Source organism: Spinacia oleracea, chromosome 2 (genome assembly GCF_020520425.1).
Source record: "Spinacia oleracea cultivar Varoflay chromosome 2, BTI_SOV_V1, whole genome shotgun sequence".
NCBI classification, from domain to species: domain Eukaryota; kingdom Viridiplantae; phylum Streptophyta; class Magnoliopsida; order Caryophyllales; family Amaranthaceae; genus Spinacia; species Spinacia oleracea.
In genome coordinates this window covers 108,570,599-108,641,135 of record NC_079488.1, presented here as the reverse complement: position 1 = coordinate 108,641,135, position 70,537 = coordinate 108,570,599, and the positions used below count along the sequence as shown (strand labels likewise).

General features: G+C 37.1%; 8 protein-coding genes across 13 annotated transcripts in view; 1 reads left to right on the top strand and 7 right to left on the bottom strand.

Annotated features, from left to right (window-relative positions):
* The window catches only part of LOC110782136 (arginine--tRNA ligase, cytoplasmic), a 9,741-nt gene extending 4,670 nt beyond the window's left edge, over positions 1-5,071 (top strand). For all 4 annotated transcript variants that reach the window (XM_021986241.2, XM_056837752.1, XM_021986239.2 and 1 more), the window contains exons 6-17: positions 71-160; positions 304-387; positions 493-600; positions 721-899; positions 1,017-1,101; positions 1,210-1,396; positions 1,546-1,615; positions 3,128-3,197; positions 3,665-3,754; positions 4,074-4,142; positions 4,469-4,567; positions 4,708-5,071. In XM_021986241.2, coding sequence (XP_021841933.1) covers positions 71-160; positions 304-387; positions 493-600; positions 721-899; positions 1,017-1,101; positions 1,210-1,396; positions 1,546-1,615; positions 3,128-3,197; positions 3,665-3,754; positions 4,074-4,142; positions 4,469-4,567; positions 4,708-4,818 — 1,242 coding nt within the window. In that variant the 3' untranslated portion in view covers positions 4,819-5,071. The remainder of the gene's footprint in view (positions 1-70; positions 161-303; positions 388-492; positions 601-720; positions 900-1,016; positions 1,102-1,209; positions 1,397-1,545; positions 1,616-3,127; positions 3,198-3,664; positions 3,755-4,073; positions 4,143-4,468; positions 4,568-4,707) is intronic.
* A 237-nt stretch (positions 5,072-5,308) lies between these two features.
* LOC110782206 (NEDD8-specific protease 1-like) lies at positions 5,309-8,612 on the bottom strand. The gene is made up of 2 exons (XM_021986332.2): positions 8,070-8,612; positions 5,309-7,109 (listed from the first exon to the last, which is right to left on the bottom strand). The coding sequence occupies exon 2, from the start codon at positions 7,100-7,102 to the stop codon at positions 6,284-6,286; it is 819 nt and encodes a 272-aa protein (XP_021842024.2). The 5' UTR covers positions 7,103-7,109; positions 8,070-8,612; the 3' UTR covers positions 5,309-6,283.
* Positions 8,613-15,885: 7,273 nt separating this feature from the next.
* LOC130468090 (uncharacterized) lies at positions 15,886-18,866 on the bottom strand. Of its 2 annotated transcripts, XM_056837750.1 has the most exons (6): positions 18,226-18,866; positions 17,880-18,133; positions 17,704-17,787; positions 17,545-17,628; positions 16,768-17,466; positions 15,886-16,686 (listed from the first exon to the last, which is right to left on the bottom strand). In XM_056837750.1, exons 1-6 carry the CDS (start codon positions 18,704-18,706, stop codon positions 15,886-15,888), a joined length of 2,403 nt encoding a protein of 800 aa, XP_056693728.1. In that variant the 5' UTR covers positions 18,707-18,866. The 2 variants fall into 2 exon arrangements, with proteins under 2 accessions (XP_056693728.1, XP_056693729.1); XM_056837751.1 differs by lacking the exon at positions 17,704-17,787.
* A 3,730-nt stretch (positions 18,867-22,596) lies between these two features.
* Positions 22,597-38,606, bottom strand: LOC110782137 (probable protein arginine N-methyltransferase 6). Its single transcript, XM_021986242.2, has 13 exons — positions 38,233-38,606; positions 35,895-35,960; positions 35,436-35,504; positions 32,648-32,683; positions 29,799-29,864; positions 28,109-28,177; positions 27,917-27,994; positions 27,744-27,822; positions 26,498-26,592; positions 24,836-24,920; positions 23,713-23,906; positions 23,475-23,593; positions 22,597-23,056 (listed from the first exon to the last, which is right to left on the bottom strand). Exons 1-13 carry the CDS (start codon positions 38,482-38,484, stop codon positions 23,014-23,016), a joined length of 1,251 nt encoding a protein of 416 aa, XP_021841934.1. The 5' UTR covers positions 38,485-38,606; the 3' UTR covers positions 22,597-23,013.
* A 2,192-nt stretch (positions 38,607-40,798) lies between these two features.
* LOC110782138 (antiviral protein MAP) lies at positions 40,799-43,777 on the bottom strand. Of its 2 annotated transcripts, XM_021986244.2 has the most exons (3): positions 43,553-43,777; positions 43,311-43,439; positions 40,799-41,919 (listed from the first exon to the last, which is right to left on the bottom strand). In XM_021986244.2, exon 3 carries the CDS (start codon positions 41,915-41,917, stop codon positions 41,003-41,005), a length of 915 nt encoding a protein of 304 aa, XP_021841936.2. In that variant the 5' UTR covers positions 41,918-41,919; positions 43,311-43,439; positions 43,553-43,777; the 3' UTR covers positions 40,799-41,002. The 2 variants fall into 2 exon arrangements, with proteins under 2 accessions (XP_021841936.2, XP_021841935.2); XM_021986243.2 differs by lacking the exon at positions 43,311-43,439 and having other exon boundaries at positions 43,553-43,775.
* Positions 43,778-46,623: 2,846 nt separating this feature from the next.
* Positions 46,624-52,021, bottom strand: LOC110782140 (antiviral protein MAP). Its single transcript, XM_021986245.2, has 2 exons — positions 51,865-52,021; positions 46,624-47,806 (listed from the first exon to the last, which is right to left on the bottom strand). The coding sequence occupies exon 2, from the start codon at positions 47,746-47,748 to the stop codon at positions 46,792-46,794; it is 957 nt and encodes a 318-aa protein (XP_021841937.1). The 5' UTR covers positions 47,749-47,806; positions 51,865-52,021; the 3' UTR covers positions 46,624-46,791.
* Positions 52,022-53,391: 1,370 nt separating this feature from the next.
* Positions 53,392-55,658, bottom strand: LOC110782141 (protein synthesis inhibitor PD-S2). The gene is made up of 2 exons (XM_021986246.2): positions 55,457-55,658; positions 53,392-54,376 (listed from the first exon to the last, which is right to left on the bottom strand). Exon 2 carries the CDS (start codon positions 54,356-54,358, stop codon positions 53,525-53,527), a length of 834 nt encoding a protein of 277 aa, XP_021841938.1. The 5' UTR covers positions 54,359-54,376; positions 55,457-55,658; the 3' UTR covers positions 53,392-53,524.
* A 6,140-nt stretch (positions 55,659-61,798) lies between these two features.
* On the bottom strand, positions 61,799-64,418 carry LOC110782142 (60S ribosomal protein L14-1). The gene is made up of 5 exons (XM_021986248.2): positions 64,203-64,418; positions 64,017-64,118; positions 62,930-63,059; positions 62,734-62,846; positions 61,799-62,107 (listed from the first exon to the last, which is right to left on the bottom strand). Exons 1-5 carry the CDS (start codon positions 64,392-64,394, stop codon positions 62,054-62,056), a joined length of 591 nt encoding a protein of 196 aa, XP_021841940.2. The 5' UTR covers positions 64,395-64,418; the 3' UTR covers positions 61,799-62,053.
* Positions 64,419-70,537: the final 6,119 nt, after the last annotated feature.

The following is a 70,537-nucleotide window of genomic DNA, read 5'->3' as shown; positions in this document are numbered from 1 at the left end:
CATTATCCTCTTAAGAATCCTATTATGTTTTTGCTTTCTTTTGTGTTAAACCCTTGGTTACTACATGTAGTTTGGCATGCTGATCGAGTTCTTGTTTGAGCAATGGCCACAATGGGATGAATCGGATGATCACAATAAAATTCCTATTGAGGATCTTCAGGTAAGTGGGATGATTCTTGGTTACTTAGTATGTAGTATCATAGCTATTGTAATGGGTCTTTTCAGGGGTTTTGCTTCTGCAACTTTATGATCAACAATCCTGATTTTCTTTTGACTTGGAAATTTACTTGCTATGTTTTTTAGGTCTTCTACAAACAGGCCAAAAAAAGATTTGACGATGATGCCATCTTCAAGGAAAAGGCACAAAAGGCGGTGGTGAGCCTTCAGGTAAATAATTGGACTTTTTGTGTTTGCATGTTTTTTTTTATTGCTTTAACCAACTATGAGTATTGGTTATTTCTGGTGTTTTATGCACATTTTGCTTATACACAGAGTGGAGAACAACCCAAGTACACGAAGGCATGGGCTCAAATATGTGAAATTAGTCGTAGGGAATTTCAGAAACTTTATAATTGTCTCGGGGTTCACATAGAAGAAAAGGTATTCCATTATCTCTATGCCTCCATGAATACTATTTTCTTACTATTTTGTTTTTATTAGCTTCATAGGTTATTTCTATATATAGTTCAAGCTCTCATGCTCACTATCTGCACATGTCAGGGTGAAAGTTTTTACAATCGTTATATTCCAGAGGTTTTGGAGGATTTGAGGAAAGAAGGTCTGATTGAAGAATGCAAAGGAGCTCAGGTTATAAACATTAAAGGAAAAAAGATACCTCTTATTGTTGTAAAGAGAGATGGAGGTTTTAACTATGCTTGCACTGATTTAACTGCTCTTTGGTAAGTTTTTTATTTTTTTATTTTGAGTTTCATGTGGTTAATATACAGCCTGCATTTGTAAAAATGCATTTTTTTTGAGTCTGAAATGACTCTGTTATCCACTGATTGCATTATTAGGTATCGCATCAAAGAAGAAGAAGCTGAATGGATTATATATGTAACTGATGTTGGTCAGAGTGAGCACTTTGAAATGGTCTTCCATGTAAGTATAGCTCTGTATATAAGTATGTGATTTGTTGATTTCTGATATTTAGTGCCTCTTTTTTCTTCTTTTTCTCATGATATATAGTTGTAATTTGATATATAACAGGCAGCAAAACAAGCAAAGTGGCTTCCACGTGATGGAAATGCACTCCCTAAAGCTACTCATGTGGGTTTTGGTCTTGTACTGGGAGAAGATGGCAAGCGTTTTCGTACTCGAAGCTCTGAAGTAGTTCGTCTGGTTGATTTACTTGATAAAGCAAAAGATCGGAGCAAAGAAGCACTTATTAAGCGAGGTGTTAAAAAATGAATACGACTTTTGCATATTTGATTCCTTTTATATGAACATCTTGTAGACATTTTTTTTACAAAATTGCCATCTTTTTTATCTTATTATTTTCATTGTAGTTTACTAAAAAAATAATAATCTCCAATACCCCAATAGGTAAAGCTGCGGAGTGGACTGAGGAGGAACTGGAGAAGACTGCTGAAGCAGTGGGTTATGGGGCTGTAAAGTAAGTATACATTTAGTCATTGCAATTTTTTATCACTTTCGGCATGTGTGTAATGGTGACCAACAAGTATTGGGTAAGATCCTACAGTAAGACAGGATGAGCTTTAAGGTTTATGGGTGAATTGTAACTTGGAACCTTAAATGCTCACCCCAAATCCGTCTTACCTAAGTTTTTGCTAATTATACAAAACCTGTGATATCTTGAATTTGGTAGTGTTCTCTTCACCTTTTTAGTTCAAACCAGAAAAATCAGACCAGACCAGAAAAGCAAAAAACACTCACAGAAACATTCAGACCTTCAAACCAAACCAGACCAAAAACTAGAAAAATGATCAGGTGAAGAGAACAAGGCTGGAAGAGTTTTTGTTTGACTAGACGCTTCACTTTTACCTAACTATTGAGACAACCGAACTCTTAACATCAACTTGCGAGGCCAGTTAGTTGTTTTGTTTACTCCACAGTAAAAGTTTTCCTTCAGAAAACTCTATTGTTCCTTTTGTACCATATGGTGTAGTGGTGTACTATTGCACTATATTACTCGGGTAGATTCTTTTCATCTTGGCTCTTCTTGTTTTATAAATCAGCCTTCGCTGCTTACAGTCCCCTCCTATTTTTCTGTTTTTGAGCCAGCCATTTCAGATAACTAAGTCCCTATAGAGCCTCTAAAATTGACATGACTAGTATGTTTTCCCATGTTTGGGCACACATGCATATTTACTATTGCAAGCCAAACTAGTTCTTTGAACTGTCTTTTGTAGCCAGTCTTGGCGGCCTTTCCTTTGTGCTTTCACTGCACCATTGGAACTTAATTTCTAGTATTTGTGACACTTTATTGGCATCGGGGCACTGTAATGTTGTTGCTGTATGTAAACACCAAAATTGTGTAGTATTTTGTGACAACTATTAATACATTTAGGTGGGATAGACACACTGAGTGAGTCACAGTTAATTGGAATAAGCAATGTTTGTGCATACTTTCATGAATCTTCACATTTCTGGGGTCAATTTTTTAGTGATAGTTTCAAACAAATATCAATATTTTGGTGCAAACTCCAATCTTCTCATTTGCGAGTCAAGTCCACTGCAATACTCCCTCTGTATTTTTTTAAGAGATACACTTGGCCGGGCACGGGTATTAAGAAGAATAATTGAATGAAATAAAATAATAAAGCAAGTGGGGTTGGATAGATATTTTAATAATTAAATATGTGGGGACCATGTCATTTTGGTAGGTGGAGGGTGGGGTGAGTTTATAAAAATATTTGTTTAATAGGATGGTGGGTGATAGGGTATATTAGATGTATTATTTAATTAGATGGTGGGTTGATAAGTTACTAAAAATGGCAAGTGTATCTCTTAAATAAATACGGCCGGAAAAGGCAAGTGTATCTCTTAAAAAATACGGAGGGAGTACCTCCTAATACGTGTTTGATGCAGTAATGTTATGGTAAATTTTCAGCTACTGATTGTTTTTCATTGATGTGTAATGTTAATTATTTTTATGTTTTTTCAGGTTTTTTGATTTGAGGGACAATCGACTCACCAATTACACATTTAACTATGATCAGATGCTTAATGATAAGGTGTTCTTCTCTTATGGACCTTTTCTCCTCTAAATTTCCTGTCATATTATTAGCTGTTTTTTTTAAAAAAATATAATGATGGGAGGACCAAGAAATTAAGAGTGATTAATAATCATCCCTTTGCGTCATTCTTCTTTCTTGTTTTGAAAGAAAAGTGTGATTTTGTTCAAAGCTCGACATTCCCATTTGATCAAGGGTCATTTTTAAGAAATTGTGGTGAAGTACAGAAATTGACCATTGAAAATACTATAGGAATGAAGTTTTTTTTGAAGGGTATTTATTTTCACTATTAGACATATGTATATTATATCGAAAAACTTGATAAAAATCAGGGAAATAAAAAGGAAATGGAGGGAGTATTATTAATAGTTCTTTCCAACAATCAGAGTTCTTTATGTATGCATTTCCCGTTGAGCTTTGTTGTCAAACTTAACGTTTGTCATTTACATTCTATATTTTGGCGACAGGGAAAGACTGCTGTGTATTTACTCTATGCACATGCTCGAATTTGTTCGATTATCAGGAAATCTGGTAAAGACATTGAAGAGCTGAAAAAGGTGACCTATTTATTTTTCTTGCTTGGTTTCAAAATCACCACCAGAAAATGCGGTGAAACGTCTTCAAAATTTTATAGGCTAACTGTTGTTTTGATGTTTTCTTATAACATGATAACATGAATACCCAGAAGTCTGATATACTTCCTCCGATCCATAATGTTCCTCATGTTTAATCTTCATATTTTCAAAGTTGTAATTAATAGTATAAATAATAGAAAAAATATGTTAACTTGTGGAATCTCATTGGATTTCTCAGAAGTCTGACATATATTTTTGCACGCTTGTTGTCTGATGACTTGTCGACTTTTTTTTGATGTAGGGTGGAGAGATAGTTTTGGATGACCAATATGAGCGTGCATTGGGGCTTCGTCTGCTTCAGTTTTCTGAGGTAAATTTCAATTTTAGGACACGTTCACGGCTGACAATCCCTGACCCGACTCGAACCCGACCTGAAGTTACTGAGCGAAACCCGACCTGAACTGAACCCGAATGACCTAAAATCTACCCGATTTTACCAATTATCATATTTTGTAGTAATATTAAGTTTTTCAATATTTCTGATATTTTTTTGACACAACCCGAAATCTACCTGAAACCAAACCCAAAACCTGACCCGAATTGCCACCCCTAGACACGTTGCTGTTACTGGTTGCTTCATCTATGCTGTGACCATACAGGCTGATGTCTGTTTCTCTCTTTTTTTTTTTTTGACAGATTGTGGAGGAGGCTTGTAGCAATCTGTTGCCTAATGTAATATGCGAGTACTTGTACAATCTATCAATTGATTTCACAAAGTTCAATGATCACTGCAAGGTAAAGTTTTATTGTAGAATCACTTGAGTTTTTTAAGAGAGTGCCTTTACTTTTCCAATACGGGAGAAGGCGGGCTGGGCTGGGCTGGGTATTGGATTTGGGTCATGGTTTAATCATGGAGTTATTCATTTATATTGCAGGTGATTGGCACAGCAGAAGAAACAAGCCGACTGTTGTTATGTGAAGCTATAGGAGTGGTAATGCGGAAGTGTTTTGAACTTCTTGGCATTACCCCTGTCTACAAGTTATGATCCAAGAGCTGGGATTTTATTTTTACAAGTGATAATCACATCTACTTTTTCGATAAAAAAAAAAAAAATTATATCTAAACAATAGCCTGTCAAAACTAATTTGGGGAGTAAATACTAATTATTTTGGGTATATATTTCATATAGAATAGAGAATTTTGTCAGAAGTCACATTTTGAAATAGAGATTTTGTGAAAAATCAAATCTTATGAGAAAAAGTCATATTTACAAAATATTTTGTGAGATAACACATTTACCCGGATTCTGATAGTTGACTTGATATTCTAGCATTGACCATCCCATGTGGGACCTATGTGACCCACTTCCCTCCCTTTACTTTCTAATTTCCGTATGTTTTCCTTGCATTTTCATTATTTCCCCTATGCAACCCATCTTCTACTCTTCATTAGGTCCTATAATGACTAACATTTACTCATCACTAAACCCTTCCATCTCCCCTAACTAATTCCATAACTGACCCTTGCTTCAGTAATAAGATACCTTTTCCATCAAATTATTAACTCATCTTCCTCTTCATTAACAATATACTAATAGGACCAGGATCACCTCCAAGACAATCAACCAAACAATATAAATCCAATGCACCACAAATAATCCACCAAACAAACAACCTAGCAATCAACCAATAATGGACAACAACAAATAATCAAATGCGGAAGAACAAAATGCAATCAACACATGAATTATACGTGGAAAACCCTTCGATGTGAAGAGTAAAAACCACCATCCTTGTCACCTTCTTTAATGAGGCTCTATGTATCCCCAACAAGCTGACAAAAAACAGCACGTTTCGACCGTTGACACTCCGGTAAATGGCAATTTTGTGATGACTGTCCTGAAAGCTACGAATACCACTTCTCTCTTTCTTTCCTCTCCTTTTGTGTGTGTTTTCTAATAATTTTTCTCACACTCCTTTGCTGCCTCTCAAGTCAGCCAGAGATCACCCTAAACTTCCTAAATAAGCTTCAACATAACCCAACTTTGGACCACAATAATAAGTGGAACATTGGACTTCTACTTAAAACATAAGCACAAGTATTAACATAACTTAAGTGGCTGGACCCACAACATATACCATGGGTGACATATTGAGGAGTAAAGATCAAACTGTCAAAGTATGGCAGCGAACATCGTAAATTAAAGTTATTTAATTTATATAACATCAAACCGCCTTATATAAAAGTTTGTAGAAGAAAAAAAAAACAAAAAAACAAAAGAAGAAGTGGGAGTGGGTTCCACGTGGGTGATCAACACGAAAAATTGAGTCAACCATTAAAATCCGGTTAAAGGTCGTGTGGTTTCTGGCAAAATCTATATTTTAGAAGGTGGTTTCTGACATTCGTGGTACATAGTGTTTAACTGTTTACATGTAAACTCATTAATTTATACACACCCACCAATTAGCGTTTTCCATGAGCGTTTTCACATCTCGCTAGTCTGAATAAGATCAAGAAAGGTCCTCTTCATCAGCGTTTTCCATGAGCAAGTCCACAAATTCGAGTATATCAGCACGCATTTGGTTCTCAACATAAACTTTTTCTACTTTGTCGTGCATAACATCAGACCACATTCCCATTCCTTCTTTGAGTTCTTTCTCACCCTCTGATAATGTCACGTACCATTCGCAAATAACAGCAGCAATTTTCATCACATAAAGACCACAATCATACCAATTCTCTTGCTGAGGAGTAAACAACCAATCCGTTAATACAGCTTCATCTTCAACCTTATCCAAAGCAGCTGTAAATTCTTGGCGGTTTTTCTTCCTTATTTTAGCAGGTCGTGTTAGAATTACCAGATCATCATCATCATCATCATCTGATACAAAACCCTTGACGATTTTACAGAGATGTACTGCATTTGACAGGTTTGTTCCTCGGATACTGTCATGGTGAATAAACATATGAAAGGGTCTGTAATAAACCAGTAAACTCCAATGTGTGCCTTCTTGTTTGTCGTCTGTTGTTGTTGTTGAGATTTCTTCGTTGTTAATGGTGTTGTTGACGGTGAAGAAGATGAGATTCTTTTCGCGGAGTTTGAGGGATTCTGCAGAGTGTTTTATGCCTTCGGAATCTGTGGAATTGGCTAACATGAATGAGACTGTAGGGGATACAAAGAGGATGTCATCTTTTTCATATGTGTGCATCAAGTATCGAAAGTAGAATTGTATAATTTCGTCACTTATATAGCTTGGATTTGAAAGGATTTCTCGATCAGATTCATGTAGGGTTACGCCTTTGAAAATTAAGATCTTCTCGTTTTCCATGATCAATCTGCATGAAATTGATCAGTGAAAAGGGGTAAATTAATATTGAGGAGAATAAATAAATAAATAGGCAACTTGAAAAATATTTTAAAAGTGAAAATCAATACGGGAAAGTGTAAATATTGAGGAGAACAGATGAATAAATATTTATTTATAGATGGGTTATAATAGTTAGTCCAAACTGTACTAGGAAATCTAATACGAACCCGAAGTCTAATCCTTCCTCCGTTCCTTAAATATTGCACTTTGACTTTTAATATCTCAAATTGTGTATTAGTAAAAATTATAAAAAATTGATAGTTTGAAAATATATTGACCTCACATAACTACAATTTCATATATGAATTCAAAAAATGGCCAAAGTCGTACTATGAAATAGTGCAAAAAATTATCTGGTACGATATTTACGGAACAGAGGAAGTATACAAATATATCCCAAGGGATTTCAAGAACAAACAAAAAGTATCATACAACATACTTGGACACAATATACTTGTTCGTGTACTCTAAATTAGATTTAGCCAAAGTATCATTAATTAACATACATGATACAACCATATGGTTTTTCTAAAAGTAAAATTACTAGCAAAACATATGGTTTTTCTAAAAGTAAAATTACTAGCAAATAAGTACAAAACAATTCGGAAGAAATAAAGTTCAAATGTGGCAAATCATTATAGGTATTGATGAGATATGACATTGATGAATACCTTCTTAACATAAAAGGTGTTTAGTTTAACATATTTTGTATGGAGTACTTATAAACAACCAATATGATATTAATTAGTCTGATATTAGATTCCTATTTTTGCAAATCAAATCTACAAATAGTTCGAGATTAATTGTGGTTGCTAAAATAATACTGTTTACAGGTGAATTAATTACTGAGGAACACAAAAAATTAAGAACACAAAACTAATTAAAAGTAAGATAGTTTAATCGATTATTTATGAAGGAAAATATTTACCTGCGTCGATCGAATTCTCTGCGTAATTGGAAAGAAAATATGTTTATGCTGCCCTAAATTTAAAGAATCCTAGTAAATTACTCGTTTATAAATTGAGATTACTTGACTGTTAAGTAGAAAGGTGTAGATATTGAAGAGAATAAATAATAAAGGTGAAAAATATTAAGGATGGAAATCAATTTGGGAAAGTGTAAATTTTTTTTTTTTTTTGATGCATAAGGAAAGCTAGCGTAAATATTGAGGTGAGCAAATATTTATGGGTGAATTTACAACATTATTCATAAATTGTATTAAGTAACCTAATACGACAAGAAGTCTAATACGGAGTATGCAAATATATCCTAAGAGAATTATATTCAAAAGTTCGATTACGTGAAGCCTAAAACTCTTGGACACAACATACATGTTCATGTCCTTCAAAGTCCATCGGCAAATCACGACTGTTTGTTGTGGATGAAACATGACATAGATTTTGTAATTAAAGAGTAGATAAAGTGATGTAAAAATACTAATCTAAAAACACCAAATATATCTAGAATTTACCTAAAAAATACTCCGTGTGTTTGGGCTCCCAATTGATTCTCAATTGGGCCACTAAGTCCAAAGCCCAATGGCTCTAAACAACAACATCAAACCTACCAATAGCTATTCAGCCATCCATTAAGGCCCAAGGCCCAATAACAATAAGTGACCTATGGGCATTTATTATGCAAACACTATAAATAGGCCGCCAAGGCTCACACCTCAAGGTACGTCCAATTTATCGCCTTAAGACTACTCTTCTAGAGAACTTCTCTCTAGAATCCGAGCATCATTCTTACTTAGGCATCGGAGGGGCTTTCCTCGGAAACACCCCCGAGGCCAGTGACTTTGCTCTTGTGCAGGTGAATTCGGACTCCACTCATTCAAACAAGCAAGATCTTCAACACATACAAAAGGGCCTTCATTCGAAGCCCATTGTTTCCATCTTTACAACACCGGAACAATTTGGCGCCGTCTGTGGGGAAGAACACTTCAAAGCCTTTGGAAGACATCAACCACCTCTTTCCGCGAAAATGGTGAATGATGTTGTTAACAATGACGACGATATGATGGTGCGGTCAGATTCAGAATCTGACCAAGAGGGGCACCCTCAATCGATGGCGAGGTCACAGCCAAGCAGAGCTACGACCGCCACAAATGCAGGACCTCCGATTCCAACTAGGGAAGAGCTCACTGCGGCCATGACCATCATGCAAAACTTCCTCTTCAATGAGAAGCAGCAAGGACTGGCAAACGACCGCAGAGAAGAGAGGAGGACCAGGCGAAGGCTGAACGAGCCACCCAGTGCGGAAATGTCCAGACCCGAACGAGAACTCCTTCCCTTGACAGGAACACACTTGACGTCGAGGTGGACGGAAAGCACGTGGGACACCCAAAAAAGGGCACAACAGCAACCAGATTGGTTTGCGAGACCATCGCCTACTCCAACAGCTCTCCAAAGCGAATCAACTACTCGTAACACTCGGATCCGAAGCTCGGTGCTCAGCAGGTTGAGGCCCTCGGTCCACTCAAGGTTAAGACCTTCGATCCACACGAGACTCGGGGTAGGTGAGTCGAGCAGATCTGGCGAACGACCCGAGGTCAGTAGCCGAGAAAGAAGAAGAGACAGGAGGCATGATCGAACCCCTAGCCCCCATCGTACGCCCGAACGTTCTAATCATAGAACCTCGGCAAACGAAGGCATCAGGGCTAGACTCGGGAAAAGAATCATGACTCCTACGTCATCCCCTTTCTCGGACGAGCTGATTATGGAAGAAATACCGAAGGTAAGACTGCCAGCTCACCTAACCTACAGCGGAATCACAGATCCGAGGGATCATGTCATCTCCTACGAGCAGCAAATGTTCTTGAGTCCCTACTCCGAAGCATGCTGGTGTAAATACTTCCCAACCACGCTAACCGGAGTGGCGGGAGAGTGGTTTAGATCGCTGCCGAAGGGATCGATCAAGAGCTGGAAAAAGCTGAAAAAGAGATTCTGCACACAGTTCGTGAGCAACAATCGCCCCGAGCGAACCACAGCAGAACTGACCTCAATCCAACAAGAAAGAGACGAAAGTCTGAGAGAATTCATGGCCAGATTCATGAAGGAATCAACAAACATACCAAACTTGCAGCCAGACGTGGCCATCTTCGCCTTGAAGCACGCGCTCCAGGAAGGGAAGTTCCGTGACGAACTCTCAATGAAGAACCCCTCCAGAATAGCTGACGTGCTCCAAATGGCTGACGCGTTCATCAGAACCGAGGAGTTCAACAAGGCCGCTGCAAGACTGAAAGGATCGTCGGATCCGAGAGACACAAAGAATACCCAGAGCAAGCCCGAGGGTAGCTCAAGGAAGGGGAAAGAGAAAGTAGGAGCTAGAGAGATGAGCCCGAAGAAAGACGGGAGAAGGGGTGAACTTCAACCCAAGTACACCAACTACACTCCACTAGCTCTGCCCCGAAAGGAGATATTCAGCCTCAACAGAAATGACGAAAAGTGGAAACTACCTGGGAAGCTCAAGTCCAACCCAGCTCGGAGAAACAAGAACAAATGGTGCGAGTTCCATGATGACTTCGGTCACCATACCGAAGAATGCAACTCGCTGAAAGACAACATTGAGGACCTCGTTCGCCGAGGCTACCTGAAACAGTACTTGTTAGACCGAAGGGAGGAAAAAGAAAAGGCCGCAAGCGGCAAACAACACGAGCAACCCCAGAAAAGGGTCTACGAAGCAACAGGGCACAAGAAAAATGACATCCTAGTGGTGTTCGGGGGACAGAAGTCTGGCCAGGCCAGCAAAAAACACCTAAGAGCCCTCTCCCATCGGGTCAACTTCAGCGCGGTGGGAGACAACCAGCCACACCCCCCGAACATGACCTTCACTGCTGATGATTGCTTCGGAGTCCAGTACAAGCATGATGATCCTCTGGTCATCTCCATGGACCTCAATAACCACAACGTACATCGAGTATTAGTCGACGGAGGAAGTGCCGTCAATATCATCTTCAGAAACTGCTTCGAGCAGCTGATCCTCGAAGAGCCAGAGGAAGCACTGACGAAAGTCAGTTATCCTCTGATCGGATTCAACGGATCCGCAGCTATCCCTCGAGGAAAGATCACCCTGCCAGTCACAGTGGGCGAAGGCCAGGCAGCAAAAACCCTTCGGGACGAATTTTTGGTGATGGACTGCGACTCCGTATACAACGTAATCATGGGGAGAACCATGATTCACAAGATGCAAGCAGTCCCCTCCACATACCACCAGCTGATGATATACGTCTCGGATGCAGGATTCGCCGAACGAATCAGGGGTGATCAAGAAGTGGCGAGAAGAACCTGCCACACTGCTGTCCGAAAGCCCAAACTAGAGGACGGCCCCGAGGAAGAAAAAGGAGCTAAGGGAGAAGAAAGCGAGGCAAAAAGAAGAAGAGCAAGCACGAGCAGCTTGTCTCCCGCAGAAGTTGATGCTCGCCCCGAAACCCTATCTCCCGAACCAGATCAAGAAATGGAGGATATCTTCCTCGAAGATAATTCAGACAGGAGCGTCCGAATAGGCAAGGGCCTAAGCTCGGGGCTCCGAATCGATTTGATCCGACTACTCAGGGATCACAAAGACATCTTCGCATGGTCAGCAGCAGACATGCCAGGGATAAATCCGAAGCTGATTTGTCACAAGCTGGATGTCAACGCTGAAGCTCGGCCAATCAAGCAAAAAAAGAGAAATTACTCCTCGGAGAAAAACAAAGCCATCGCCGAGGAGGTTAAAAAGTTGCAAGAGGCCGGATTCATCGAACCATGCATGTATCCGAAGTGGCTGGCCAACGTGGTGATGGTCAAGAAAGCGAACGGCTCATGGCGAATGTGCGTAGATTTCACAGATCTGAACCGAGCCTGCCCCAAAGACTGCTATCCCCTGCCAAGGATAGATCAACTGGTTGACTCCACCAGCGGCCATGCACTGCTCAGCTTCATGGATGCCTTTTCAGGCTACCACCAAGTATTCATGCACCCCGATGACAGGGCAAAGACAGCGTTCATCACAAGCGCAGGAGTGTTCAACTACAAAATGATGCCTTTCGGCTTAAAAAATGCCGGAGCCACCTACCAGAGGTTAGTTGACCACGTCTTCGCCGACCAGAAAGGGAGGAACGTGGAGGTCTACGTGGATGACTCCATCGTAAAAAGCATCAAGGAGGAAGACCATGTCAAAGACTTGGCAGAGACCTTCGGAAATCTGAGGAAATACAGCATGAAGCTGAACCCAAAAAAATGCGTCTTCGGGGTGAAGTCAGGGAAATTCCTCGGATTCATGGTGAGCGAAAGAGGAATTGATGCGAACCCAGACAAAGTCCAAGCGGCATTGGATTTACCCGAGCCAAAGACCAAGAGAGATGTGCAGAGGCTAACCGGCAGGTTAGCCGCACTAACAAGGTTCATATCAAAAGCCTCGGACAAGGGAGCCCCCTTCTTCAAGGCACTGAAACCAAAGAACCTCCCCGGAGGAGAAGCAGAACCAGTCAAGAAAAAGGGGGTCCCGAGGAAAGTGGATCCCGAACTGATATGGGAACAGGAGCAAAAAGAAGCTTTTCAGCAACTCAGAGCCCACCTAGCTCAACTGCCGACACTGGCCAGACCAAAGGAGGGGGAAACCCTGTACCTATATGTCGCAGTTAGCCCTGGAACCGTCAGCGCAGTGCTTCTTCGGGAAGAAGAAAAGAAGCAACAGCCAATCTACTTCACCAGCCGAACACTTACAGGAGCCGAAACCCGGTACCCACTCATCGAGAAAGTCGCATATGCAGTAGTGGTGGCTGCACGAAAACTGAGGCCATACTTCGACTCCCACCAGATCACAGTGCTAACTGACCAACCGCTCGAAAAAGTACTCGACAAAATAGAGAGGTCAGGAAGATTGGCTGCCTGGGCCTTCGAACTATCAGAGTTCGGCATCAAATATCAGCCGAGGACAGCAATCAAAGCACAAGCATTGGCAGACTTCTTGGCCGAGTGCTCATACCAGGAAATGTTGGATGATACGAAAAGCACTTGGGAGGTCTTCACTGACGGATCTTCCACAGTAAACGGCTCAGGGGCAGGAGTTGTACTAATCCCCCCGACGGGGAAAAGCATAGAGTATGCATTGAAGTTCGGCTTCAAAGCAACCAACAACGAGGCCGAATACGAGGCCGCAATCGCAGGGATAGAGCTTTGTTTATCCCTGGAGGCCGAACATGTTCGCCTCAAAACTGATTCCCAGCTTGTAGCCAACCAGATCCGAGGAGAGTATGAGGCCAAATGGCCCAGCATGACAGCCTATTTAGCAAAGATTAAATCCTTAAACGTCAAAGTTAAGATCCTTTGAAGTCATCCTCATTCCCCGAGGACAGAACGCGCAAGCAGACGCACTGTCAAAACTCGCAAGCTCGACACTCATCGACCTAAACAGGTCGGTCCACGTGGAGGTTCACCAGGAGAGAAGCATCGACTTGCTACCCACCACAGTATGCAGCTTACGCACCGAACCGAGCTGGATGGACGCAGTAGTTGCATACAAAGAAAGGGGAGAACTTCCTGAAGATAAGCTGCAAGCGAGAAAACTGAAAAGATTCAACAGATGGTTCATCATCAGCGCCGAAGGAGAGCTCATGAGGAAATCATTCTCTGCTCCGCTGCTAAAATGTGTGGGTCCAACAGACGCTGACTACATCCTAAGGGAAATCCACCTCGGGATATGCGGAAACCACATTGGAGGTAGGACATTAGCACATAAAGCCCTTCGGGCTGGGTACTGGTGGCCCACTATGGTTTCCGAGGCAAAGCAGATGGCAAGGAAATGCGAGAAATGCCAAAAGTTCGCACCAGCCATCCATCAACCAGCTCAAGCCCTACAATCAACACTGTATCCCTTACCATTCGCACAGTGGGGGTTAGACATCATTGGTCCCTTCCCCTCAGCGACGAACCAGAAGAAGTGGTTGATTGTAGGAGTCGACTATTTTAGCAAATGGATCGAAGCCGAAGCTGTCTCCTCCATCACCGAACCTCAGGTCCGCAAGTTCATATGGCAGAACATCATCACAAGGTTCGGCATACCAAGACTGATGGTCTTCGACCACGGGAAACAGTTCGACAACACCCCGTTGCAAAAGTGGTGCAAACAGTTCGGCATACACCTAGCATACTCGGCAGTCTGTCACCCACAAAGCAACGGGCAAGCCGAAGCCGCTAACAAACTCATCCTCAACGCACTCAAGAAAAGAGTCGAGGATGACAAAAACAAATGGTTAGAAGAGCTACCCGGAACGCTATGGTCCCTTCGGACCACTGAAAAAGAAGCTACCGGACAAACACCGTTCCACCTTGTATACGGATCCGAAGCTGTAATTCCTGTGGAAATCGGAACAGAAAGCCTGAGGATCCAGGCATACAACAGGTATGATGGGCTCCAAGGAGAAAGCAACAACCAGCTTCTATCCGAAGCTCTCGATCTACTGGATGAAGCTCGGAGCGATGCAAGGACACTCAACGCAGCCTATTTGCAGAGGGTCAACAAGCATTACAACCGAAGAGTCAACGCCAGACCCCTAAAAGTCGGTGATCTAGTACTCAGAAACGCCGCCTCGGTTCAGAAAGGACGGATCCATGGCAAACTCTCAGCCACTTGGGAAGGACCATACATCATCCATTCCGAAAAAAGGCCAGGCACGTATATGCTGAAACAGTTAGATGGAACAATTCTGAAGAACCATTGGAATACCGATGTTCTCAAGAAATATTTTGTATGATCTCTGTCTGTAAACCAAGTAAGTTGTTTAATGAGAAGAGGAAAGCCATTGGCACCATGTGTTTCATTAAACTTATCTCTACATTTATTGTCCCTTTATATATATATGCAGCCTCGGATCTGATCAATCCGAGACCAAAAACAGGTTGACTTTGCCCATTCCTTGATAAAATGCAAGAAATGACCAAATCATACACTTCAGGGAACCGTCCAGAATCCTCGGATTCGCGGTACCCTAATAAAATTTGTTCGCAACAAACAGTCGCTCGAATCAAGTTATAAAACTCCGGCTCAGATCCACGGATCGCCGAAGGCATAACTAAAGAGGCAGACTAGCGATCTCTTGCCCAGGTTTCCGAACCACAAGAGATCGGAAGAACAATCCAAACCTCTGAGCAGATCGACGGATTTGAAGAGTCTGGAAACTAAAGAGTCTCTTAGCAGATCTACGGATTTGAAGAACTCGCAAAACTAAAGAGTCTCTTAGCAGATCTACGGATTTGAAGAACTCGCAAAACTAAAGAGTCTCTTAGCAGATCTACGGATTTGAAGAACTCACAAAGTCAAAGAGTCTCTTAGCAGATCTACGGATTTGAAGAACTCGCAAAACTAAAGAGTCTCTTAGCAGATCTACGGATTTAAAGAGCTCGCAAGATCAAAAGGTTTTTAGCAAGTCTACAGAAAGAGGAGCTCGAGAAATCTACGGATTTAAAGACCTAAAAATTGCGAAAGAACAAGTTGAAAAGAAGCAGCCAAGTAACAAACATTCATTTTTTATTCAATATTTGGGGGAAGTACAAACACATCGAAAACCTCAAAAATTGAAAACAAAATGAAACAAGTTAAAATCGGCAGCCATCAACAGACAATACCGGCCTACCGAAGTACTAAAGAAAGCAAAAAGAAATGAGTACAACGCAGCGCCGAGGCAAAAGGGGGAAAAGCAAGCACATATTCGGAAGTCCTCAACTGGAACCGACCGACTCTGAAGAAGACGACTGCCCGAATCCCTAACTCTTGGGAGTCTCAGAAGCGGCCCCTAGGGGAGCATCCTTCGAAGAACCCCCAGCAGTGGTATCACCTTCGGAAGTTGCCTTCTGGGCCCGAGCCTCTGCAAGAGCAGCTTGGCGTTCAGCTTCAGCTTCATCTCGATCAGCTTGGCATTCCACCAAGTGGTCCTCGGCCTGCATCCATAGAGGAACTTTCTCGTTCCAAGGGAAGTGAGGCATGTGCTTCGCAAACATGCGCCGAGCACCCAGGATGCCGTTCCAGTACTGCTCTCTACACTGATCAGCAGTGTAGAGGTTGACTCGCTCCTGCTCCAGCTTCCGAATATAGTCATCTTTTTCCCGAAGCTTCAGCCGAAGGACAGGCACCTTATCAGCTTGCTGCTGGATCAGCTCCCGATGCTGGACAAAATGGTGGAGCCTTAACTCCGCCTCTTTACGCTCCTTGTCGGCCGCTTCAAATTTAGACTTCATCTCCTGGAAGAGTCTATCTTTTTCCTCAAGTTCGCTAGCGAACTTAGCGGCCATATCCTTCTTCTCCTCAGCAAAGGAAGCGATCTTCTCAGCATCCTCTTCAACTCGGAAGATGAGCTGGCCAACCTCGGTCCCGATCTTCTCAGCAGACTCTCTAGCCTCGCGACTATAGTGAAGGTACAGCTGCTTGAGTTCCGTAAGCTCGGAGAGGAGTTGCCCAGCCTTCTGGTCCAAAATGGGAATATCACGAGCATAAGCCTCACGATATTTCCTCAGTTGTTTCTCCTCAACCGAGCTACACTCGGAAGCGAACGAAGACCAGAAAACAGCCTGGGAACGAGAGAAAGATGAGCAAAATAGGAAAAACATAAAACAAAAACACAACTCAAAGAGAAAAATCTAGCAAATTACCTCGTTCAGATAGTACTGGGCCATCATTGCCGGATTCCTCTCTTCGGCCCCAGGAACCCTCCACTGCGGGTTAGCACGAAGCAGATTCTCCCGAGCAGCCTCGGGGCCCACCAAGGATCCCACGTGAGCCAAAGGGTCCTCTCCCAAAATCGGAGCCCTGGCATATCGAGCCATCGCCTCCCTTACTTCTTCGGGGATCCGTTTTAGCGGAACATTCGAACAGGGATCAGCATGGATCAGCCTATCCAGGGCCGAGGTAGAAGTAGAACCCAAAGTTGAGTGGCGCCTCTTCCTCGTCAAACCTTGCTCGGGCTGCTCCTCCTCTCCAGCAGAGGGAACCTCCTTCTGAACCTCGGGGACCGCAGCTTCGGGGCCCGAGAGATCTATCATCTCCTTGTCTGGACTCTTCTCCCTCTCGAAGGGAAGATCAGCAGACTCCTTCTTCTCCCCAGCTACCTCAGGGACATCCGAACCAGGAACAAAATCGGCTTCAATCGCCTCCATCACCTCGGTGATATCCTGGATTTCGATCCCCAAAGCAGCAGATGGTTTAAGGGGAGAAGGGATGATATCTTCCTCGATCAGCGGCTGATCCACGGCCGGCGGTTCAGCAACCACCACACTCTTTAACTTCTGCCCTGGCAAGGGCATGAAGTGAAGAAGATTCTTAGGAGGAGGCATGACTTCCGAAACTGCTTCCTGCATAGCAAGCATTCAAAGATTAGTTTCCGAAAAGGGGAGAAACGAACTACAAAAACTCCAAGTCAGAACAAATACCTTCTCCGAGGGCTGAGAAGCCTTCGCTTTCTTCGGATGCGTGGAAGGCCTCAAAAGAGTGCTACCCTTCCTTTTGCGTTGATCCTAAAAAGGGGAGACCAAGGGTCAACGAATGTAAAAGAAGAAAAAGGAAGAAATAGAGAAAAAAGCGGGAAATACCCGGTTCCTAGATAAAGAGATATCTATCCGAGCCGGAGATGAAACCGAAGGAACGGCACGCGGCACAGCGTCAGTCCCAGGACCCTAAAAAGATGGTCCAGGACCAAGACGTTAGCCGACGGCCAACCGAAAAGAAAAAGATAAACAGAAAATCGAGCCTATAAATGAACACTCACCGGATCCGAAGTCGTCTTCAACTCAGGAAGCACAACCTTCACAGGAACAGCTTCAACAGAAGAGGCGGAATCCCACGGATCAGCTCGAACTTCGGATATCCGAGCAACCCCCAAAGGAGACAACACGTAATCCTTCAGACGAGGATTACGAGGGTTATCTTTTCCGAACTTGTACTCGGGAGCCGGGTCGTGAATAGTCTTCAAATCCAAAGAAATGCCCAACTTCTTAGGATCAATGCAGCTAAAGCCGTACTCTGCAAAAACAAAGCACAAAACATGTCAGCAAAACGAAACAGGAAAGAGGACAAACTCACTGAAAAAACGGTCTCAGCCGAAAGACACCTACCCCTGTCAAAAATCCTGCTGAGACCGGCAACAGCAAGAATGTCCTCCCTCAGAATGTAATTGAGATTCGGGAGCCAGCTAGACGGCAGTCGGTGGTTATCCTCTTGAGCCAAGAACCACTGGAGGAGGTCCACATAGTGGCGATGGTTCCGATCTGGAGCCGCCACACCCCTCATATCAGGATCAGGAGCCACGAACCACTTCGGAGGACGATAAAAGTTGGGATGCTTCGGATCCGTCGGCACACGGACGAGCAACCACTCCGTCTTCCAATTGTGGTCAGAGCTAAGGTAGGGGTACGCCGTGATGTAGTTCGGATCCCCCCTCTTTCGGGACTTCTTGTTGACAATGGTCCACCAACCATACCCATCACCCTTGGAAGCATGGTTGAGAACCAGATCGTGAAGATCCCGAAAAATAGCGACAGAGCAAGGGAAATTGACGAAGTCACACACCCATCTAAATCCGATTATGTGCCTCATAGATTTGGGTGTGAGCTGGGCCAAACTAATGTTGTACGACACCAAAACCTCGGATACGAACGGATCCAAAGGAAAGCGGAGACCATTCTCCAAATGGTGAGTATACACGGAAATGAACCCCCTCGGTGGATGAGTCACCCGAGGACGCTCTTGTTCAGGAAGCTCGCACCAGTACCCCAAGGCGTGCTGGATTCCGTATAACTCTTCGGCCCTCCGATGGTAATGCCCCAGCTTCGCCTCCACCAACCAGTCACCACTGACCGATTTTTCCAAGGGACCATCGATCTTAGTGGTCTCATGCAGAATCGGGGCATACTTACCCTGCGGATCAGCTTCAGTCCAATGAACTGGAAACTCAGGGTAGGAGCGGCGCACACCCGAAGAGCCAGCCTTTTTACCAGAAGTTGCGCGTTCAGACACGCTAGACCCGCCAACAACATCATCTTTCGAAGCATCCCAACCAGTCGAACGCCTCTCCACTGGCCTCTCCGAAAGCCGAACCCTCGAAGTTTTCGGCAACCTTCCCGAAGGCACGTTCTCCCTCTCACTAGAGGAGCCAACGACGAACTTGCTCTTGCCCCTATTCTTTGCCATGGCCGCGAATTCTCGGTCTAGGGTTGAGATTGAGGGGTAGAAGGAAAAACGAAGAAAAAAAAGGAGAATTCAGAAACAAATTACCTTCTTCCGAAGCGGAATTCGCCGATAAAACGAACAGCACAAGTTCCCGAAGTCCAAAGTTGGCCGAATTTCGTAGATCTGAAGAAACAAATCGCACTGCGATCGCCGGAATTTAGAGAGAGAAAGGGTTTGAAAGAAGGAGTAAAAAGTTCGAAAAGAGCAATGCACCCCGTATTTATAGAAAAGAAAAGGGGCGCATCAACTTCCTCAACCCACGATCTACACGGCACAATACAACTCCCAACACTTGTCATCAATGCAAATCATCCCTTTTCAAAAAAGAGAGGGAACTTTCGGACTTCTGACAGCTGGAAACCCACCCATTTAATTCTAAATGGACCGGGTCTGGGGGGCATGTTGTTTGGGCTCCCAATTGATTCTCAATTGGGCCACTAAGTCCAAAGCCCAATGGCTCTAAACAACAACATCAAACCTACCAATAGCTATTCAGCCATCCATTAAGGCCCAAGGCCCAATAACAATAAGTGACCTATGGGCATTTATTATGCAAACACTATAAATAGGCCGCCAAGGCTCACACCTCAAGGTACGTCCAATTTATCGCCTTAAGACTACTCTTCTAGAGAACTTCTCTCTAGAATCCGAGCATCATTCTTACTTAGGCATCGGAGGGGCTTTCCTCGGAAACACCCCCGAGGCCAGTGACTTTGCTCTTGTGCAGGTGAATTCGGACTCCACTCATTCAAACAAGCAAGATCTTCAACACATACAAAAGGGCCTTCATTCGAAGCCCATTGTTTCCATCTTTACAACACCGGAACACCGTGTATAGTTAAGTAATCGTCTAAAAAAATCTAACCAGTTATATGAGAAATGCAGTTCAAGCTATTATCTCATACACGCTCAGTGTTGCTCTTTTTGTTAACCCGTCAACATAAATACCAAATACCTACCAAGTCTCCCACACCTAAATTTTTAACAATTAAATAGTCCAGGATTGTAGCTGCTACAATAATTGTATTGATTGAACAATGTTATATTTATAGTACAAAGAGTAACGTAAATGTATCCTAATATAACTAGGCCTAGAGCTTTAATGAATCCAAGTGATATGCTAATTCCTAGCTATACGTAAGTAGCACGTAATTACTAAAACCTTAGAAATAGATGTTTAGGTTAAAGTCTAACTCTAGGATTTTTTTTTTTTTTTTGGTTCTACTACGAGGAGTTCCCACCGCCTTCGGCGAGTGGACTAATCTCCCACGGGAATTTGCATTGGTACCTCGATGGACAACATCCCTTCCAGTTGAAGTTTTTTCCATTCCCAAGGCTCGAACCCGTAACAAAAGACGACATGCAACTGAAGTTTGATAATCATTAATCACTAATTGATCTAATTATCGAGGAACAAAGAGATTACAAAATGAATTAAAATTAAACTAGTTTAATCAACTATCTGTGGAAGATATATTTACCTGTGTGGCTGTGTCGATCGAATTCTCTGCGTAATGGGGGAAAGGATTGTGTTTATGTTTCCCTAAATTTGGAATAATATATGATGAAATTTAAAGAACCCTAGTTGGAAAGGTAGGGTTACTCGGTTATGAAATGAGATTACTTGGTACACAAGCACACACGTTTTTTTTTGTCTTTTTATTTTTTTTATTTCGGGTTATAGCATTTGTAGGGCAAGAATTCGGATAATCCTCATGAAAGATTTGGTCCCTAAGTGGATGAGATACTTTTTTAAAAAAAGTTTGGGTTATATCTAATATTGGGTAAGATTTCGGCAAATTCTTGTGAAAGATGGTTATTTGAATTTTATTTAGTAAACCAAATACAAAGCATTTATGTATTTGTGTTTCAATGATAGAGTGACCCTAAGGGTTGATAACTCTATATTGAATTTTGATTGGTTACAAATGCATTGAAACTTTACATACAACACTCTCTCTCTTCAATTAATTATGCATATATATTATTTTATGTTATATGTATCTTAGGGGTTGCCAACCCTTTAGGTCAACCAAACATTTTCCATTTATGTACGAGAGTTCAAGCTTAAGCACAAACTATTATGGAGTAGTTACTTGAGTTGATTTGCCGAAAAACTCGATATAACCCAAAAAACTCGATCTGATATGAACCGATCTGATATTTACCTGATTCGATAATGAATCAAAATTTTGAGCCGAACCAGACCCGACCAATTATAAAAAAATCGAAGCAACCCGAAACCCGAAACCCGAAATCGACCCGAAAGAAAATAACTCAAAACGACCCGACCCAAGTAGACCCGACCCGAATCCGATCCAAACGACCCGTTTGCCAGGTCTAGTTGATATAGGCACCGCCGTGGTGGTTATAGGTTTCAAAAAGTGCGGGTTGGGATTTCAAATAATTGATTTTTTTGTTTTCGGTTCTGATTGTTGGTGGCAGCAGTGATTTTGGTGGTGGACTGGTCTGGTGTTGGGTGAGGCGATGGGAGAGGATGTTGGGTTGGAAGATGGTAAGACAAGAACATAAGTACACTTATGAAAATAAAATTGTGTATTGAGATAAGAATAAGAGGAAAAATAATAAGAAAAGTAAAAAATAAAAGTTGAAGGACACATATGGTATTATGCAAAAAGGTGGCACTATTTCAATGCCCCTTAATTCAAAACCTTCTATTCTCTTTTTAATAAGATAATAAGATTAGTTGACCCTTTTATCAAAGAGTCGAAGGTGTTACATAATAGAACGGCGTTTTATTTTTTATAAAAGGATAGTTACACAGACGTTATACTAGTCTTCTATCAAAACTATATCCTAACTTATCTAAGGAAATAAAATAAGAAAACATGTTGTCTATTGAAGGATCAATGTGTAGGTGGCTTATAACGTGATGGCCAAGAGATGCTATGTAATACGATTATCTTCTCGATATACATGTCTCGAATTATGGCTGTCAAAATTAAGAACCAGTTATCGTATGTCGTCCATAAACAGCTGTATTGCATGGACAATGAGCTCGTTGTTGCAAAATCTGAATTATAAGCAAATTATCTCCCTCAATGAAAATATGCCGAATATTGTTTTTCATTGCCAATAATAAGCCATGCGGCGTTTTAGAGTAAACAGGGTTAAGTTTATGCCGAGGGAGGCTCTCTTACTGAAAGCACGAGAATTGCATAATATTTTAGAGAAATATAATAGGCGCACTTTAGACGTTGTACAAAATGCGCAATGTAGACAATGTACAAGGAGCATTAAAAATGTACAACTATGGTTTGTCTCAAAAAAATAAAATAAAAAATATTCTTACATCTACCGCAATATCACTCTAATACATAACTCTATGGTATGAAAGAATATAATCGCCTAGTAACAATACTATTACTGTTTCTAATAAAATTAAACCCTTAAGAATGAGTTTTGAATAGGAATAAAGGCGTCCGCATCAAAAATTGGATGTCATCAACACCACAATACATACCTAAATCAATGGTTGTTTATCTTACATTTCAGAGCTGTGTAGGATATAAAACTGACACAGTTGTAATAGATTTGCCTTCAACATACATTGTCATAACCTGCATTTTTTGTGATAACTTATTGTTGGCCGCCATGGTTGAGCGAGCAACATAAGACCGTGCACTTCACCAACACACGGAAACTACAAATCTTCAGCGCATGACACTCTCTTTTACTAAGGTCCGGCCACCAGAACTGCATGCAAGAGAAGAATATTGAACCATATTAACATAAATCCCTACAAGTCTACAGCCATATTACTCCCTCCGTCCCTTAATACTCTCTCCGGTTTGACCGGCACTAAGTTTTAGGCAATTTAATTGACTTATTAATTTATTAATTTTTTATGTGGTAGTTGATAGTGTAGTATTTTTTTAATATAGTTAATGGGAAATGTATTAAATAAAGGGGTGGGGGTGGGGGAGTTGAATTTTTTAATGTTCTTTTAGGAAATAGGAATATAGGTGGGTCCATAGTTAAGAGGGAGAAATAATATAATATTGGTAAAAATATGTCATTAATAGAAATAAGGCGAGTATTAAGGGATGGAGGGAGTAATATAAATCCCTACAAGTCTACAGCCACCCAAAAATTGCATGGTCAAGAAACTCACGTGTATTCGAGATGAATATTCATAAACCGCCGGTTTTCCTTGCTTTGCGTTAGGGTGACAGATCCTTCGATGAGTTGATCTTGCTCAACTTCGATTGGCTCGTAAAAGTAAATCAACGTCTACAACCATCCAAACAAATATATTTCAGTATCAAGAGAAAGAAAGGAATGTGTCCCTTGCATAACAAAGGTACTAAATTCTTGAGCTGCAAGAAAATAAAAAGGTAGGAAGAAAGTACCTGTTGCCAATGTGTTGGTGGATCTTCAGGGGCAGTAGAAAGAACAAGTCCTTCACTAGGGTTTGTGCGTCTCTTTCTCTGTCCACCATTTTTACAGTTATTGTTATCACTGGACAAATCACCATTGCTGGTTGGTAAATCGGCAGGTCCTCCAAATTCAACATCAAACCAAAATGCAAACCCGTGAAGTGGAGCTGGATTTACAGAAAAAGTAATAGCAGGCATGAGTTATAAGACTTGTAACCCAGTTTAAAACCTTTTAAAACCTTTTAACGGCACATTATATCAGAACAAATACTTTAGAAATCGTATTTTAGAACTATTACTTATGAGTGTGCTGCAAATTTGTACTACCTCTGCCCCTATATGTATGTTCCATTTTCCATTTTTCGATGTCTCTAAAAGAATGATCCATAGCCTCCATTTACTTAATAGTCGAGTGGCCCCATTATTTCACTCCTTCGTGAACAATATGTCTCATTGTTTTACCAATGCATCAAATACACTCAACTAAATATTAAGAACAGCGGAAAACGTACTTGGAGCATACGTATACGGACAGAGGGAGTAGAAAAGAAGCAGTAACGACTAACGCAGTTCATGCCGCCATGGCTCCAGCTTATCAGTTGTAAGTGGAAGCAGGAAAAATCTATTTGATTTTAGATGCAATAGGAGATACCTTGTGGATGAGGTTCTCTTACAGGTTATTTAGCTTAGTATTCAGCACTGCGAATCATATGGAGAAGAATCTCCTTGTGAAGGGTGTCTTGCTAGCAATTCTAGAAGTTTGTTTACAGATGCCAGAATATTGAAGATATGTTGCTCACTAAGCATTTTATTTGGATAACTGGCAATTTAATCCCAAGTAACATGATTCAGACATTAAAGTAAAGCTTTTTGACTGGGAATATGTTTGCTTGAATTATAAGACTACCGTGCAATTTCCTCCGGAAAAGGACTATACGGAACTACAAAAGTAATGTTCTACCTGAATCCTGAAGACTAAAATTACATGAGAGCCTTGTGGATTAAGTCGCTAATTTGGCAAGTATTTTAACATATTGTTCAACGGATAAGGCATGATATTAATGAGTTGAGAACTAAAGGATCCATCAATACTTACCTCGCATCATAGAGTGCAATCTAAACTTTGTCTCGGCAGTTTCTAGTTCTGTCAATGTAACGGTATAGCAATCTACATGCTTCACCTGTAAAAAGAGAAGCAGTTAACATTAAATATATGACGATTCACCAATATAAACATTTTTCAGCAATCCAAAGAACTGAAACTTATCAAATAAAGAACAAACAGGGAGGTACCCACTACCCATTGACTCTATGGGCTACTTGTATAAATTCAAGACTTCAAGTCTCTCAATATTATTTGCAAATGAAAAAAAATACACACACGTTAGTTGCTTACCACAGTTTACCACTTATCTTCAGCAAAGTCGTAAACCCCAAACAAAAAGTTGTTTCTGAAAAACTGACTTTTGTACTTCAAAAGACCCTAAAAGAAAGCTGGAAATACGAAATCTCACAAATGACTGGAGAACTAAGAGAACTCCCAATTCCATATTTATAATATCCAATAGCGGGAAAAGGAGAAACAGACAAATATTTAAAGAGCTAATTTCCCATATCAATTCAGTCTCTAGCCACTAGGCCAGCAACTGTAGTTAGCCCCACCAACACAATTTTTTCTGCCTATTCCAGCTTTTCTTCCCAGAATAAGTTCTAATATCAAGCATTGGTTTGTTTTCTCAATGAGATAACTTGCATTTCCAACTTATTCAACAGATCTATTGCACATAACTATCCAAAAGCATTGCCTCTTTAGTCTCTCTTTGATCTTCGTCAGGGTTTTGAATTTCTTCTATCATCAATATCCAAATCAAGTAAGGGCCTTGTCGGAATCTACCGATTCTCTCTTCGTCCTCTACTTCCATCATTTTTCTTTTGCTTTTATTAGTGTCATTTTCAGCTTGGGACTTGGGCATACAAATTCAGAGTTAAATGACACCATAATTGCCCAAAATACCTTGACAAAACATCACTAGAGCCAATATCACCTGTGGCTTGTGCTTTTATATTAGTTATTTCCTTTACATTCTGTCTTTGAGTTTTTTGCTTACCAGCTTTTTTTATCTGTAAATGAATTTTCTTTAAGATGCATTTCCATTGCTCAAACAATTAAAATTATATACGAAGTATTATATTTCTTTATACATAATGCCATAATTTATTGAACACTGTCAAATGTCTATTTCCCCTTCCATTCCTGTGCTACATAGTAGTAAATATCTCACACAAAGGCTCATCCTAACCTTATGAAGGCATTTCGCGACATTCTGGTATATGTAAAGCTTATACCAGACCCCACAGGTTCAAAAATCCAAAGCCCACAAATGACTGGTTTTTTAGATTTGTTTAGATCTAACAAACAGGCCCTTCAAAACGCTTTAACGGGCTTAATAAAAGGGAATATTACAGGAGCATGTATCAATTCAGAAAAGGATCAAAAGGAAAAGCATCTTGACCAAAAATGCAAGCATACACTTTACATGTGGCTAAAGAGAGCTTCAAGGAAAGGGAATGTCATTACCCAGCATGCACAAAATCAGAGAAGAAAAAACCTTGAAAAGGAAAATCATTTTAACCTACAAATATATTCTACGTAATAACAAAACTATTTGCTGGGAGTCTAAAGGGCCTTCAGTACACTAGAATCAGATTTGACAACACAAAACCTAGAATGAGGTGACTGAGGGAAGAAAAGACTCACCACATGGGGCCATGTCAAGACATTCTCACCCGATATAGTCTCCACACTTGGCTCTTCAAATGCACATTGTTTGGCTAGTGGCACCATAGCTGACACTGATGGTACATAAAATAAAACTTATTACAAACAAAGGCTTTAGCAGAAAAGTGGTAACCAAATCGAGGACTAATAGTCCATCATCTAAAAATATGATCTCACAGTAAAGATTTAATAGCATGGAGTAAATTATCCACAAATGGACAAGAGGATTCATTTTTCTTTTCTGGATAGCTTGCATGCATGCACGGAGTATATTGATTTAGGTTAAAAGACAAATCAATTTAAGTACGGAATGATATTCAGGACTAACAGACACCAGAAAAGAGTTCGCAAATCTCCAACCAAGAGCTTCACAAATTACCAGTTACAGAAAATAAAATTGAATCAGATCCCTGAAGGAACTGTACTCAGTGATCGGATGATTCTCCAAGTGTAAAACATGGACAAAGCAAAGCATTTCGAACAATTTAACTCTGTTCTTTAAATATGCGTGGAGAATGGCACAGGAGCAATTCTCTACTTCATTGCTGGTCTTACAAATTTACAAAGAGAATGACCTCCCTCGGGAACAGTAGAAAACCAAAGATGTCGAGATCACTGAAAAGAACACGGATTATTTCAAAGGTCTAAAAAGAACTTGCACTTCAATTGCCAAGCTTTCCTAAAATTCCAAATTGGCTCTATATGTTTCAACTTAGTTAACTTACTTTGACTTGCTTCAGAAAAAATAAGTTTACATAAGTTAAATATAATTTCAGATAATTTCAGAAAATAAGTTCAGATGAGTTTAGACAACAAAAGTTCAGATTAGTTCAGACAAAATTTTTGTCAGACAATAATTTTTTTCAAACTTCAAAACACAAATAAGATGATTTCAGACAAAATAAATAAGTTTATTCCAGATAAAATAAGATCATAAATATTCAGATAAAAGAACTTCAGACAAAATAAGTTGAACCAAACAGAGTCTTACAGAGTAGATGATATCAATTGCTATTAAGAAATATCTAATTATATCTTCCTCAATGTTGTTCAAACAGGATATACCGAGCAAGTTACAAGAAATATTTCCAGGAGAAATAAAATCAATCAAAACGAACAAAATCAAGGAAAAATATTAGAACCACAAAAAATATTTATTTTTCCATATACATGCAATACCTCTGATATTTTCAGTCATGAGAAAGGAGTTGTACTGAATACTTACTATCAATTCCATATACATTACGCCAAAAATCGATGCTTTGACTGTACCGATCTGGATTTGTAACAGGTGCCATATACAGCTGTGCATATCACATTAAAGAGAAGATATTAAACACTGTTCTACAAGGTACATCATAGAGTGGAAAAATAAATAGATAACAGGATAGAGCATACAGTTGCATGTGAAGGAAGAATAAGACCTCCAGGCTTTAGCCATCGATCTCGAGCAGTAATCACACTTCCCAGCATGCTCTGTAGAAATGTACAAGACTTATTGTCAATCCAAGTAGTGCAACATCTGAAATGAACATCTTCAAACTGCAGATACATATTTCTAACCGAAATTTTACAACTGCGACACACTACCTCATAAAGAAGCATGTAACCCATCCATTCAGATATTATAATATCAACCTCCTCATCAATCTCCACGTCCTGCAGTAATATACAAAGTAAGGTAAAACGTGAGAGATACACTAGTGGGTAGAGCTGTAAAACCAAAATATATCTTCACACGAGAATACAAATGCTCATATCAATCAGGATATAGACGAAGTGTGTACTAAGAAACAAGTTGTTCAAACTTTGTTACATAAGTCTGGCAGGGGAAACAATATCTGTGAATTCAATCTTTGACTTCAAATTGGACAATCTTTGACTTCATTTACTATGTATAAAAGTTACAGAAGAGCGAATAATAGCAATCACACATTCATCAAATAGCCAAATAGGCTAGACATGCATAAAAAATGATCCAAAGCAGTGGTATGCCATTATTAACTGTTAAGCAAACTGGATTCTGGAAAAAGAACAGAGAAAAGCTACTAGTAATTCAATACAGGATAACCTAACAGAGTTAACAAAATTCAAAATAAATATATTTCTTTTTTCTTATTGGATTTCCAATTCAGAGGAACCCCGCAAACTGGAAGTTGCAGCACTTAATATTTTGCTTGTGCTTTAAGACTCTGGTCTCCTATTCAACGACAACGATAAAAAGGGCTTGAAGGCAAATAGATCCAGAGTCTTTTCTAGGAGTTCTTATCCACTACACAAAACTTCAACGTCAAATACATCTACCATTCAAATACTGTGCTGGATAAGTAAAGTCCCGCACAAACTGATGCCTCTTCCAGATGAATGTGATGGATATGGTTGCTGTCAAAAACAAGGTGCAGATTTCAGCCCATATGCAATTTTTGATTGAACATGGCTACCCGTAGAAAAATAGAGAAAGAAAGTTTTTCTTATGCAAACCCAGCAAACTCCTGCTCCTAGTAGTAAGATGAATTTTCAAGATGAAAGAAAACAACTAGACTTTCCAGGCAATGGGTATCTTACGGGGAGATATATATTCCAGAAGGACACTGAAATACTTGAGGAGTTGAGGGAACGCTTTTCTTTCAATGTATCGGCGCTTGGGATTAGAAACAGAATACTCATGGGACAGAGTTGACTTTTCTTGCTTCTGTACGGGCTTATGCTGATGAACCTTTTAAGGGTTTTCAGCATGTACAATTACATTTTCTGATGGAAGGATCGATTCCTCTGTAATTATAGCTTGACACGAATTTCATGAAGACGGAGGCTTTTGGCGAGCACAAGGAAAAAGCACAGACATGATACCAAAAGTCCCTTAAAGGATTTCTGATTAGAGGACAAATTGTCCTCTTTACTTTATTCTCTTTATTTCAGCTGTTTAATATACTTTTTTATTATAAATAAAACCATTAAGAGATACACAATGCAAGAAGTGAGACAAAAATTCACCACTTGGCGTAAAGAACATACATCTTTCCCTTCCCAGAAATCACAATTCTATTGTTGAGTTGTCTCGGTCATCTGTTTGTGATAATTGAGACAAGACTTGTACATGTATTGCATTAGGCCCAAGTTTCCAGAGCTAAGTGCTAGTTATGCAACTAGGAAACTTTCATGATCTAGGACAGCACAACCACTTGGAACAAAACTTCTACTGTGTTACAATTTACAAGCAATTTGAACCTAGCAAAGCAAGACCTTCATGGTTTAGCCAGATAAAATTTCAGAATCCTACCTCCACTCGTCCATGCAATACTTTAACAGTATCAGATAGGTTATTTGCATTGATGACTTCATTTGCCTGTTAAAAATGTAACAATTATTAGCAGGGGCTTGATATATGGTAAGATTAAAACCTAAAAGAATCTATTCTGACAAAAGAAAAAGCTATCAATAGATGGGACAAAATCAACTGAATGACCTAAATAAAGAACATATTCATCTACATCTAAACAAACAAAGAGACTAAGAGAGAAAAGACAGTGAAATCTCAGAACAAGTTCATAAGTTACACATTCAAGATAATATGGAAAATAAAAATCAAATTAGTAGAGATTTTCTGAGAAAAGAAATCAAAGAAGCCGTCAATTGACTGAATACGGAGTACTAGATTATACTCCATATAGAGGGCGGGGGGGGGGGGGGGGGGGGGGAGGGGGGGGGGGAATCCAAGGCGGTAAGGAATATCTGAGATGGTCATATCCAGTAATCCAGCTAACATTAATAACATTCACCCAGAGCCGGATAGTGCAGTCAAGCCACAACAACCAAGTAAAGCCAAAGAGAAAAAAATCGACAAAAGACATATTGTGGTGCATAGCAGGTCCTGGTATTTTTCTTTTTAGCAGATGAACCAAAACACTTTCCTTAAACAGCACCAGAAACGTTCAAAATGTAATCCCATCATATTGACATCCAACAATATTTCATAAAATGGTCTCCGCTTAGGTGAACTTGCGCTACAGAGCAACATGTAAGGCAAAGTAGCTGAAATTACTGCAACTCAAATTTCCTAGCAATTTTAAAGAAGTTGCAGCCTTGCAGGATTCTCAGCTATAAAACGCATCTAATGTGCATTGGTAGTACGCCTAGTAGAAAGCTGGTCAGCAAGTTTTGACAAGTCACTAAAAAATATTCTTTATGATGAGAGTTATACACTAGGATACTAATCAACTTTCTTCTAATTTGATATATTTGGTAAGAGGATAGAGAGAGGAGTGTTGGAGGGAGCAATTTAGTGGTTTAAAGTGATGAGCGGAGAAGCCCACATGCCTCAAAAAATGATACTGTTCTGGTTGATAACCTATGGCAATTTTGAGAAGGTTCTCACAGTTCCGAAGATCTTTGACTGGACTACAGGATTGAAGATTAACCTCCCTCAATGAAACTTTAGCGAGGGATAATCTTGATCACAATGTTCTATGGAAGTTTTCTGCTTTAATGGAGTGTGAAATCTAGAGCTGTGTGACAGCCACCACTTGGTAACTTTTTGATATTTTGAAGGAGATTAGATGGGTAGAAGGGTGGATACACTACGTTTCTAGTTTCCTCTCTGCCATCTCTCACATTTTAAGGTTCCAATGACTAATGTGAATAAGGTCAAGCATCCTGGTGGTGACAGTAAGGATCATCTTGTGCGGGTGGGATTTGGTGTATGACACAGTTAGCCTAAAAGAGAAGATATGGAAATCATAAGGTTAGTGACTAAAACAATTGCTATCTCATCAAGGGAAAGTATAGGATCTTGCCAAAATGAAAGAGATAATGGGTGCATTGCAACTGTGATGTGACACATCAACAACAACAAAAATAACAAAGCCATAGATGGGACACATCCAATAACAATAACAACAGTAACAACAATAACAAAGCCTTATTGATTTGGGGTCGGCTAACATGAACCGTCATAAGGGGAACTGTCCGCAAAACGTTGAGCAAGAAAAGTAAAGGGTTATGTTAAAGAAAGTACACACAGAAACTTGAGAAATGAATGAAGGTGAGGTAGTAAGACAAGAAATACGGAACAAGAAAACAAGGTCGGTTTAAGGAGAAACAAAGATGTAAAAACACAGTTTGAAGAAATTTTAACGAATAAAAAGTGAAGAATAAAATGTATAAGTTTGATAAAATAAAACATGCTAAAGGGAGCACAGTTTACAAAAAACGAGAAGAAGTTATGTCGTGTCATCGGCGTATATTATCTTCCTCCGGTCCACCCTATCTAACGCCATATTTTCCTCAATGCCCAATAAACTCATGGGACACATCTACTAAAATAATAATAAGGGGAGTTGTCATATAGATCTGTAAATTGAACGTTAAATCTACTTAAGCAAGATCCGATAAAGGCTTTTCTTCCAGAATGCCAACCACTGGTTACCGTTTCTGTACCTTCTCCGACTATGATGTTTTCTCTCCACTGGCTATAGTTTTGCTTCTTGTCTCTTTTTCTTTACCTTTTTTTTAATTGAAAGAGAGGAATCGGAGTTTTAAATTACCAAAAATCACACAGAACCTTACAAAAAAGGAAGAAGTGATATCAAAAAGCAGCTCATAAGCTTAAGGATTTGTATCATTCATTTGAAAAGGAGACTTTCATGCTAAAGTGGGAAATGGTTGCACAGCGCCTTCGTCAATTACTTGTATGATATGAATAGTAATAAATTTAACTATTGAACTGAATAAATATCAACCGCAAATAACATTCCCATAACATGTACAGTGACGCACCAAACATCAACATCTTAGGAATTATATTCACATATTCCACATACTAGAATCTATAGAGAACCGTGTAATAAGGGATTCATTATAACCTTAGGAGAAGACAGAATGGACCTTCTTCTTGAGGAAAAAAATGAAAAGAGGGCAGGTTGGTGATACATATTGTTTAGTTCAATATTATGCAAAGCTCAAAATTGACATGCAACCTTTCCTTTATTCAACAGTTAATATATTGTTCGCACTAAACAAATTTGAAAGACTAAAAAGGAGTGGTGAGGCAAACAGAGCAGAGTCTTGACAACACATGAACTCAGCAAAGCATCAACTGAATACAAGTGGGAAATATTCTCAACAAAGTACCTGCACCGCAATGTCACTGGCATCCACTGCATAAACCTGCCAAGAAAAAAAAATTAGAAGACATAAATCACGGAATAATATATACTACGTAGTCAGTAATCTTTTAAATTTCTGTCAGACAGAATATAAGCTTGAACTATTGTGGAAAGGAGTAAGTAACACTGGTAATGTTTCATCAAGTTTCAAAATCAAAGGAAGTGGATCAATTCATAAACCTAACGGCTTCTTCTAGCATGCAAACTACCAGAGGTCCTTCATGTAGTAAACAAACTCAAGAGCAGATAGCATTCCCCAGTCATAAGTTCCCTTCAAACCTGGACAATGGTTCAGAAAATTTGTTCAACGGGATTTATCATTCTCGAGATCCAGATAGCAGGAAGGGGGATGCTAACTTCAGTTCGTTCCAACTGACCTACATTTACAGAGTAGATGGATAGATAGCAGGAAGAAGGGAAAGGGACGATCCATTCTCCATTAGTTGTAAAACAATGAGGTTGGGCTAAGAAAAGGGATGGAAAATAATAGAAAAATGCAGAACTACAAATATATTATTGTTGTTGTAACTACTGGTCTTGCAAGTACAATAACGTTTTGATGACCACAGCAGCTGATTTTTCTACAGGTCCTTACAAAATTATACTGTCAACTTCTACAAATATCAAAGCATATTCAACAATCAACTAAAGCTTTCTTGAACTTGTCGCAGTATTATTGCCCATACGGATCAAATTAAGTGATGGCATATCGGCATTGGTATTGATGGTCCAAGACAAGAGTATATAGCATATATCCTTCCCATTCTACCTCACAAAGCACACAAGACATGGGGTTTTGTTTTCCTTCCAAATCCCATTCAGGGGAGATTTTATTCAGTAAAGAAACAAGGTAAACATATTTATTCAACTCTTTTCCATCCTTCCTTGGCCTAACTCAATTGTCATCTGAACAATAGACAATGGACACCTTCACTTTTCTCCCCTCTAAATATTTCTATCCCAACACCTTTCACATAACTTTTCCCCTTCCCTCCCTTCCCTTCCCTTCCCTGCCCCTCCCCTAGTCCCCTCCCCTTCAGAAATTTCTACCCAAACAAAATGTCAAAGTCGAACCTGAAGGTAATGATAACATGCTGGGGTTGAATAATACAAATAGTGCTTCCCTAATTAGGACGTATTGTATCTGCTTGAAGGGCACATAACTCTGCTTTTCCTGCACAGAGTATATGGAGTCGTCCACAACTCCATATCTGTGGTTCACTATCTCAGCAACCATAAAGGGAGATATCCATGCACAGGCTCCTCTTGAGAAGAGATATTATAACTTTACAAGAAGGTCAAAGCAATATACCAGTTTTTATTTTGTTTCCCCTCGGTTCTTTTCTTATGACATTTGAGAGTTATCTCCCGCAGGGACCTTTTAGGTTCAAGAAGAGCAAGTCAGCGATGCTCTGATAGCATGGAAAAGAAGGATATAGATCAAAGAACCAAAAAATTAGTAAAGTGCAGGAGCCAGACTTTTTAGCTATCTGATGGTGCAAATGGAAAGAAAGGAACCGGAGAATCACAATGTCTTAGCTTGGTCATATCAAGCCTTCTAACTATCCCCTTCAACGCTTGTGTACAGCTGGGATTAAAACGTTAAATACATTTCAGCATTGCTGGTCATTCGATAATTCATCATTATCAATATCATTACCCCATTGCCTCAAAGAGGCTCCCGCAAGAAGCGAGGTAGGGGGGGGGGGGTCGGACGTACGCAACCTTACCCCTGCAATTGCAGAGAGGTTGTTTCCAATTGACCCAAAAGCGATAACGGGACAACAACGAGACGACCATCTTCTACTTCATGGACAGGAAGCGAATAGGTATTAAGAGCCATTTGATTTGGTCATTGGATAATTAGTAAATAAAATCATGATTGATAATTGAGCTTGAAGGCACCAATTCTTATCTTTTGGTACACTTGATACTTCATACCACATCAAGTCGAACTTTTATTGTTTTTGAAGCTAACCTCCATTTACAAATGGGTGACATCACATGGTCAATTGATGCCTTTCTAACATACCCCTAATTATTCACCACATATTCATCATTTTCCGAGTGAAGATTAACCCTTAAGAAACAATTACATCAATATATCACTCTTCCCTGTCATTCATAAATATAGAATCTAATTAAAGTTGGAAGGAAAACTTAATTTAATCCATACTCATCCAGGAGGCATCTATCTCATCATGATCGAGAGGATCATCTGGTTTTACCGTAGTTTTCATATGTTAGTTGGCTTCATCTAGAGGAAGTAGGATCAGGATACTCATTTATATAGAGTTTCTGACTGTGTTTTAACCCTAGACACAGTACTAGTCTACGTAGTTTAATGTTCCCTAAGTCAACATATAAACTGTGACAAAAGGAGAGACAAAAACTTTGGATCCTACTGCACGTCACTAAAAAATATCCATTGACCAATACAGTAAAATCACAAAGTCCTAGAGCCGATGAAAAAAGGATCACTTCACTGCCCAAAATGACAATTGACTGACACACACTGACACACACAACACTATCCTAGCATCTAAAGGGTACCTCAAGCAACTTTTTACTCAGCTAATTGGTGGCAAACTTATGTCATCCTTTGATGATACAAAATCCTAACATTAACAGTTTCCCGTGGTAAAATCCAAAAGAGATTTTTATCTCTTCCTTCATTCATTTCATAGATCAGTTGAAACTTGGCATGAATCCATGAAACATGACAGTAGAAGTATTAATCAAAGAAATTTTACCCTTTTAGCTCCAGCTTGTGCACAAAATATAGATAGAATGCCTGTGCCGCAACCGACATCCACAACAACCTGCAAAACTTGTTCAGTAAAATCCATTAAAATGTAACCTTGGATAAGATCCTTTTCGGCATATACTAAAAATTTCAACATTTCAACAAAAGGGCCAGATAAGTTTCTTTTCATTAAGGTTAAAAGGGCAGCAGTAAAAGTTAAGAGTTAATTAACACTTGGCTTTGTAATATTATTATAAATGTAAGATTTGACAAATGAATCATTAAAAAGGACTGAGACCAAAGATGAGTTCGGAAAAAAAAGTTCAATTGTTGATCGCATGTAATCCAAGTATCACAACCTGCGATGCTATTTGCAGAGGTTTGTAATCAAATTTTCTATGACATATCAAGGATCAACACCAAGTGCAAATTAATAGCAGAAAGCCAAAAATATAAGAAGCCTTACCTTGCCTGCAATTAAATGTTTGTATTTGAATATTGCATTCCGGTAAGTGTCAGTCCTCACATGATCCTGGGCATAGAGAGAAGAAGAGAGTTGAGAATATAATGGTAAGTACATGGCATGGGGTAACATAGAACTGCAAAAACTCCTACTCCTTAAAGTTTCTATCAAATGAAATAGACTACACGCAAACAAGTTGAATTTCCCTTCAGGAAATACTGATTACTGAACAATAAAAATATGAATTATTTGATAAACCAGAGGCCTCAAAAGTGAGGCATGCCTACATTAAAGGCAAAGCAGCACGGCAGCTTTAAAGCTTAGAATACGGTGGGTAGCACTTTTACAATCTCTTGCTCACTTTGTTGACAGCGTTACTTAATTATACAAAGGCAACAGTGGGACACAAAACATGACAAGTTACACTCACTCTAACCAATTAACCAGATTATAGTCAAAACAAAAAATAGCATTGCCATTCAAAAACTTTGGCAGAGATGGCTCTGTATTGTACAACTTTCGTACAGCATCCTGGTCATCACAAATGCCTCATCACTCAAACCAACTTTATTCTCATGCAACTTTCTCATTAGTCATATCTACCTCCAATCACCTCTGCAGGGATATTTGATCCTAAAGCCTAACAACCCATTCTAACTAAATGAACTCAAGGAGCAACATTATCACCTCCTCGACACCTCTACTAAGCCTCTGAGAGAATACAATGCAGGGGCTGGCCAATCAGAAGACAAGGCAAAGTGAAGTACCTTTCGAACATTTACACCATTGAGCAAATTTTCATGATCTCCTTTATCGCCTGATCTCTAACAATGTAACACAAAAAAATTACCCCGCCTTATTTCCTATATTAGTGAATAGCTCGTCTACGCTCACAAGACAACCAAAAAGTACTACAGCACAAGACCGTAGGTCCAACTCTTAAAACAACACCTTTTGTTTTTCTGAAAGAGGCTATACCCTACAACATAATCAACCCAAATTGAGAGTTCAAGAATCAACAAGAATATCTTCTAGAGTTGCTTATAAGAGGTTACTCTAGAAAATCTAGATGAGTAATAAAAAATCAAGTGATGACGTATCCAGAAGTATCTCATGATGTGGAAATGTGGAATTATGTAATATTAGACAAATGTAGAAAAATCTAGAAACTATGATATACCACTATAAATATGTTGTATGCATAAGTTGAGAGGTGAGCCAATCAAGAGAGCTCCCACAAGATATAAGGGGTAGAAACAAGGGTTCCGCCAGAGAGATAAGTGAGAGACATGGGCTCTTGCAAATATTGTTGTACAGTTCTTATTAATGAAATCAAGGATAAAAATGCAATTTTGATATATTATTAAGGTCCATCAAAAATTCCGCGTGCGTCCTCAAATTTTTGTCATTGTTTGTACTGTTAATGTTAAAACACCACCGTGCCAAACTACCAATCAGAAGACAAGAAAGAGTGCATCTTTCACACATTTACACCATTTCTAACCTTTTCTTAATGTCTTTGTTCACCCTGATCTCTGAAGAAGTCAGCCGAAGCCCGAAGGTTAACCCAACTAACTATCTGGCACGGTGGAGGCTAGATTCAAGGAAATGAAATACCTTTCTCTATCACCTACACCCTACGGTTATTAAAAGTTCAAAAATCGACAAGAATTTATTATAGAGTTGTGACAAGAAACACTCACCCTTAAACTCTACATCGCACTTTAAACCGTACCGGACATAACTTAGTTCTAATGCAAACAAGTTACCAACTTTCAGAAACAGGTTGCTAGGTTAGTGAACAAAATCATCATAAATCAACCTTAGCAGTAAAGATATCTGATTAAGCTCTTTCAATTAACCATTTTTACTTAAAATTAAGCTCTTTCAATTAAGCTATTTCAAGCTCCAATGTCGGCAAATTAAAGATACACGCTACGGTTATTAAAAGTTCGAAAATCGACAAGAATTTATTACAGAGTTGTCTGCATTTTAAAATGTACAAGAAAAACTCACCCTTAAACCCTACATTGCACTTTAAATCCTACATTGCACTTTAAACCGGACATAACTTAGTTCAACATTATCAGTAAAGATAACCAGCTAGGCGGCCATCGCTTAATTCCAATGCAAATTATCACGAAATCCCTAAGCATTCCTCCATTTTTACTTAAAATTAAAGCTCTTTCAAACTCACTCCAATGTCCTTCATTTTGAGGGCAAATTAAAGATACAATCAGCAATTAACTGTTCGCATTATTCTCAGTTCTCAATTAAATTGGATGATCATAAACAACAACAATACAATTAGAGGGATAGAATAGGAAAGAGGAAAAGAGACCTTAATCATCTCCTCGTGAATGCCAAGGTGAGAGTAAGACTGAAAGTAGGCAACATCAAAGTCGGTACAAGGCGGAGCGTCTCTTTCTGCGTCGGCGGCACCATCGGCGGAAGAGGCGTCGCGTGATAAACGACGCACCTTCCTCCTCTCTCTGTGACTGAGACTCTGACTCGTTGTTGTTGTGGTTGTTGTTATCGTCGCCGGTGACGTAGAGTGGCCATTGCTGTCGCCGCGACTTGAACAGGGCAACATCTTTGTCTTCTTCGCAGTTCGCACTCTCACTCTCTCTTTATCTGTCTCCTTTCTCCAAACTCTGTACTTCTCCCTCTCTCTCGCTAAGGCTTTTTGACTAAAGGGGCTAATCAACCGAGCTCAGGTTGCTCACCTCGGGCTCTTTACATTTTTTGCATTCAAACTCGAGCCCGGTTCATTAAAGTTCGAATTGTCATCAAAAGGTTGATTAAATTGGGGTTAATTAGGAGTTGATAACTTTATCAAGGATAGTTGTACAGGTGATTAAAATTTGGGTCGGATTGGACTTTAACATAAAAAATAAAAACCATGCCAAATCAATAAATTTGGTGTGGGTGGAAACTCGATTCGGGCTGGATTTGGGTTTTGGTCTAAAATGCATACTTTAGGCTACCCAAACACGTATTTTTTCTGGTCGGGCCAACGGGGCGAGCAAAAGTTGATCAAGTCTGGATAGTTGGTGTATCTAGAGTTTAATAATTTAATAATTTAAAGTATTTTTAATAATTTAAAGTATTAAAATAGGATATTTGGTGAATTTTTTGAAACATGTTACTTGTCAAAATTCTTCAAAATTTAAGGGCATTTCATAAAAAAACTGATAAATTTGTTGTACATTGCCAACATCAGGTAAGTTTTACCTATTTTTCTTTGTAATATAATGAAACAAAATGATAGATAAATAATTTAAAGTGTTTTATATTATGAAAAGTTTTGATGGATAAATAATTTAAAGTGTTACATGTTTACCTTTATACAATAATTTTGAAGGGATGATTTTCAATTAAGTGTAAATGTTATCACTAAAAATAGATAACTTTTACATTATGTCGGTGTAACTTTTAAACATTTTAAGTTGATTTTACTCCTGCCTTATAATATTTATTGTACACAATGTAACACCAGCTTTGAATAAGAATTTGTGAATTGTCATATGGCCGGGATTGCGAAAATAGTTACTTTTATGTTACAATTATTTGTGTGTTACTTTTTTTTTTTGAGTTTCTCATCAATATTGCGCGGGGATGCGATTCGCCAAGCTAAAGTTGACCAAAGACAAAGGAAGTATGTCCATTAGGGTGTTCCGTAGGTCCTAACTAAGCCAAAACTTAGGTAAAGCGAAGAGCGATGAATAATAGCCTACTAGGAGAAATGATTGGCTAGATCAAAGCCCTTGAAGAAGTAGATTCTCCGACTCTATCCCGTGGAGCGGTAACTAGCTCGAAACAACCAACTCACTTCGCTAACTAACATCATTTTTGCGCAAAGCGTTCAGACTTTTCCTTGCGGGAATCTCTCTCTCATCACGCGTCCTCTCCAGACTCTTCAAACTTGTATTTAATTTCTATTATTAATGTAAAGTAAATTATATACTACGTAGTACGTAGAATATAATAGTTAAAAAACAAATATTGAGCATGTTAATTCACGAGCTTCTCAAGTCGATTTTGTTGTAATCGAGGAAGCTGAGATGGAGCTTGGGTTAACAAGCAGTCACGTTCGACTTGTTGCACTTTTAATTTGAACGGCTTAAGTTGAGTATCGAACTTTTTCTAGTTCAAGCTGAAATTTTAAATTTCAACTTGCCATAAAACTCAACTTGAGTCTGAAAACTATTCTTTACAACTTAACATAACATTCAATTTTTTTTTTTATAGTAAAATTGATTCTTTAATAAAAAGTCATACGACATCTACAATAAAAATCAATTCAACAAATACATAATAAATTAAATCAAAAAGAGGTATTCCTTCATCAAAACTACGATCGTTGGAAAGATCTTGCATTGTGGGATATTTCTTGCACATATTGTTGGAATATACAACCTTTTAGAACGGTCTAACGATTTGTTGTAGCAGCGAGAACAACTTTCATCTGATTCATCGAAGTCGATAATTTTGAAATTTTGACAATTGTTGCAATCTCGTATAATTCTTTATCAACCAACCAAATTCACGAAGATACTCCATTTATGAGTATTAAAATAAATTTTTTAATTAAACATTTAAGAAGAGCCGATAAGTATCTTTATTTTAAAATTAAAATAAAATAGTTTTAAAAAAGTAACAGGTGGCATATAAATTTTCATATTTTAAAATATTACTCCAGTTAATTAGATTTGAATAAACCAAGAAATCAAAACAACAAAAGTATATAAGAAATAAATACAACACACAAGGTGCAAGTACAATGAAGAGGATACAATTATCTAAATAACTACCACAAATTATATCATACAATATACGGATAAGACAAAACAAAATTTCTTCATATTATGAATAATTGAAGATTGGTTAATTATAAGAAATAAATATCCAACAATCCCCAACATTAATGAAGAATTTCTCATTCACAAAATTATACCTTTGTTTTCTTATGAACCTTTATTTTTTTTATTTATGGTCCAATGAAATACAAGATTAGAGAGTAAATTCTCCGTAGAAAGATACATCCATTACACAATACACAAACGTACACAATTAAGAGTGATAAGGGTAATTCAGAAGTCGTGCAATACTTAAACTGGGATTATCGCGCGCAATTCACTTAAGGAGGCCCATGTAAATAAGGGGGTGTTGCTTTTTTTGTACTTGAGAAGGCCCATATCGTTTTTTATTTGATCCACTGTTTTCACCTCCTGTCGATAATCGATGTTACTAATTATAAGAGTCGGAGAAATAGTTGTGCATTTAGGTGATGCTTTATGAATAGCTTGAGAGGCTGGATCCCAGTCATTTTGGAAAGCTATCATTTTGTTTTTGAACGCTTTTGAGCTATCAAAGTTCACTATACCATTCTCCATGAATTTGAAACGTGCTGCCTCCGCGACCATTTGGATGGCGATAAGAACAAATTTAGCCTCTGCCGCGTTGCCAAGTTCTTTTTCTGGTTTACCGTAAACACTTTTGATGCCATCTTCAAGGGTTTTAAGTTTTAATTCAAGGTCCTTTCTCCCTACTTTGGCGTACCTTTCGAGGCTCACGTAGGTGCTAAGAAATTTAGTAGTTCTTGATACAGTCGTATCTGGGAAAAGTTTATCCTTGGCATCTTTAGGAGTGTTACCGAAGAAAGTGGCTCTATGTTTCCCATTGAAAATGTCTTTATAACCCCACACATATAAATCCATGACATCTATTCCTATAGTCACCTTTTGTGTGTTGCTAAGTTTGATATCCACGTGAACATATTCTTTGCCCCGTAACGGGGTACGTAATGTTGATGGTAAGCCACAAGTCATGGATGGGGCTTCCACTGCATTGCGCAACCTTGTTAAGAATTGTGAGTAGCCTGAAAGACCACTACTGAGCTCGAATGTGACGGTGGTGAATGCCCCTAGTTTCTTGCCAACTTGTTCCTTTTGTTGATGGGTCAATGGTAGCATAACCACCACCATTATCACTGTGCACCACCAAACCCATTTTGTTGTTGTCATGTCTGTCAATAACTTAATTAATTAACATTTACACTGAATTATAAAATATTACGGAGTAAAAAAGTAACACTTAAGTGACCCAACTCATTAAATTTTGAATAAACATATGGGCTATAAACCTGTAATTAAATCAATAATGTAAAAAGTTGTCACTATATCAACCAAAGTTTAAAGAGCTAAGTATACCCTTATCAAGGTAAGATTGTTTTTTCCAACTTCGAGGTTGATGGTTCAATGAAAAATAAAAGTACTACTAGTAAAAATAAATAAAATAAATGAATAGATAACCGAACATAAATTCCATGTATCAACAAGCCTAACAAAAACATCATGTTGTAGCAATAATAATAAGGGTGGCTTGAAAACAAATTTTATTCAATTGATAGATACCTTTCTGTTGGTTGTGCATGTTGTGTTATGTTATTATCGGGGTGGCTTGAAAATAAAATTTATTCAATTGATAAATAGACATAACAATAGAAACGTGAAAATAATTAAGTACACCCGACTTAAGGGTAATTTATGCCCATTGATGATCCATATCATATTTTCTTCTTACATGTAATATGCTCTAATGAAAACATGTTAACTGAAAAAATATACTGAGCTCGTATTTTATTTGTCTTTAATGGCTCTTTATCCACAAAACTAAATTAAAATCTTCTTTAAATCATAAAGCTTAAGAAAAGTATATGTTTTTATGCTATCAGATTCAGCTGCAATGCTATAGAATCGAAGTAGCATTTCAGATTCTTATCCTACTTTTTCTTTGTTTGCAAAATATGTCGAGCTACACTCAATTACTCAATATTGCAAGGTTACTGTCTCTAGCTCCGTTATATCCGACTTATTTTGGCTGAACTAATATGAACTTATCTTAACTCACATTATCTGAACTTATCAGAACTTATATCATCCGAACTTAACTGGACTCATTTGAACTTATATGAAGTATTAACTTATCTGAACCTATTTTATCTGAAATAAACTTATTTGTGTGTAAAATTGTCTGAAAAGAACTTATTTTTTCTGAAATTATATTATATGAACTTATCTGAATTTATTTTGTCTTAAATAAGTCAAAATAAGTCGAATAGAACATAACCTTACCGATACGCAATTCCAACTTCCAAAATCCAAATGGATTTCTGGGAATTTCAAGGCCCACCGATTTCACACCCCGAACAATTACATACAATATACGCACATTACATATTAATACTACCTTCATTTTTAAATAGTTGCACTTTTAACATTATTTACTTATTTTACTTTGCCATGATTTTCTACTAACATTAACAAACATTATTATGTTTCAATAACTATTCATTTGTTTAATAGACATCGTACATGTTATGTGTATTAGCTAGAGTTGACAAAAAAATGACCCGACCTCTTTGATACAGCTCGAAACAAGTGCAGCTGTGCAGGTATGAACGACCCAAAACCCAAGTCCGGCCCGAAAGCTAGCTAATAGCTATAGCTTGAAAATCCCGGCCCGATTTTTAACGTTATTAAGAAGCTAATCAGATCAGCAGAATTCGATCAATTCATAGAAATGAATACGAACAAATAATAATATTGGAAAAAATAACATAAATATTGTTACTAATTAGAGTTTATTAAACAAGATACCTGGCCGCTGGGTCGGTAATTGTGGTGTTCACTCAGAGAATTTAACGTCGAACTACTATTATTGTGTAATTGCTTTGTGTGGGATCTTGAGTTAAGGAAGTGATCCTATGTTACTTGTCTTGTCCAACATATCATCTCCTTTTATATTCAAACTCTTGTCCTTTCTTCTGAATATGAGATTTTTTTAAAGGATAATTAGGAATAGCGTTACGACCACTTATAAATACATCAATGAAATACAATTTAAGTTTCATGATTGATAATTTTGCATCATGTGCAATATATAATATTTCTAGTGACGGAGCCAATGTATATTAAGTGGGGTCACTTGACTCCACTTGGTCAAAATATATTGCATATTGTTAGTTATTTTTCATTAATCAATGTTTGAACACATAGCTTCATGTTCATGAACTAGAACTTTGACCACTAATCCAATTACACAACGTATAATATTTAAGCAATTCAAAACATATAAGTGATGTTTATTAATAACCGTATTAAAACTTTAATGCCTACCATAATTATATATTTTAATAATTACTTACGAAACTAAACTATACTTACATTTTTTTTCATTTACGACGTTTTATTTTTATAGGTTCATTTACAATTACATTTTTTTTAGCATGCCAGTTCATTTACAATTGCTTAGAACTAAAAAAAAAAAAAAAGTAATTGGCATTTAAATTAGCAACCGAATACTACACTTTAAATTTAAATTTAGTTTACTAAGATGTTTAACCAAATTTTATATTCAATCACCCTTATAAATATAAATTATGCATAAATTATTTATCTCATATTATATGTAAGCATTTAAATATCAAACTATTGTAATTTTCTTAATTCAACTCATTTTTTAATAAGATCAATTTTTATTTTACATATAATCACCGGGACATCGCTCGGGGCAATATATAACTAGTTTGTATTAAAAAGTACTTAATTTAGTTTTATTATTTTTAATAGTGACTCCAATTAGTGTAATTTCTGGATCCGTCGTTGAATATTTCAACGACGCCTGCAGCGGCATAATTAATAATTTTTGGAGTATTCGGAAACGCTACCGATGTAAGAAGTCACGATTTTTTATTTTCAATTTTTGGAGCAAGAAAAGGAGTAAGGATTAGGATAATGAGTCAGTGATCGATTGTGATCCAAAAATAAACAAGGACAATAATAGAGCACATATAATTAACATTAACAATTTATTTCTCAGAAAAAGACTTGTCAACTACCATGTGTTCTAAATCCTAATACAATCCCCTCCAAAATAAAAACAACGTGTTCTAAATCCCGTGTTATTTCATAAATATATATTAAACGAATCTAACAAGTTATAAAAGGTTGATATTCCATAAATATATATTAATTGAATATAACAAGACTCCATGCACGTCACAAGAGTACTTATCCAACGGAAGGGTCTCAACTTGATTGTACACTTCATTTTACCACGAGTCAATGATGATAGACTGCTATCATTTTTATAATGTCAATTTTAGAGCATCCCGATCTCATCATCTACAAGAAGGGCAAAAAAAATCAATCAACAAAAACAGCCCTTAATTCTTGGATTTTGCTAACTCGGGCGGGTTGACCCGTGCAGAGTTCCGACCCGGTAGGGCTCTTCTTCTTACCTTGCAAAAAAAAAAAAAAAAATAATTCTTGGATTTTGGACAGGATTCTCAAGACAAAACTTGAGGTGGCTAACTATTTTAATTAATCTATACCTCTATACTTAGGCTTTAAAAAGCAAAATCACGTGTGATTAGATGACACATGTATGTCATTCATTTTTTCATCAACCAATTTCGTTTTTTTTTCTTTCCAATTTTTTCTTTTGTTGTTTGCTATGTTTTGCAATTTCAACCGCCTCTTCCACTTCATCTTCCTCATACAATATCAATTCACCAATCTATTCAATCAACATCTTCCATTTCATCTCCCCTTAACACTCAATATTAATTTACTGTTTAATTTACGTATTCTTTCATCCTTCAAATTCTACCTCTATTTAATTCATATGTTCTCACTACAATCACAAACTCAATAAAACTAGAAGTTCAAAACACGACTAAATAACCACTATATAACCGTCAGTTCTTTGGACGGGCACAAAACTAGTTTAAATTAAGTAGAGTTACACAGTTTTTTACAATCCACAAGAAAACAAAAATCCATACTATAGCTAGGGGAAACTTTTTAATTTCTAGCTTAATGTCTGAAAGGGAAAGTTAGTATAAAAGATTAATTAATTATCTTATGCTTATTTGTGGAATCACAAATCCTTATTTACAAATGGTATACAATAAATATTGTATGTAGGAGTAAAATTTAACTCAAAATACTTAAAAGTTATCCTTATTTTTTTTTGAAAAGTTATCATTTTTTAGTGATAACATTTTTCATTTTAATATTTTTTTTCTTTTCAAAATCACTAATAATGTATACAATTTAGTCAGTTAACCCTTTAAAATGTTTATCTATCAACTTTTTATATAATATAAAAGTTAATCAAAACCTATTAAAGGTTACAAAAACTTGGTAAAAGTTACAAAAAATAGTTGTACTGAAACTTTCACTACAAGGATTTTTATCTTTAACGACAACCTAATTACGACGGGTCAAAAATCCCGTCGTAAAAGCCTTTTGCGACGGGGCAAACAACCAAGCAATGACGGGAATAACCGTCGCAAATGTCTTTTACGACGGGTTTACGATGGATTTACGACGGGATTTCTATTAACGACGGCCCCCTTTTATGACGGGTTCGCGACAGGAAATCCCGTCGTTAATCAACGATTATTGACCTTTCGCGACGGGATTTCCCGTCATTAATAGTACAATTTCTTGTAATGTTTGTTGGCAGATATTTAATTTCTTTGTTAGCTAATACTACAAGCTAATAACTAACAGCTAGTCAAACCAGCTAACATCTAACGCATTTTTTTTGCATTGTACGTCGTTTTGAAATACGTGCATATATAATGGGCATCATACACTCGTTTGCACCATCTAATTTGCGTTTTCTAACAAGTTTTTTTTTTTTTTTTTTAACATAGATATTTATTCATAGTCCACGTGGAAACTAAAAATAAATTAAACAGAACGATATACATTAGTAACATTACATACGTAGTACAACATATATTTCTTTACATACACGTTGCGCAAGTGATACAGGTAGTTAAGAATTGAAGCCGTCCGGTAGTTAATTGAATTGGGATAGATTATCACAATTCACTGAAGTGTAGATTCTGATCATTATCAACAACACCATCGTCATTCGAAATTGACTGTATAGTGTTGCTCCTTTTGAACTTTAGGAGACCCATGTCGTCTTTTATTTCATCCACTTCTTTCACCTCCTGCCTATAGTCGATGGTACTAATTACAAGGGTCGGAGAAATAGTCGTGCACGTAGGTGATGCTTTATGAATAGCTTGGGAGGCTGGATCCCAGTCGTTCTGAAAAGCTACCATTTTGTATTTGAACGCTTTTGAGCTATCGAAGTTAACTATTCCCTTTTCCATGAATCTAAAACGTGTTGCCTCTGCAACCATTTGGACGGCGATAAGTACAAATTTAGCCTCAACCGCGTTATCCAGTTCTTTTTCTGGTTTCCCGTAAACACTTATGATGCAAGCTTTAAGGTTTTTAAGGGTTAGTTCAAGGTCCACTCTGCCTACTTTGGCGTACCTCTCTAGGCTTCCATAGGTGCTAAGAAATGTAGTAGTTCTTGGTGTCGTATCTGGGAAAAGGTTATCCTTGGCAACTTTAGGAGTGTTTTTGAAGAAAGTGGCTCGAGATTTACCCTTATATTTAACATTATCTTTATAACCCCACACATACATATCCATTACATCTATTCCTATGGTCACCCATTGTGTGTTACTAAATTTGATATCCACATGAATATATTCTTCACCCTTTGATGGGCTACCTACCGTCGTTTGCAAGCCGCATGCCTTTGTGGGGGCTTCCAATGCGTCGCGCAACCTTGTTAAGAATTCTGAATAGCCCGAAAGACCATCATCAAGTTCGAATGTCACGGTGGTGAAAGCCCCTACTTGCTGGCCTAGTTGCCTGCCAACTTGTTCCTTTTTTATTAGGGTCAATGAAAGCATAACCACCACCGTTATTATCACGGTGCACCACCAAATCCATTTTGCTGCTGTAAACACCTTCATATTATATATTCCAATTTATGTACTTTCCTTAATTCCGTAATTGTTCACTTTTTCTCACCTGCATAACAATATTACTATGTCAATATACATTGATTTACTCTTTCAAAACCCTAATTTTCTAGGGGCTACCACCAACCTTTAGGTTGATGGTAAGCCCTATTTTCTTATTTTTCATAGCTTTTGATTTCATGTTCGGAATAAAAACTCTATTATCTTCCTATTGGAGAGCTTTTTACCCATTTATTGGGTTTTATCTCTCTCTTTGTGAGAGTTTGGGCCATGTTTTTAATTTCGCACGAAAAGTTGATTTGTTGATAAAGATTTGTGCGGGGTTACAACGGATGTCATTCTTACGTCTACAATCAATTGAATCAGATTTAATTAAATACCAAAACTACAACAGATCGAAAGACCCCCTCGTTGAAAGTTGTATCAAACAGCGATGTGAAAGAGGGTATTCATCATTGTCAGATCTCATCTACAACGATCGTGGTTTTACCGGATTAGAATTTTGTTTGATCCAAATTGTTTTGTATTTGTTAGCTTTGATTTCTATTGTAAATGTCGTATGACTATTTTATCAATAACTATTTTTTACCTTAAAAAAAGATTTACTACGTAAAACAATATTGAATAAACATACATGGGCTTAAGCCCACACTTAAGTCAATATAGAGTAAAAAGTGGGGTGGTACGTAGTAGTACCTATCTCTTTAGATGTGATGAAATAAATCTAACTTCTTCTATTTAGAAATAATTGCACCACTTTAATTTTGTGCACTATTCACATATTTAACTTTAAGTAAAAAAAAAGTATTATTTTTACTAATAGATAATTGAAGATATTAACTGTTAAAGCGGTGCATGAACATACGTAAAAGTTAAAATAGTGAAACTATTTCTAAATAGAAGAATTTAATATTAAAGAGCTAGGCACCACCCTTATCAAGTTAACGCCTTGATCTAGTGGCCGGTAAGATTGTATTTTTCAACCTTGCAGTTGATGTTCAAACTGTACTAAGGGCACTTTGGGGTGGGTATCTCTTACTATTAACGATACTACTATCATTTGCCTAGCTACTGTTGTAATAGTAATAGGTGATCAATGCTGATTGTTGTAATAATGAGAGTTTGTCTCATTCTATCTAACAGTTGTAACCTGCATATTGTGTTTTGAGAAACAAAATGAGAATACTGCAAATTGAATTACTCTCTCCGACTCTCTATTATCTCTCCGCATTTGACCTAAACCTCCTTGCGCCATCATCTTTTTATATCAATTTGACCCTATTATTTTAGCTGAAATTTGCTTAACTGAAATAAAGTTAACAATAAGGATATAATAAATAGAAAAAATATAAATAATAAGAGGAGTAATAATAAGAGTAATAATAAATTAAATTATAACAACAACAACAATAATAATATGGATAGGAGTAATAAGTAATAATAAATCATAACAATAACAACAATGATAATAATACTCCCTCCATCATTTTAAGTTCTTTTCATTTAGAATTTTGACACGGTTTACAATTGATTAAATTTTCTAAATTCTTTCCAATATACTACTACCTCCGTTCCTAAATGATCTTTACGCTTATTATTTGCACGGTAATTAAGGAATTTTGGTGAACATGTGATGGTGGGGTAACAAATAGAAATTGAGTGGCTATAAATTGTCCAACAATGTGAGTGGATGGAAACTGATATTAAAGTATTGTGAGTGGGTAAGTTATGGTGGGTCAAATGAGAGTAAAAATGGAAATAAAGTAGAGTGTAAAGAACTTTCAGGAATGGACCAAAACGGAAAGCGTAAAGAACTTTCAGGAACGGAGGTAGTACATGCAAGAAAAAAAATATATAGTTATGTGAGATATTGTTAATTAATTCATCTCATTGTATACTTTCACAATATCAAACTATTATTATATTTACTAACATGTATTTCTGCCGTTTTTCTAAGTTTTAATCACTTTCTGTTTTTAGGTGTTTTCTTAAATTCTATTCACTTACTTCATTATTCCATTTATGTCAAACTTTTAATTTATTCATATTATATCACTTTCAACTACACTATTTGGAGCACATTAATATTTAATAATAGTCTTACTTTCTATGTCTCTTCTGCTTAAAGCAAAAATATCCACTTATGTGGATCCCAACCAATTGAGTTCTTTTTGGTTTTTGTTGCTACCAGTAATTGAGTATTGTATAATTAAACTTGGAAAAACGAATGGAGTACTTCATAATTAGAAATATTAATGATTTAAAATGTGCCGATAAACGCGTCAAATGGGAAAATAACTAATGACGTATGGAGTAATAAAATTATAATAGTTAAATAAATCTATATCTTTATGTAAAAGAGAATCTAGGGTTGGCTCTGAACGAAATTGCACTTTGTAGTTTGTACATTGTCATTGTCATATTTTCAAAATAAAATAAAATTCACGGATGTTCTTTTCTTTTAATGCACCGTGTAATCTTTTCTACGGAGTTAAAATTAAGAACACTTATACTAAAACCAGTGGTGGGTATAACTGTATAAGAATTTAGAATAGGGTAAATACCATATACTACTTCCGTTTTTATAAAGATTTTTATGGGTATTATTTGCACAAATATTAAGACAAAAGTAAAAATGTTGGTTAAATATAATAAAATATAGATAAATTAAGGTAAGAAAAAAATAAATAAAGTTAGAGAAAATGAATGGAAAATTGTAAATATCATGGGGTAAGAAGGGTAAGGTAGTAAATTTTTATATTCAAAAATAAAATAGAGCAAAGTGTAAAGAAAATTATGAAACGAACTAAAACGGAAAGTGTAAATATCATTTTGAAACGGAGATAATATAGAAAAAACAAAATAATTTTCCAAATAAAGAAAGAAAATATTTTAAGGGAAAAAAATTAAAAAATCAAAGCTAAAATGACAATTAATACTAGGCATGACTACAACCAAAGCTTTTTGTTATGAATGAAAGACCTTTTAGGCTTGAATGTTGATTTGTATGACAAATTTAATGTTGGAATAATGAGAAGAAATAAATAAACAAATTAAAACACACACAAAGATTTAAGGTGGTTCACTCTTCAATGAGCTACATCCACCATGGGAGAGGGTTTGGAGCTTGTATTAAATTTCAATGGAGAAAGGATTACAAAGAGTAATTCTCAAAGGTGAAGAAGAGAGAATTCTATGTATGCTTAGATCTAGGGTTTCAACCTCACTTGTGTTTCTCTCTCTTAATTCTGAAATTCTCATTACATTTCGTATTTATAGTGTTAGACACCAAACGAATCTAAGGGACAAGAAAAGGCCACGTCGATTGAACCTTGCGGAGAAGAAAATAGTTTACCCGCAGGGTTCGGTCGAACCTTTAAAGGGTTCGGCCGAACCAAGGTCAGGTTCGGCCGAACCAAGGTCAGGTTCGGCCAAACCATCTAAGAGTTCGGCCGGACTTCCAGCAGGCTCGGCCGAACTTACCCAAAGTTCGGGCGAACCTCCAAAATCTCAAAGTTCCTGACTCTCATCAGGTTCGGTCAAACCACCTAAGAGTTCGGCCGAACTTCCAGCAGGTTCGGCCGAACCTCCAGCAGGTTCCCCTGCTGCATGACAGCTTCTCGTAAAATAGTCATAACTCCCTCATTTCTCATCCAAAATGAGCTTATGACCAGGCGTTGGAAAGCTATTGAGCCAAGATTTCACCTCCAACTTGAATCAACTCAATCTAATGAGTAGATCATGAGATATGTCATTTGAAGTAAGACCTTCCACTATAACACCCTAACATCGATCCTTCAAAGAAAATTCGAGGCACACATAACACTTTTAAAACATCATCAATTACCACCAAACTACAACTTTATTAATGCTTTAAATTATAGAAATATCGTAGTTTGTACGGGGTTTCTCCCCTTTTTACCCCCCCCCCACCCCAAAAAAAGCATCACATACATAAATAATATTATAGGAGGTAAACAATTGTCTACCCTTTTTACATAATAGATGCGCCCATAATTGGAACACATGTTAGCACACCTACTTAAAAAAATAATATATGATTATGCATAATTGAAAAATAGATAGAAAGATAGATAGATATGATACCTATGCTTTGGTGGCGTTGTGCTATTACTCCGTATCATGTACTCCGTATTTGCTTAATTTGTGTGAGATATTTTTTGCAGTGAAGTGTCTAACTTATCATCTTCTTTTATATAGGAAGAGAGAACCACAAAAAGTCTTTTTTTTTTCTTAAAAATAAATAAAAATAATTGACTATTGAGCATAGTCTTTCTATAAGACTTAGCTTCATACCTACGACCCTACCTCGATCAATACTATTGTGAGATTGTCAACTTTATACTCTGTTGTATACACTAACGAAATTACGAAAGAAAGTAGTAAGAAACTAATGTGGTTCTGTTTGTCTTTAGAATACTAGTCGGGGACTTGATCGCCGGCTTCCTTGACTTAGTTCCTGTTTTTTTTTTTAAAATTTAATTTCAGTTTCATTCATTTTGGTTTAGTTTAGTTCAGCTTCATTCAGTTTCATTCAATTCAGTTCAGTCCAGTTTAATTTAGTTCTCCATTAAATTCAGTTCAGCCAAAAAAAGCTCATAAGAACAAAGCCTTAATCATTTGACGGGACGGTGACCCTACAAAATGAATAGGGTGAATCGGTATGGGGTTTCGAGAAAAGCATATCTGACGCTCAATTAACTTATTTTTTACGCCCAATTAATAGTGTGATGGAATAGAAAGATAGAGTTTTGGTTCTCTAGAAAGTCGTGTGAAAATGATTGATGGCTTCTTGAATATAACATATCACTATTTATATATGAAACTAGTTAGTGGCCTGGACGATGTCCCGGAGTGGTGAATATAGTTTGAATATTTTTTACTCATTTCAAATTCACTTATAAATTTCTTTATATACTTCATATGTAGTTTGAGAATAATATAGATTTCATTATATATACAGTTTAAAAATAAAATTGGTTAACCAACAATCGTTAAACAGAATTTTTTACCATAAAACATTAGTTATGTACGGTTTTACTCATAACTTAGAAGTTTTTTAAGTTACAATATATTGTATATTGAGTTACAAAGTCCTGGAATACTTGACCTGTTTATAAAAATGGAATACTTGACCTGTTTTTCTTATCGGGCCGTCCCTTAATACTTGACCTGTTTATAAAAATGGAAATATTCTAACAATATTATATTATTTCTCACTCCACCCCTATTAACCCACCTACCCCCTACTCCATACAAAAAATAATTAAAAATTCAACCCCTACTCTCCCCCAACCCCACCCATTTACACATTTTCCACTAACTACATTAAAATAATACCCCACTATCAACTATTACCTATTAAATTAAATAAGTCAATTTAAGTCCCTTAAACTCTGTGCCGGTCAAACCGGGTCGAGTATTCCGAGACGGAGGGAGTACGTTCTTTATTATCATCTTATTCCACTTCTGATCTAATCATCGTATTTAATGTTTTTGTCCTATGATTATTAGTCTTGCGAAACCAAGTAAATTACACGGATATATCTATTCTATGAAAATATACCCCGAACATCCACATGGAAGGAAAGTTTGACGTAATTTTTCAAAATGTGATGAATATAAAACATTTCATAAAATTATGGTGATAAATACGAAATTACATTTTATTTTATAAAGGGAAAAATAATAAAAATACGTGAAACTTAAAAGACGATAAATATAAAAATAACCTTAAATTACTTAATTAGGGTACATATTTAAGAAGTCCAAGATCAGGCTTAATATCACTAACTTGAGTAATTACCCATGCCGTATTATTAGCATATACTAACGCAATTGGCGGGGTAAACTTCTTAACAGCAGAACGAATAGCTTTAGATATCTTTTCCCAGTTCGTCTCTAAGCTAGGGACTTTATAATCAGGAATAAAACTATTAATAGCTTTCCCTTCAATATACTTAAATCTTGCTGCCTCTGCAACCATTTGGATAGTAGTAAGAAGGAATTTAGCTTCATTTTTCCGATAATCTGTAGCCTGAATACTCTTCCCATATACATTCACCATGTACTGTTTTAATGGCTGAAATCCCAACTGCAGATTTTCTCTAAGAATACCAGCATTTCCTTCAAGATTCTGGTAACTACTCCCATAACCAATCGGAATAAGCTCTGTTGCTGTTGGAAACAGAGTCCTTACAGTAGCAGGAGTAATATCAGCAGCGAAATAATGTGCGCGTAAATTTGGTGCAGTTTGATCAGTGAAGGCGACTACGTATAAGTCGTTTCTGCTAAGAGCAAGTGTTACTGTTATTGTAGTAGCAGCGTTTTGTTTGGCTTTTAGGTCGATCAGAATGTATTTTGTTGGTGTTGTTGGGGGTGGTAACATTGGGATTCCCTCGTAAACTAGTTTTGGATCCTTTACTTTGGTTCGTATGTCACTTAGGAAGGTGTTGTATTTTGTTTTTGAAGCTGTTTCAAGGTCGAAGGTTACATCTGATACTGCATTTACTTGTTGGAGGATGATGACCCATGCTGATATTGCTAGAATAAGCCACACCTTCAGATTTTGTTCCTGCATTTTATTGGCCTTTTTGGGCTGCAAAATTATTAATGTTAGCACAAATTACTACACTTGTATAATTGTATTAGACCTGATCAACTTGATTCTAGCTGGTCCGATGGCCCGGCCTGAGAGTAGTAGGTTTTTGGGCAGTATTTTTAAGACTGTTTTCGGGCCCGGTCCGATGGCCCGTCTCGAAAGTAGTAGGTTTTTGGGCAGAATTTGTAAGACAGCTTTCAGGCACGGTCCGCTAGCCCGATAAAAATAGCAGGCTTTGGGGCAGAAAATTTAAGACCCTTTTTTGGGACTGGCCCGATTTTCAATTTTTTTGGTCGGATATTGGACAACTTAAAACCACAGTTTTAGTTATAAAATTGACCGGGCTTAACAACGGCCCGCAAAGCCCATTATTTCTAGTCGGAAATATGGGTTTTGGACACACAAAATTAGCCTGAAGTATGGCCAGGTCCAACATAATTGCTGAATTTTAGTCACGTCCCAACCCGACCTGACCGGAACCAGGCTAGGCTCGCCTTTTGATCAGGTCTAACTCATATGTATATACTAGATTAGATCCCGTGCACGCACGGATTTTGATATTTTTTTCACAAAATATTTTAACATACTGCATAGTTATAACATTTTTAACATACTCGTTTAAACTTATTCATCTAATATGCATATTTAAAATGCTAATATAACAATTTGACCAAAATATTGAGTGATATATTTTTCATTATTAATATAGCGATTTGACTAAAATAATACTAATTTAAAATAATTATTATTACGTATCTATTATTGCCATAATTTATAAACTAAAATTTGTTTCCATATATAAATACTTTATAAAAAAAGGTAAAGAATAAAAATAAAATAAAATATATAGATTTTTTTTAGGAAAGTGGTTTTTGGCGGGAAAAAATCGCACCAGAAATTGACACGTGTCATTCCTGGTGTCTCTTTTAGTATATAGTAATAGATAGTAATAGATATAACTTTAACTTATCATACACAAACTCTGGTCTTTACCACGCACTAAACTAGGATCTCATTAGTGAAAATACAAGCTAATAAAATGAAGAAGCTTAAATAAAGTTACAAGTTAACACAAACCTTTATGTATTAACAAGCTCGAAGTTGCAAGATGAGATATGATGGCAACAAAAAACAAAGAAAACTTAATATGTGAAGAAAGTTGAGAATAAGAAACTTGTGTTTATGCATTTGTGCAATGCCATAGTTGGGTTTAAATAAGAGTTTCGATTCACCTATGAGATAATGAAGATTGGAGAGAGGTTGTCTGAATTTGACCTGGTCAAACTTTTGCCACTGATGGAAGATAGGATTGGATTTTTGGCTTACTTACAATATCAATGTATATGTAACGTAAAAGATGTAGAAAAGGAATTAAGGATACAGTGTTACGTCTGGTACGGGGTGGTACCTTTGGAAACTAGACCTGGTTATCAAGCGGGGCGGGTCAGGGTCGGTGCGGGTCAAAAGAGGGTCGGGTATTAAAAGTGTCATTTTTAGCGGGACGATAATGGGCGGGTCAGAAGCGGGTCGCGAGTCAATAGCGGGTCATTAGTGGGCGGGTCAATAAACGAGTAATGAAAAATGAAAAACAAAAGAGCCATGTGCAAGTACAAGTAAATACGAAGCTATACACGTAATTTTTTGTATCATTACTATTTTAATTTTCAAAATAATTGTAGTATAAGTTTGACCCTATAATGACCATGTCCAATAGAGGCCCTGTCCAATAAGAGCCCTGCCCAATAAAAGCCCTATTAACTCGATCCTAACCCTATATCCATTGGACTACCCTGTCCAATAACCAGGTCTATTGAAAACTAGGCACGTCTTCGTCTTCTCTCATAAAATTACACAGGGTTCATTCGTTCAAAAGAAGAAAATACGGAAATTACTAGTAAAAGACTATGCTCCCTCTCTTTCGATGTAGTCCTACAAAATTATCAAAATCGCGATTATACTTTAGAACTGTTGGAATTATATCGGAAAATCAAAATATTACACGAGTTTGCAGAAGTAAGATTCTATGATAAACTTTGTAAAAAAATTACCCATTTTTAATAGACAACACTTATACATTATACTTACGTATACTAACCTTTATACTATACGTTTAGAAGTAAATATGGAGTAACATTTACGCGTATCAAGTTATCATTATTGTATTCGATCGTTGTATTGTAAGACATAAAATCGTAAATTAGAACTGATCGTGTATAAATCGCGACTTTAACAACCATGTACTCATGTATAGCTGCTTCTATGAGAAGGACAATACAACTTACAAATGGAGATCAAGATTTAAATCTGATTTAACTTACATAAATAATCCATCTTAAACGAATAAACGGTAGGCCAAGATATGTATAAAAATTAATCAAATGTTAGTTGAGAAACATTAAAATCCACATGCATGATGCGAGCGAGTTTGCGATGGTGGCTAGGGTCATGGTCATCCCTGGTCTGGAAATTCGAACTACGTTGTCATTGCATGGCCAACATGTTCCCAAGTTGACTTGCAAGCCGCCTCAATCATTTTTCTAATTATTTTCTAGTTTGTCATTTAATTTTGGCCCATACTCCATAGGCCTACTATCATACGGTCATACAACGTGATATGTTGGGTCAAACAAAGAATATCAATAGATCTGTCAAAAATGGCTCCAACAAGAAATCCCAAACCAACACTTCAAGAAATTATACCATTAATGACGGGAAATCCCGTCGCTAAAAGTCAATAATTGTTGATTAATGACGTAATTTTCTGTCGCGAACTCGTCACAAAATGGGGTCGTCATTGTCATTAATGAAAAATCTCATTGTTAACCCGTCGTAAAGGACATTTGTGACGGCTATTCCCGTCTTTGTTTGATTGTTAGCCCCGTCACAAAAGGCTTTTACAACGGATTTTTTGATCCGTCGTTATTAGGTTGTCATTAAAAATACAAAGTCTTGTAGTGCAAATCTGACTATGAAAAATTGGGTTTTGATTAATCGTTTGCGTCTCTAACCTCGATTTCATCAGAACTCCAGTAACCCGGAAAATGATGGGGTTAAACCAACCCAAACTGGTTCCCAAGCTTTCTAACCGAAAATCATTATTCTTATAGTAACAAAATGATATTATTCTTTGTTTTATACTCAGTTTTTTCCCTACACAACCATATATTTTTAGTTACAATATTTTGACTTTCATCTTCGTCACATAACTTACTTTGACCGTCTTTGTTGATTTATACTTAGGTTGTGTTCGGTGGTAGCAAATTTGGTAGAGGGTAGGTGTAAGTGTTTGGTGAGGTAGCAGTTAGCGGAGGTAGCGGTTGAGTTGCTTTTCTCGAATGCTAAAAGTAGCGAGTAGAAAAACTAAAGACAGCTTGTTTGCAAGAGTGAGTAACAGATTAATCAGCTTGAAATATAGCATTAAGACCTTGTATAGTGACTTATGTGGTCAAGAACAGAAAATGCAGTGGAGCAAAGGTGTTTGGAACAAATAATCAATTCCGAAGCATTGATTCTACATACCGCTTGCTATGAAGAATAGGCTGCAAGCCTGCAAACAGGGGCGGATCTTGTAGTGTATTTTTAGTTAGGGCCCGTCCTAAATTTGTGTATAATTGTATACTTGTATAATTATATAGTATATTGCTTAATTTTTTTTCTACCGCCCCCTCGTAAAACCGTTCAAGGTTAGCCACTGCCTGCAAACTAGTGCTAGATTACTAAAGATGGGGATTGTAGACAACAATATATGTTGCATTTGTGGCTCACATCAAGATAGTCACCAACATCTATTTTTTCGTTGTTGTTTCAATCGGGATTGCATCCAACAATTTTAAGATCGACTTGTCATCTCAAGGAGTTCTAATGATATTGTATAATTGATGGGTTGGATCCACATAAACTATAAGGGTATCAGTTTCAGGAGGAAGGTTTATTATGTTGCTATCGCTGCTACTGTTTATTTCGTATGGAAAACAAGAAACAATGCTCTCTGGAACCTTAATTAAGGTGTACTGGACTAGCAAAAAAGTAATGGAATACAATTTTTAGTCAAAAATAGAGCTGTAGTACCTCCGTTTCTGAAAGTTCTTTACGCTTTGGAAAATGTGTCAAAAGCACAAAAACTTTGACCGTAAATTCCACTATTATATACATCAAAATGTTACATGTATCTTGTCAGATTGGTCACGATATGTATTTTCAGAATATCAAATTTTTATAATTTTTTCACATACAAAATTTGATATATTAGTAGTTAAATATTGCATTGGAGTTCGTGCAAATAGTAACTGTAAAGATCTTTTTAAAACGGAGGAATTACAACTTATAGGGAAGAATGTAAAGCAGGTTCATTTAGCTTGGCTTAGATCTTCTCAGTGTCCTGTTAGTAGACCTGTCAAAAATCGACCCGAACCCGACCCGAAAATACTGGGTCCTGAACAAGATTTTGTGACCCGTAACCCGATTTTATCCGAACCCGAGCAACCCGAAAAGTAATGGGTCAAAACCCGACCGAACCCGTTTTGGACCCGACCGATTGAAAATCGTTGTATTTATAGTAATAAATGCGATTATGAGAAAATTTAAGCATAATAAACACGCTGTTTTTACTATTATTGTGTGTAATATGATTTTAATTTGAACTATACGCCATTTTATGGTTGAATTTGACTAAATATAAACTTATGTAGGAAAATTTGTTAATTTGTGCCCATATTTTGTATATTTATCACCTAAATTAATGAAAATATAATACGCGTTTTAAAATCTCTTAACCCGTTGGGTCGACACGAACCCGAAAGTTCTGGGTCTTGAACAAGCATTTGTAAACCCGAACCCGAAAGTGACCGACCCGATCTAACCCGAACCCGAAAATAATATTTTACAACCCGACCCGACCGACCCGTTTGACAGGTCTACCTGTTAGTATAGTTTGGGCTATTTGCGTGGTTGCGTACCTCTGTTTGTTTTTGCTTTCCCTTAGCTTAAGGAAGGGGGTCCTTCATAGAAAGTTTGTCTTCCCTAAGGTAATAGCTAGATTGTTATACAAGTTTGATAGAGTAATACAATTTCTTTGCTTGTTTTCCAAAAAAATAAAAGTAACAGCGGGTAGCATTTAAAAAATTAAATTATAATAAAGTTTTAAATAATAATATGATATTTATTGCATTTTCCTATCTCAATCGCTACTTTACTGAACAATCATAATCAGTTTTATGGTAGGCTTTTAGATCTGTGATCTTGGACATTAAAAAGCAAAAACAAAACTCTCTTGCGAGAAAAGAAGAACAATCCATGTCCTTCAAGGGATAGACGGTCTTCGCACGAGGATGAATCATTATTGTCTACTTAAAAACAAAGCAAAACAACAGGAAAAATAAATACAAAATATAATTAAAGGTTGAGGCTTTCCACCGGTATAAAGAACCGATGGTAACTCGTTACAGATTTGTAGTTCATGAACTTAAATGAGCGATAATGCTTATGTTTATGTTCAAACTCAGTTATTTAATGAACTTCAACTTGTGTTTATGCTAAGTCATCTCATTTCTTAAGTAAACGAAATAAAAGAACTTTATTCAAATTCAAACTCATTTACACCATCCGTCTACTTCAATTTTCCTCTTTTCTATGAGTTTTTTTTTGTGAGAAACCAAACAAAATGACCTTTTTTTTTTTTTGAGAAACCAAACAAAAAACCTAGTTTGCAATTATGTTCTTTCTTCGAAAAAAATACGAAGTATAAGGGATTAATAGCTTTATCTCCAATTCATGGGGATTATTAATAATTGTATATTTGTATAGCAAGATGGTATCAACTGTTTTTAAACGCCGTGTACTCCCACTGAATAATGTTGGACTGATGAGGCAGCTCAATCTTTAACGATTTGATGAGACCTTTGTCTAGTTGGTTGATAATTCATCAACCCCACAATTAAGGACCAAGTTGTCTCAACACTCTCAACTCTTAACACTCAACCAAAGTATTAATTGTATCTAATAAATTTTAAAGAACTACAATTAGAAGAAATTTAGTTCTGGGGAAGTTGGTTAATTAAAAATCCAATATTATGCAGGCAGTCTTGTGTTTAAAGAACAAAACAGAAACTAGGGCCCTGTTCGGCAAAAGTAGCGGTAGCGGGTAGCGGTTCAGTAGCGGGTAACGGTTGGAGTAGCGGGTAGCGGTCAATAGTAGCGGGTAACGGTTAGCTGTCAAAGGTAGCGGGTAACTGATATGAGTGTTCGGTAAAAGTAGCGATTGATATTATAAAATAAAATAAAAGGTGAAATATTATTTAAAACTTTATTATAAATTTGTCAAACGCTACCCGCTACCTTAAACGATACTAATTTTAACGTTTGATAAAAGCTACTCAACCGCTACCTCTACCGCTAACCGCTACCTAAATCGCTACGTCGCCAAACACTTACAAATTTTACAAGTAGCGTCTTGACTCGGTCAAAACGCTACCCGCTACCTCAAAAGCTACTGCTGAACACGCCCTAGGTTAAACCGGCGGCAGACATTCAGGTGGAAGAGCTTCTTTAGGGGGTGGTGGTGTTTTTGGGGCTTGATGTAAAACGGCCTATAAACCATCATGGACAAAACGAATCTCATACAGGTATCATATCGTCGAGGGTAACTATACGTCTATACCTGTCAATCGGGTTGGTCGGATTGTAAAAAATATATTTCCGTGTTTCGGAATAATTCGGGTCAGTCATTATCCGGTTCGGGTTTACAAATGCTTGTTCAAGACCTTAAACTATCGGGTTTTGGTTGATCCAACAAGTTAAGAGATTTTAAACGCGTATCATATTTTCGTTAGGTAGTAAATATATAAAATATAGGCACAAATTAACAAATGTTCTTAAACAAGTTTATATTTAGTCAAATTCAACCATAAAATAGAGTATAATTCAAATTAAAATCATATTATACACAACAATAATATGTAATAACAGCAACGTGTTTACTATGCTTAAAGTTCCTCTTCAATCAATCGGGCCAAATACAGGTTCGGTCGAGCTTTGAGCCACTTTTCAGGTTGTCGGGTCGGATAAAATCAGGTTACAGGTCACAAAATCTTGTTCAAGACCCATTATTTTAGGTCAGGATTGAGCCAATTTCAGGCCAAGTCTATTTTTGACAGGTCTAAGGGTAACTGAAGGTCTCTGTAAGACACGGTAAGAACGTTTACTACAACTCTGTGTCTCTGTAAGACCTTGTAGTGAACTGAAGGTCTGATATACCCTCCCAATGACACGGTAAGAACGTTTACTCCAGCCTAAACAGTCACACAGTGAAGTGGCAGAGGGAGGAGACTGAGGACCCTTGCAGTTAAACTTGTCCTCCAAAGTTTCAACCTTGTAAATCAAAATTGCACACACTGCCATAAAACAGACAATACAAGAGAAGAATTTCACAACTAGAAGCTAAACATAGAATATTAGAGGTTGAGACTTAAAAGTATCCGTAGCACATAACAAAAAAAAAACCACCACACAGCAGATTGCTAGATTAATTTCTCATGCACAAAAATATTGGTACAAAACCAAGACAGTAGATATAAAAACCCCATGCTATTAGGTAGCTTGTTCACAAAATAAAGTCACTCGAATTTCTAAACCTTGAATATCAAAACAGAGTAAAACAAATTACTGAACCCTAACATCTTATGAAAGCTGTTTCTTCAACTTAGCAAGCTCCTGCTTCACTGCGCCACTTTTCTGCAGGGGGAACAAAATGAAATATGAATTAGCATAATGATTTTAAAAGATGATGAACAAAAATTAGCAAGTCACTAGTATTTCTTTATAAGAGCTGGCAAAAACGTTAAAATATGTTCTTTTAATAATTTTGTTTTAGTTGCAAACTTTACGGTTCACCCCAACTTTTGTAAAAATTATTAGATGCACCCGGGTCCGGGTGCACCTAATGCACCCGGGTGCCCCTAATATGTTCTAAATTTTTTGCAATGCAAGTGGGTAGGTAGTACATTACATTCACGATCACGTTTTCAGATATATTTAGGGGAAAATAAGGGTTATTGAATATGGGTGAGGTTCGTTTGGTAAAGTTAAGTGGTAAAGTTGCCAAAAATAGATAGCTTGGAACTGGAACTAAAAGGAAAGGTCCCAAAATAAAAATGTTGCAACTAAAAGAGAACAGAGGAAGTGTAACATTACTCCAATATAAAGTGTTTAACCAAGTAACCTTTAAAACAAGTATGAAAGAACATTAAAATAAAAGCATTTATTCACAATCCACACAAACAAAATCGCAAAATGGCAATTGTAACATAGGGATTGTAAGATAGAAATGAAAGCATTATTCATGCAAAACAAAAACAAACCTTAATCTTGGCAGTCATGATCTTGAATCTGTCGAAGTCATTTAGAGCTGCTCTTCGCTTCTGAACAATCAGCTTCCTACCCCAAGAGCAGTTCTCCCACTTGTTCTTAACATCTGCACCATCATTGCAACTTAATCACAATGCACACAAAAAAGCAACAATAACAAAACAACCATACAAATCAAAAAAACCATACCAGCAGTCTCCATAGCTTCAACCAGGGTTTTCTTATTTGGCGACTTCTCAATCTCAACCTTGATATCAGTCAAAGAAAGCCTTTTCAAGTTCATTTGTCCTCTGACCATATCAGGAGCATCTACTAGAACCTATAATGAATTTTTCTCAGAAAATCAGATTTGAACAAGACAACCACTGGACACAAACATAAGTTAACTATAATTGAGCATAGTTCGAATTAAGTAACTCGGACACATATTCAGGTGTGGGATACGGATAAGTGTTCATGTGACAGCCTAAGCCATGCTACAAAAAGGTTCTCACTGATCCAAAATAAAGGTTGAGGGGTCAATACCTATATGAGGGTGAGTACACGAAAACTCGAGGTTAAATACAGAACTGAAATCAGAAGTGCAACCAAATAGAAAAGAGCTTACACTTCCACTAAAAACATCGTTCCCAAATCCACTAATTATACGATAGATATATGTAACCACAAGTAAACAAGAGAAAACACAAGAATGGAGCATGTTTTACATTAATCAAAGAGGAAAAAAGCACCAGCTTATCCTAAATTAAATTTTGAATGAATATCCAACATACATTGTTTTTTTTGGTTAACATCCAACATACATTGTTGTATCTACAATAACCAAGTTCAGCATTCTACCAAAAGAATTATATCAATAATCCAAATTGAAGATTTAAGTATCTGTTCTCTATACCCATAGACCCAAATGAGAGTGTCGAGCGCCGAGTACCCAAATAATTGAGATTATAATTGAGTAACGCTGTGAAAGAGAGAAGCTTTTACTAAGCACATATAGTTCACACATTTACTATTAAAAGCGATAAAACAAGATTTGAGCATGTGTTACAATGCAAAAATGCAGGCAAAATTAAGGAAATCATGCACCAGCTCGTCAATAAATTAAATAATGACGGAATCTGAAAATCATTTGTTCTAATTGCAAACTCAAATACATCTGGAAACCTAACCCTAACAAAGTTTCAAGTACATCAGTTCAAATAAAAACCTAAAATCTAATAGATTCATTGCAAAATAGTCGAGAAAGAGGAGAGAGAAAGGGTAAAAGGGGAATTACTCTGTTTTGGTCGAGAACATCAACAATGACAACAAGTCGGCCGTAGTCATTGCCATAGTTGACAAGAGCTACCCTTCCGATCTCCACGTACCTCTTGAAAGGCTACATCAATTCAACAGATTATATGATTCAGTACAAACTCCATGGAAATTAGCACAAGAGAGGAGAGAGAAAGAGAGAGATTACCATTTTTGAAATGCGAAGGTTTTTGCTTTCCCTGAAGTGGAGTTGCGAGAGAATGAACAATGAAGGAGGCAACTGATGACAAATACTGGATGCGTCTAGGTTTTTATTAGGTTTATACCCGTTAATGGTGAAATGGGCCTCCGAGGCTTTCGGGTCCCAATCCCAAAAGTCGAAAGTATCATGCTCAAACATCAACTATTTTGGGTCAGGCCCAAGTTGATAAGGATCGAATTGGGCTTAGATCGGGCCAGCATGCTGGCTATTTAAATCCCACACAAATTTGGTTTGATATGAGCCCGTTGTAAGTCCAGCACAAAAGGAAGTTAATGGTCATTGCTTCATTGGATACTAGATTTTAGCCCGTGCGATGCACGGATTTTGTTAAATCGTTAAGTTAAAATAAAATTCCTATTATAACTGCTATATTTTATATAATAGATTAAATTAGTATTTAGGTTGGAATGAGAGGTTGAGTTCTAGGAAAACTCTACGCCGTCGGTGAGGAATTTTACTTAAAAGGTAAAATATTAAATTATAATATATTTTAAATTGGAAACATATTTTCTAATATAAGACTGATTTATTATTTAAATATTTGGTAACTTATAATAATTAGGAAAATTTGTAATTATTAATCCAATATTTGCCCGATTTTCTTTAATTGAGCCTACCTATGCAATATTTCTAAATAATCCAACATTTATGACCCAACTACTATTATTAAGCCTAGCAAGTTAATAACCTGCTGTAACCGGTATTCACCCTTACGTGGCAATATAACCGTTACAATTTTTTTTCCCTCCTTTTTTTTAATTGTTATTCTAATGTTCGTTCCTCTCTCCTCTGCGATTTAATTGCTTCATCTCTGCAATTTTCGTTCCTCTCTCCTCTGTTCATCATTTCTCTTCTACCTCTTCTCCACCATTGTTGATCCCTCATACCTCTCCATTCGAAGTTCGTCAAAAATAATCAGCAATTGCTATGACTGGGTTAAACCAATCAACTGTTGGATCTGGGTTAAGGGTTAAGGGTTAAGAGGAGAGAAGGGTTAAGGGTTTTTTGGAAAAAAAAAATAGAAAATCCTGTTTAGGTGGCACGTGATGAGACGTGTCCAAAATTTTAGGAGGAAAATCAACTTCAGGTTGTCAACGTTTTTAATGTTGACTTTGTAACAGGTAACCGGTCACACAGGCTTAATAATAGTACTTGGGTCATAAATGTTGGATTATTCAGAAATATTGCATAGGTTGGCTTAATTAAAGAAAATCGGGCAAAGGTTGGATTAATATTTACAAATTTTCCTAATAATTACAATCGGAGATGATTGTTTATTAGTAGAGTATGTATTTTAGTATGAAAAGGAATGTAACTATGAAGAATGTATCTATTCATAATTCTAGTAGTAGAGTAATTAGTAAAATCTCCTACGGCTTATTTACTATGCAATTAGCCAGTAATAAGATAAAAATTGGGAAGTCTGTTTGTACTTTAGCATATCATAGTCAATTATTTATCATGATTGATTTTTACTTATTCAGTGAAGTTTTAATCAACTACAGAGTACTATTATTATTGGTGTGCTTAATTAACGCTTTATTTAGAGCGTTATATTATATTGTAAACACTATAGCATGTATAGTATACTTCGTATTAGAAAATAGACAATATTAGAAAAGTATAACTCTAGTTATTATTGAGATATTTGTCATGATTTTATTTGATGTGAATAACAATAATGAGATACTCCCACTTATTTATAACCTTAATATATTGGGTTTAAGTTCTTTGCTTTGGGTACTTTTCCCCTTCGTATAGCCTAAGTACGTATAGATCCCGATAGTTGGTATGACCAAACCCGAACCAAAAGTTTTCCAGCTCCATTCAGTTCAATTCACAAGAACGACATTGTGTTCATTTTTATTCTTTAATGATCTATTTTATTTATTATATAAGTATTACTATTAATTATAATGTGATTTTCATTTTATTATTATTTAGTGTTTACTTTGGACAAATTTTTATTGTAGATTTTGGATTAAATTTTATTATAGATTTATTTTAATTATTAGAATAATTGATTTTGGATGGAATTGTATATATTATTAATTAATTAAAATATCTACTTGACACCTCATTATTTATCTATGTGGCACTTGATTTTTTTAATTCAAAAATTAATTAGAAATCTTATTTTTCATTGACCGAAACCATTAGTAATCTTAGGTGGCGCTCTAATATTTTAGCAAATATGCCTTCTTTATACATGTATATTAGATTCATGGACATCACTTTAGAAATTTGGTATGAGAGTCCTAGGGCACGTGGGCACTTTTTTTTTTTTTGCCATTTAACAAAAATATTTTTTCTCTGTTCTTTTTTTAAATGACACAATTATTTAGACATGTTTGTCAATGCACGATTTCAAACATCAATGTTTTCAATTGTGGATAAGAAAAAATTATAAAAAGTTGATATTTATCATACCAATCTAATAAGATCTCCACGATTAGTTTTTTCTTAAGTATAAATCACAAAAGGAAGTCAAATGTGATTGTGTGAATAGTGTCTTAAACTCAATTGTGTTATGTAAATAAGAACGGGTGAAGTATTAAAGTTAGTAAAGGGCCTGCAGACATGGTCACACGGCACATGTCAGTTTGTACATGGACCTCATTTATGGAAGAAAGGCACGAGCCCAACACGACACATCTTTTCTTTTCCTCGTTTCAGATATGCCGTAACGAGACACTCGGGCCTACATGCCCCAACACCTCACCAATTCTATTGATCAGGTGTGCCTGTGTAGGTTATATTCGCGTGAAAGGTCTTTTCATATGAATCAATTAAGTTTTAAGGACAATTTTTATGTAGCATCCCACCATGAGGTCTTTATATAGTTTTAGTTGTATTCTTGTAACCGGTGGTTAGGGATGGAAATGGGTGGGATTTGGATCGGGTGGAGCATCATCCGCATCCATCCGCTTCACCCGGTCCATCCGTCACTCACTTTACTCATCACCCGCGGGTGAACCGGGTGATATTCGGGTGAAAATGGTAAACCATTAAAAAATCACAACCTAATAATATGCATAATAATTATCCAAAAGAAAAAAAAATATTATACCTACATTCATCTCCGAGACATATAATTAATTCTGATTACGCATAACTTATAACTACAAAAAATAAAACAAGCACTAACTTTAATAAGTAATGGATTTATCAACATATTTTATGTTTAAATATAAATATAAATAATATATTTAAAATAAACGGGTGACGGATCGGGTGGTAAACGGGTGATGGATAAAAAAAACATCACCCGCATCCATCACCCGCTTTTCATCCATTTAATTCGAGTTTTCATCTGTTTAATTATAGCGGGTGACCGGGTTCATGGATCATCCATTGGATATTTCCATCCCTACCGGTGGTACTATATAAATTCTTACTTTCAGGTGTATATAGTGAATTAGCCACAACATTATTAGATCTTATTGAAACTTATTAAATCCGAAAGATAATCAATTCATAGTGTACATGGATACAACAAGATTACACGATATACCAAAAGGATATCCTTAAATGAAAAATGCCAACCAGCAATCCTTTATTCGTTACTATGAAAATTCGTTACTACGAAAAAGTGATGATCAAATCGATTCCATAAAATCAGCCACAAATGAGGTTGCAATAGAACTGAGGGCGGCAGCCCTGAACTTGAGGATACCCATATCATTCCTAATCTCATTCACATTCTTCACCTCTTGTCGAAAACCAGTATCACTAATTACAAGTGTTGGAGTAGTTTATTTGTTACTAAATGATCAATAATCAACTTTGTTCGATATAATTATTCAATTAGCCAGCTACCATTTGCTTTGTTCGATACAATTGACTGCCTCGAGCATGCAAGTTCTTCTGGACAATTATAGCCTCTGAATGAAAGCTCTAAAATAGTTTACCCAGCTGCAAAATAAATGGTCGGATATGCGCAAGCAGTGGCTCCTCACATAAATTGTAAAATATAGGGTTTTTTCACTTTTTGTCAAAAAAGATCTTTTATATTCAAAAAATTGTGACAAAGGACCTTTTAAACAAAAAATTGTGAGATAGAACCTAAAATCGTTTTTTTTGTTGTGAATTGGGACCAATACTCATTTTCCGGCGGTCAATCCATTTTTTCCGACGTTGACCCGCGTGTGCGTGGCACGTGACTTTAAAAAAATGACTTTTTTTTTTTTCTTTCTTCCGGTTTTTCCCTCCCATTCCCACCGTAACCACCTAAAAAAGAACCCAAAAAAGACCATTATCTCTCTCTCCTCGTTGCTTTAATTTGTTCAACCATCCTGTGTTCAAGGTTTCTTCATCTTCTTCACAAAAAATTCGTTAATATCTCACCGGAATTTTTTTTTTAGAAAAATCAAATCCCACCAAATTAACAATCCATTAAATCCCGATGAAAATTCTCACGAGAAAACAACTTGACGACATCCCTAATATCCTAAACACCATCACAAGCTTCAAACAATCGACTCAATTTACTAAGCTCATTATCAATAATTGCAACCTTCCATAGATCTATCCCCGTCTGAGCCAAATCCTTAACATATTTCCCATCTAACTCTCGGCATGAATCGTGGTATAGCCGATGATTAATCACCCTGTTCATATCCAAGACGTCGAGGACCAGCGTATTAATTACCCCATTTGATCCAAATCCTTAACATAGAAATCCATGGTTTCAACGTCGATTTTCGGGCAGGCGATGAAATCGAAGGTTTTTGAAGGTGGGTCTGCGGAAAAATGGATCAGGGTTTCATCAAGATCGAGGCAAAAAAACAGGGATTTAAAGATCTTGCACTATGGAGTTATTTGAGGGAAAAGGAAATCAGTGGTATGGACAACGGTTTTCTTGAGTTTTTTGAAGCCTTGCTTTTTTGGGCTGTGCTTTGGGGTGGCAATTTTGACGAGCTTTGAGATCTTAACCAAGCGGCGACGACAACAACAAATTAAAAGACTCATTTATAGTGGCGATTACGACAGAGGAAGGGGTGGCTTTCACCGGAGTTTGTTTCCGGAGGGAATTTCTACGCCCATCTTTGATCGATTTTGTTGGTGTTTTCGTATAGTTCTTGACACCATTTTTTAGAGAATGGTTGAACAGGAGGAGAGGGAGAAGGGTTTTTTTAGGTTCTTTTTAGGTAGTTAGTGGAAATTGGAGGGAAAAAATGAAAGGAAAAAAGTCATTTTTTAGAGTCACGTGCAAGGCATGTGCGGGTCAACGTCGGAGAATTTGGGTTGATCGCCGGAATATGAGTGTTGGTCTCAATTCACAATAAAAAATCGATTTTTGATCCTATTTCACAACTTTTTTTTAAAAGGTCATTTATCACAATTTTTCGATTATAAAAGGTTCTTTCTGACAAAAAAATTCTAAAATATATGTTGTACAATAAAAACATCCATAGTTTTCGCAAACAAACCGATTAACGTCGAGGCTTTTTTCTATAAGAACATTCGGCCTCATCTTCTTGATGTTTTCTCTTTTTATCCTTATTCATCAAGTTCATCCATGCCCGATGCAAAAACTCTTCTACAATTTCCACTTCTTCGCCAACTTCTTCGTCTTTCTCTCCATTATCAGTACTCATTGTCCGTTCACTAAACGCTCGTGATCCAGTATTCACATAAATGTTCTGCAAATTTAATTAGTTTAAACCAAAATTTAACAAAATTAAGACAATCCATCTTTCTGATAGATTATAAAACTAATATTGGAGTTTCAACTAGTCTAAAAGACAATTTCGCGCTACCTTCGATGCGGTAGAACACTTGCGGTTGCCCTCCAGGGTTAACACGACATCGCAATTACCAAGGCCCAAGGTGCACGCATGTTGTGTGTCCACTCATGCCACTCACATACTTTCTTAAACAAATATTTCCCTCAAGCCGCCAAATATAAACATTGAAAGTAGTTGGTGTTTTTCTCATGTGAGACTATTCACATTCCCTTTTCCCCACTCATTTTCTTTTGTATTCTCACTGGGATTTCCAACAATAAGTACTCTATCTCTCCCTATTTCCACCAACCTCCATTAAATTCATAGCTTCGTCAAATTAAATTGTTATATGACTTATCAAGCATTTCAATGATTTCTACGGAGTATTTTTTTTGGAGTGTGTTTAATTACTGATAAACTAGAATATCGAAAATTACTGCAGTATATATATGTGTAAGGGGTTAAACTATTGGGGTATTGCTTGATTTCATGATTTATTATACGATGCAGTAAGCAATTCATGGACTATGGACCGTGGTGCACATAGAGCTA

What these genes read in the sequence shown, in the direction of transcription:
- LOC110782206 (XM_021986332.2), bottom strand. Translation starts at nt 7,102, where the DNA reads ATGGAAAACGAGAAGATCTTAATTTTCAAAGGCGTAACCCTACATGAA.
- LOC130468090 (XM_056837750.1), bottom strand. Translation starts at nt 18,706, where the DNA reads ATGAGGCACATAATCGGATTTAGATGGGTGTGTGACTTCGTCAATTTC. An exon ending in TCTCTTTATCTAGGAACCGG is followed by an intron (nt 17,629 to 17,703) that starts GTATTTCCCGCT and finishes TCCCCTTTTTAG; the next exon opens with GATCAACGCAAAAGGAAGGG. An exon ending in CCCAGTACTATCTGAACGAG is followed by an intron (nt 16,687 to 16,767) that starts GTAATTTGCTAG and finishes TCTCGTTCCCAG; the next exon opens with GCTGTTTTCTGGTCTTCGTT.
- LOC110782137 (XM_021986242.2), bottom strand. Translation starts at nt 38,484, where the DNA reads ATGTTGCCCTGTTCAAGTCGCGGCGACAGCAATGGCCACTCTACGTCA. An exon ending in TATTGCATGGACGAGTGGAG is followed by an intron (nt 28,178 to 29,798) that starts GTAGGATTCTGA and finishes ATATTACTGCAG; the next exon opens with GACGTGGAGATTGATGAGGA. An exon ending in ATTGCACTCTATGATGCGAG is followed by an intron (nt 23,907 to 24,835) that starts GTAAGTATTGAT and finishes CTGTAAATCCAG; the next exon opens with CTCCACTTCACGGGTTTGCA.
- LOC110782138 (XM_021986244.2), bottom strand. Translation starts at nt 41,917, where the DNA reads ATGACAACAACAAAATGGGTTTGGTGGTGCACAGTGATAATGGTGGTG.
- LOC110782140 (XM_021986245.2), bottom strand. Translation starts at nt 47,748, where the DNA reads ATGAAGGTGTTTACAGCAGCAAAATGGATTTGGTGGTGCACCGTGATA.
- LOC110782141 (XM_021986246.2), bottom strand. Translation starts at nt 54,358, where the DNA reads ATGCAGGAACAAAATCTGAAGGTGTGGCTTATTCTAGCAATATCAGCA.
- LOC110782142 (XM_021986248.2), bottom strand. Translation starts at nt 64,394, where the DNA reads ATGTTTGAGCATGATACTTTCGACTTTTGGGATTGGGACCCGAAAGCC. An exon ending in ACCTTCGCATTTCAAAAATG is followed by an intron (nt 64,119 to 64,202) that starts GTAATCTCTCTC and finishes GAATTGATGTAG; the next exon opens with CCTTTCAAGAGGTACGTGGA. An exon ending in TGAAGCTATGGAGACTGCTG is followed by an intron (nt 62,847 to 62,929) that starts GTATGGTTTTTT and finishes ATGATGGTGCAG; the next exon opens with ATGTTAAGAACAAGTGGGAG.